At 44.6% G+C, this 72,089-nt stretch overlaps 1 protein-coding gene across 1 annotated transcript; it reads right to left on the reverse strand.

Moving 5' to 3' along the window:
- Positions 1–20,040: 20,040 nt before the first annotated feature.
- Positions 20,041–57,841, reverse strand: prlh2r (prolactin releasing hormone 2 receptor). Its single transcript, XM_072567860.1, has 2 exons — positions 57,712–57,841; positions 20,041–21,204 (listed from the first exon to the last, which is right to left on the reverse strand). The coding sequence occupies exon 2, from the start codon at positions 21,182–21,184 to the stop codon at positions 20,096–20,098; it is 1,089 nt and encodes a 362-aa protein (XP_072423961.1). The 5' UTR covers positions 21,185–21,204; positions 57,712–57,841; the 3' UTR covers positions 20,041–20,095.
- Positions 57,842–72,089: the final 14,248 nt, after the last annotated feature.

Here is a 72,089-nt window from a genome sequence, read left to right on the forward strand (position 1 = left end):
TCATAACAATTCTGTGAAAGCTCCTCAATTGTGAGGTCCATTGGCAAAGTGTTGTGTCAGCTCTGAATCACTCGAATCAACCCAAGTTCCACATGGTTAATTGCTTCCTGATTGAAGTGGCTCATGTCAGCTCCATTGTCAACCATCAATCAGAGTTAAAGGCTGTTAGATTTTTACCAGTGAGGAAGACTAAGCTTGCACTTAACAATGCAACTTGGTCATCTCAAACTCCCTGCCAGTCACTGAATGACTGTTGAAAGGTCGTTATTGCTGGGACTTAATATTCTGTGTTTTGGACAGGTTTTTGACAGTCAAAATAATACACGTGCTTACCTGTGTGCAGAACAACATCGCAATTCAAAACTTAGTGAACAAAATGCGCGCTCACAACATGGCAGAGATACAGCATTGGCTCAGGAACAGAAGACTAGAGGGAAATATGCTGTGATGTTCCAAGTAGTAAACATCGCTATCTATCATGTTCATTAATGGCCTGAATTTGGGTATGCAGGGCTTGGAATCATCAAGACATACTGTATGGAAACAGATCCTTTGATCCAACCAGTCCACTGGAGAGGGAAAAGATCTGCCAGGATGGTGCTGAGAATGGAGGGTTTACACTATAAAAAATAGACTGGAAAGACAGGGACCTTTTTCACTGGAACGTGGTGATTTTCTTGAGGTTTATAAAATCGTGAAGGCCATAGTTAAAGTGAACGACAAGGGTCTTCTCCTAGACTTGGGGAGTTCAAATCACATCCCTCCGAGCCCTTTCCTGCTCATGAACTTATCCAAATGTCTTTTAAAATTTGTAACTGTTGTACCTGCATCCACCACTTTCTCTGGCAATTCATTCCACACACGACCCACTCTTCGTGTAAAGAAAATTGCCTATCCTTTTCAAAGCCTTCTTCTCTCACCTTAAAAAAATCTCTCTCCCAGTGATGTTCAAGTGTTCAGACAACAAGAAGCTCAGAAATGTAATAAACAGTAAGGAGGATAGTAAAAGACTACAGGAGAACAAGTGAAATAACAGAGGAGAACTGGGAAGTGATACATTTTGTTCAGAAGAACGCAAACGGGAGACATAAAGAGGGTGCAGGAACAGAGAGACCTGGAGTGCACCAATATATATCTCAGGAAGTTGCAGCCAAGTTCAAAAGGCTGGTATAAAATGAAAACAGATGGGATCCCTGACTTGAGTCATCCATGCAGTTTAATTCAGCAAGAAAGAAGATAGCAACAATGGTGCAGGAAGAGATACCAAAGACTGTGGCTGCTTCATAGGAGGTCATAGCATATGGAGTCTCACATATGTAGATCACACCACATGGACAGCCAGAAAGAAGGAAGAGGGAGAGACTATGGCAGGTCTACTCAAAAGACGCAGTGACAATGTTGGACTGAACATCAACCAGGCAAAGACCAATGTTAATGTCTCTACATGACAATGGAAAAGTCACGACTGGACGCTCTGAAGGACTCAATGATAAACATCTAAGCTGCACGCAAGAATGAAAATCAGGTTAGTTTAGGTACAGCAAGAGATATTACTAGCAACTTAAGTGGTGTCTGGAAGTGCAAAACAAAGCTGGGACAATGTCTTGCACCATCAGTAGTGTGGAGTGCTGCAGTCTGTCAGTCCCAGAATTGGATTCTGAAGGAAGAGCATGAGAGGGAGATGACAATGTTTGCCATGAGGGTTGTGGTAGAAGATGCTCAGAATCAGCTTTGTATCGGAGGTTAGATCAGGGAGGTTAGGTCAAGAGTAGAAGTTCAGGAATTGAAGGGCTTATCAACTGAGGAGATAAGAAGAAGATAGGTGAGTGTGGGCATTGACAACAAAGACTCGACACTTTTATCCTGACAATAACTGAAGGAGAAACTGAAGGTCAAAATGGAAAAGGAAGAAAAGTGCTACAGCCACTTTTATAGGGTTAAGACTGTATCTGGTTTGATATTAGAAACAAGCCAGATTTCTTTAGTCAACTAAGAAAGGTGGCTTATAATAAATAAAACTTAATTAAGCATGCTCAGGTTATTGACAAAATGGATTGTGTGCAAAGATGGAGAACATTTACGTTCAAACATCCCAAACGTAACATCAAGATAAAAGACAAAATATGGTTGACACCCCACCTGATGCTAACAAATAAGTAATTTGTAAGTAGTGGAATTTTCATAATGAGGGGTCCTCCACACTGGGGTGAGTATTACACTTAGGCTGCTAATTGCAAGACTGCTGTGCAACAGTGATAAAGATCCCCAGGAGTTGGTGGCCTAAGAGTGGGATGACAAAGACCTCAGTTCATCACTTCCATTGGTAACCAGGCAACGGGAGAGAACAGGTGAAAGCTTCTTAAGGAGCCACAAGCTCAGGAGAAAGGGAGTTCAATTCCAAATCACAGATTCTGTCTCTGTCACATTGGCTCCAATCCACCAATTCCCTCTCTGCTGTTTTCACCACTCCTCTACATATAGAAACTATGATCTAATGAGGATTTCCATGACTCAGAATCCCAGTTTCCTCACTCTCTCCACATTCACTGAAACCCCTCACCTTAACTTCACTTTCCTTTCTGTATCCCACAATCCTTAGCTCCCTTGGCAATCACAAATCTTTAAATCTATTCAATGACCCAGTCTTAAATGGTGTATAGGGAAGAGAATTCCAAACAATGACCCTGGGAGAAGATACTCCTCCTTATCACTTATTTTAGGAAACATACTGTAGTATCCCATACAAGGGGTCATCTATGCTGTCAATCCCCTGCTGAATCTTATGTTTTCTGAAGATCAAATCATATTCTTCTAAGCTCCAATGAATGTAGGCCCAATCAGCATAACCTTTCTTCATAAGGTTAATCTCTTTCTCCCATCAATCAATCAACTGAGCATACCACTCTGCAAGCATATCCTTCTTTTAAATGAAACCAAAACTGTCCAGGTGATTTTCGATAACTTGATGGTGGCGTTCATGTCTAACCCTGCATTATCAAAAAAATTGTGATTTAGGTACAGCTCTTAAAGTGTTGGCGATGTAATCACGTTACAGCCCACACACATTTTAAAAGTTCGCATTTTAGAAACAGTGCCCCATTCGTCAATCGCATTATAGTGAATTCACATTAATGAAATGCACATTATAGCAAAACAACCTTTATGTCGCGCTCTTAGTGTGGTCTCAACAATGTTCAGCCCAGTTGTAGCATTTCATACCTATCATTTTATACCCCACTCCCTTGTAACATAGGTCATTATTCCAGTTTCCTTCTCGGTTACTTGCTGTCCCTACAATGTAACATTTTGTGACTCAGTTATTAGGGTATCAAGGTCCCTTTGCACAACAGTATTCTGTAGCTCTCTCCGTGTGAAGGGAGTTAAAAATCATCAACATTTTGACAGAGTGAATACTGAAAAACTGTTCCAGCCTTAGAACGGTCTGAAACCAGCCATTGCAAATTTAAGCTGGAAATCACAGCGGGTAGGGCAGCATCTGTGGAGAGACAGCCAGCTACTGTTTTGAGTCTAAATGACTCTTCAACAAATCTTCACTGAAGAGCTCTAATGAAGAGTCATCTAGACTTGAAATGTTAATTTGCTGCTTCTCCACGGATGCTGCCTGACCTGCTGGGATTTCCAGCATTTTGCATTTTCACTACAGATTCCAGCACCTACAGTAATTTGTTCCTATCACAAATTTAAGGGTCACCAAAACTGACAGCAGCCAGCAATCAAGATTTTCTACAAATATAAAGGGATCTTGATCAAATGGGTCAATGGGCTAAAAAAATGGCAGATGGAGTTCAATCTGGATAAATGTGAGGCATTGCATTTTGGTACAACAACACAAAGCCCTGATGACGTCGAGTCTCCTGCTCCTCGGATGCTGCCCGACCTGCTGCGCTTTTCCAGCACCACACTCTCAACTTTAATGTCCAGCTTCCGCAGTCCTCACTTTCGCCCAATTAATAGTAGAATCTTGCGTAGTGTTGTAGGAATTCAGGTACATAATTCATTGAAGTTCACATCACATATAGAAAGGGTGGTTAAAAAGGCATTTGACACGCTTGCCTTCAGTGCTCAGCCCTTTGAGTATAAGAGTCGAGATGTCATATAGAGGTTGTACAGGACATTGGTGAAGCCTTTTTGGGAATACTGTGTTCAGTTCTAGTTGCCCAGTTATAGAAAGGATATTATTAAGCTGGAGAGGGCTCAGAAGAGATTTACCAGGACGTTGCTGGGTATGGAAGGTTTGAGTTATAAAGAAAGGCTGGGTAAGCTGAGACTTTTTTCACTGGTGTTTAGGAGGCTGAGAGGCGACCTTATCGAAGTTTAAAAGATCGTGAGGGGTGTGGATAGAGTTAATGGCAATTGCCTTTTAGCTCAGCTGGGGGATTTCAAACCTAAGTGACACATTTTCCAGGTAAGCGGAGAGAGATTTTAAAAAGGCATGAGGGGAATTTTGTTTACACTGAGTGTGGTTCACGTGTGGAATGAACTTCCTGAGGAAGTGGTGGATGTGGGTACAATTACAACGTTTAAAAGATACTTGAATAAGTACATGACTAGGAATGGTTTGAAGGGATATGGGCCAAGCAGGTGGGACTAGTTCAGTTTGCGATTATGTTTGGCATGGACTGGGTGAATCAAAGGGTCTGTTTCTGCGCTACATGACTCTTCACCTCTATGACTGACTAAAGAAGCAAGAGCCACACGGAAAAACTTCCTTTTTCGCAGACACCTATTGTGATCTGGACTACACAATGGAAAGAGACCTATGACTTCCAAGACAGAATCGGCTCAACACTTGAAGTGGGTAAACATTCCCGAACTGTTAGGAACGAGTAGGGGAATGGGCCTCACTGCAGAATTGTACCAAAAAACCACAGGAGCATGATGGGTCAAACAGATCCCCCTCCCCCCCCCCCCCCCCCCCCCCCCGCCACCCCCCACCCTATATGCAACACTTTTCTATGATTCCAAGGATTACTCACTGTGTACCAGTATGCAGTTCCTGTTCAACACTCTTATCATTGTCACATTTAGTTGTGTGATGTTGCTATTTACTCATTTGGCTTGGTGATGCAATAAGACTGTGCTGAGTTTCCTGTCAAAGGAAGGATTAATCACTGTGTAACAACACAATGTTCTCACTTATTCAGCAGGTTTAACCAGTATTCTTGTTTATTCATGAGAGTGAGGATTATTCTCTGTGGCACCGCAATCTAATAAAATAAGGAGATGCTGACTTGAAAGAGCTGTGACGTGGCAATTATTTATTTTTAATAGAAAATTTGCACAGACTTACAGCAGCTTGCATCTACCGTGTTCTGGATTAGATTAAATCAATTTGTAGGAGATGGCAACATATAAACAAGTATGTCATGGCAATCAGAGTAAATAAAATGTTACACAATGGAAAAGGCAGCTACAGAGTATGAGTGACATGACAAATTGCTACGAACAGCCAAATTAAGACAGCCTTACAAAGTTAACTGAAAATCAGCTTTGCACATAGTTTATCTGTAAATGGCTCTATTTGTTAAAGAAAACTTTCAAAGTAATCACACTGTTTTCCTGTGAGCTAACATTTTTGGCAGCAAAGTAAGATACTCCTGCTGGAGCTCCACTGTTCTACCTCATCTTTTTCTTTCTCTTGTAGTCCTGGAGCAGCGTGTGGGGATTCAGTGTGAGGGGAAACGATCCCAGCGCAGTGAACTTACCTTGGTGCAGCTGAGTGCTGGTGCGGACAGGCTGGAGACTTGGAATGGAGCAGGTTCATCGAGGGCCGAAGGGCCTGTACTGCGCTGTATTCTTCTATGTTTGTTATTGGACAGGGATCTGCTACAGGCGGTCAGACCATGTGCTATTTGAAATTCTTTAGCTATGTTATAACTATCTCACTTCTAACTCATTTTTTTAGATGCTGTAAGTAATGCTACCACTTTTCCTTTTATTCCTCCTTTGTATCCAAGATTTGTACCAAGTTACTTGTACCTAAGATGGCGCCATTAAAGGCAGCCATTGTAAAAACTTTTCATCGAACTCCTGTACTTCAGTACTGGAATATACGTGACAATAAAGGATATTCAAAATCAAGTGAAACTGTGCTGGGGCATGAGAACAAGCTGTGCTTTAGACTGGCAACAATCTGACCTGTGAGTCATGCTCTGAATGGTGAAACAAACAGGTTCAACAGTAGCTTTCAAAAGGGAGTGGGATTCATTCTTGGAGGAGGAATCATTTGCAAGACCATGGGGTGAAGAGCAGCAAAAGTAGTGTAAAAGCATAGACTTTCAGTTATGCTGCATGACTTGACTGGTCTGTCGTCTAATTAATAGGGAATTCTGTTTTCTTCCTTGGCAAAGTGCAGAATGAGAGAAGTGCATAAGAAGTCCATCTGGCCCTGCAAGTTCTTCCCTCCAACAGACCATTTTGCACAAACATGGACCCATCTTATGGTTAGTTTTATAGAGTCATAGAGCTGTACAGCATGGAAATCGACCCTACGATCCAACTTGTCCATGCCAAACAGATATCCTACATTAATCTAGTCCCATTTGCTAGCATTTAGCCCATATCCCTCTAACCCTTCCTATTCATATACCCATCCAGATGCCTTTTAAATGTTGTAATTGTACCAGCCTCTACCATCTCCCCTGGCAACTCATTCCATACACGTACCACCCTCTGTGTGAGAAAGTTGCCCCTTAGGTCCCTTTTAAATCTTTCCCCTCTCACCTTAAACATATGCCCTCCAGTTTTGGACTCCTCTATCCTATACTGGGGAATGGACCTTGGATATTCACCCTCTCCATGCCCCTCATGATTTTATAAACTTCTATCAGGACGCCCCTCAGTCTCCGAAGCTACAGGGAAAATAATCCCAGCCGAGTCAGTTTCTCCCTTTAATCCAAATCCTCCAACACTGGCAACATCCTTGTAAATCTTTTATGAAACTTTTCAAGTGAAAAACAACTTATATTTAATTATAACCTTTATATCTGCCAAGAAGCATCACAATAGTATGCATCTGATCCCAGGCGAGAGTGAGGACTGCAGGTGCTGGAGATCAGAGTCGAGAGTGTGTTGCTGGAAAAGCACAGCAGGTCAGGCAGCAACCAAGGAGCAGGAGAGTCAACGTTTTGGGCAAAAGCCCTTTTGCCTGAAATGTCAACTCTCCTGCTCCTTGGATGCTGCCTGACCTGATGTGCTTTTCCAGCAACACACTCCCGCCTCTGCATCCGATCCCAATCCACCTAACACAATATTTGGAAAGGGTGACCAAAGCTTGGTCAAAGAGCATCAACGTTAAGGAGAGCTGAGAGGTGGACAGAGTTAGAGAAGATAAACTTTAATACTTAGGGAACAGAAGGCATGATTGCCAAGGATGAAGTGATAGAAACTACATGATGTGCAACTGGCCAGCATTGGGGGAGTACTGAGATCTCAAAGGGTTATGATAAAGGAGGTTTGGAGATGGACAGGTGAAGCCACTAAGGGTCTTGCAAGTGAGAACTTTAATTCAAAGCATTGATGGGCCAGGAGTTAATATAGTTCAGCAAGGTGAAGCATAATGGGTGAACAGGACTTAGTACGAGCTCTGACATGAGCAGCATAGTTAAGAGAAGCTACACCCTTTGTGAAAATTCACCTTGGTCCCCACAGAATGTGGCACAGAAACTCCGTAACCCTCACCAACCCAACAGTACAATCCGCAGCATCTGACAATGCTTAATCACGTTGTACTGATGCACTCCAGCATCAGGTAAATTGTCTGTGCTCTGCACAGTGTTTCATAAACTCTGACTCTTATCTTAGCTGGCCTTTACAATGATTCAGTTCATTGTGACAGCATTTAATCACCACAGTTCTTGATAGACATTTCTTCTAGGTAGCTCCTATTGCTAAAGTGGCAGAAACATATTTCTCATTTCCATATTCAGCATTTAGATTTAAAATAGCTCTCAGGTTCAATCTATTGTAATGCTCAGTGCCTGCTATCAATGCTACTCTGATGGTTTCTACAGTGAAATTCCCTCTCTTATTCCTTTCATATTATAAGCACTCCAATGTCCGACCTGGGTGTTGTGCTGAGACATGATACTTAGAGTTCCCAACCTTTGATTGAAGGTGGGCTAAGAGGGGAGGTCAAGGTAAAGTCACCATTGCCCCAGAGGGCTGCTCTCTCATTAAACAGAGATAACTGGTTTAATCTGAGGGTCACCACGCCTCAGGCAAAGGGAACATGTTGAGAAGGAGCGTCCTTCATGCTAAACTCAGCCGCTGATGGGAATCGAACCCATGCTGTTGGCGTCACACTGCTTCACAAACCAACCAGCTGAGGGTAAGCTCAAAATGAAGCCTGGAAACAGTGACCAGGCTTCTCCACAGTTGGACTGAGCTGGAATAATAGGACTATTTGTGAGACAGGAAAGTGCCTTCCTCAGGGCAGACCTTGCTGAGGCTCTTTTACACAGCAAAGTGCAGAATGAGGGAAGCGAATTTGACCCATCCCTCCAACTCACCACGTGCACTTTGCACCAACATGGGACCTATCCTATGGGTGGTTTTGGAGGATTCGGAGTGAAGAACATTATTTCAGGACCACCTTTACAAATGCCCAGAAGTATCACAAGAGGGTTCAGCCTGAGGAGGCCATCTTCATCCAGTATTGTTGAAGAGGAGAGTGTGAAACGGACTGGTAAGCTAGAAGAGGTACTTGTTAGGAAGGAAGATGTGTTGGACATTTTGAACAACTTGAGGATAGACAAGTACCCCGGGCCTGACGGGATATATGCTAGGATTAGGTGGGAAGCAAGAGAGGAAATTGCAGAACCGTTGGCAATGACCTTTTCGTCTTCACTGTCAACGGGGCTGGTACCAGGGGACTGGAGAGTGGCGAATGTTGTGCCCCTGTTCAAAAAAGGGAATAGGGATAACCCCGGGAATTACAGGCCAGTTAGTCTTACTTCAGTGGTAGGCAAAGTAATGGAAAGGGTACTGAGGGATAGGATTTATGAGTATCTGGAAAGACACCGCTTGATTAGGGACAGCCAGCACGGATTTGTGAGGGGTAGGTCTTGCCTTACAAGTCTTACTGAATTCTTTGAGGAGGTGACCAAGCATGTGGATGAGGGTAGAGCAGTGGATGTAGTGTACATGGATTTTAGTAAGGCATTTGATAAGGTTCCCCATGGTAGGCTTATGCGGAAAGTCAGGAGGCATGGGATAGAGGGAAATTTGGCCAGTTGGATAGAAAACTGGCTAACCGGTCGAAGGCAGAGAGTGTTGGTAGATGGTAAATATTCAACCTGGAGCCCAGTTACAAGTGGAGTTCCGCAGGGATCAGTTCTGGGTCCTCTGCTGTTTGTAATTTTTATTAATGACTTGGAAGAGGGAGTCGAAGGGTGGGTCAGTAAATTTGCAGATGATACGAAGATTGGTGGAGTTGTGGATAGTGAGGAGGGCTGTTGTCGGCTGCAATGGGACTTAGATATGATGCAGAGCTGGGCTGAGGAGTGGCAGATGGAGTTCAACCCTGTCAAGTGTGAGGTTGTCCATTTTGGAAGGACAAATAAGAATGCGGAATGCAGGGTTAACAGTAGGGTTCTTAGTAAGATGGAGGCGCAGAGTAATCTTGGGGTCTATGTTCATAGATCTTTGAAAGTTGCCACTCAGGTGGATAGAGCTTGTAAGAAGGCCTATGGTGTATTAGCGTTCATTAGCAGAGGGATTGAATTCAAGAGTCGTGAGGTGATGTTGCAGCTGTACAGGACCTTGGTAAGGCCACATTTGGAGTACTGTGTGCAGTTCTGGTCGCCTCACTTTAGGAAAGATGTGGAAGCTGTGGAGAGGGTGCAGAGGAGATTTACCAGGACGTTGCCTGGAATGGAGAATAAGTCGTACGAGGATAGGTTGAGAGTGCTAGGCCTTTTCTCATTGGAACGGCAAAGGATGAGAGGTGACTTGATAGAGGTTTATAAGATGATCAGAGGAATAGATAGAGTAGATAGTCAGAAACTTTTTCCCCGGGTACAACAGAGTGTTACAAGGGGGCATAAATTTAAGGTGAAAGGTGGAAGGTATAGGGGAGATATCAGGGGTAGGTTCTTTACCCAGAGAGTGGTGGGGGCATGGAATGCGCTGCCTGTGGGAGTGGCAGAGTCAGAATCATTGGCGACCTTTAAGCAGCAATTGGATAGGTACATGGATAGGTGCTTAAGCTAGGACAAATGTTCAGCACAACAACATGGGCTGAAGGACCTGCTCTGTGCTGTGTTGTTCTATGTTCTATGTTCCATGTTCTATCCCCCTTCACCAATCACTCGGGCATATCCATTCTGCATCAAAGGAAGGATTTCTAATTAAAGGGACTGGTACATGGACTGACCTTTCGGGCTGCAGGTCCTTTAGGAATGGGGGTGGGGGGCACTTTTAATAACTCCTTGGGTCTCTTGCTTTTTCATGGAGGTCCTGCTGTGTGATCTGAGGGACTGTGGTGAGATGAGCTTCCCCATGGAAAGGAGTTGCCTAGAGCATCAGAGAAGAAGTGTGGGCCCTCCAACTCAGAAAGTGCACCAAGAAATTTCAGGAGGGCAGGAAAGGGTATAACACTGCCAGATGTTGTCCTGCACAGGGCTCCTCAGAACAACACTGCTCACTGCTCCCCCAGTGTTTCTTCCTCCAGGTCACCTCCTTGCATCCTCCTGGCCAACACACTCACCCAGCGTCATCTATCACCTCCTTCTAACACCCACTTCAACTGGAGTCCTTCACTCCTCACCAGATTTTGAATCTCACAGAGAAGAGGGCACGTGGGAAAGAAGCCCAGTCGGCAGGGGGGAGGGGGGAATGGGTATTGCTGAGACTGGCACCTTGTTGGCCACTGGAAATGCATGCTCCCTTTCCTGCTCCATCGAGCAATGCAGCCTAATTCCAGGAGGCTGCAGATTTCAACTATGACCTTGTGCTTAAAAACCCAGGGAGGCACACGTACTCCCACATTTTTTTTTAACATTAGATTCCCTACAGCTTAGGAACAGGCCCTTCAGCCCAACCAGTCCACACACCAACCTTCTGCAGAGTAACCCACCCAGACCCATTTCCCTCTGACTAATGCACCTAACACTATGGGCCATTTAGCATGGCCAATTCACCTGAGCTGGACATCTTTGGATTGTGGGAGGAAACTGGAGCACCCGGAGGAAACCTACACAGACACAGGGAGAATGTGCAAACTCCACATAGACAGTCACCAGAGGCTGGAATCGAACCTGGACGCTGCTGCTGTGAGGCAGCAGTACTAACCACTGATCCACCGAGACAGATGATCCTCTGTTTGTACAGCTGTGTTTGGGGGCAAATGGGAAATCTGAGTATCCACCTCTGTGGAGCATCTTGTATCTGAGGAACTGTCAATGGCAGATGTGGAAGTAGAAAGCAAAGACCACCCTTACATCTGTAATCTCATTCCAAGGAGTCACAGGATAGTGAAATTAAAATATTATTATACCTGGGGAAGACAGTAATGTTGGTCAGGAGTCTGAGTAACCAGAAGGACCGAATGATGCATAATGGTCTGACTCATCTGTTAAAGTTCAACATGGAGCTCCAGTATGACCAGCCCTCACTGAGGATTGCTGCACTCTTTCTGATGGTTCCCTCTATGAAATGACTTGAAAGTGCTTGAAACAGCTCCCAGATCCATTATCCCTCACCTCCAATGACAGAACATTTATTTCAAAAAATATTGAAGAAATGCATGGTATCCATTTAGAATTACCAAGACACTGCAGCACAGAAACCAAACATGAGGCCTATGCTGGTGTCTCAGTTCCATACAAGCCTTCCCCCACTCTACTTCAATTCCCCTCACCAAGATATCTTTCTATCTATTTCTCCTTCACCTACTTTAATCAGTGAATTTCACAACTAATCTTGGAGGAACCGGTTTGGGCGAAGTTCACAACACAGAATCAGATAAGTTAATTGTTGTTTTAAGTCTGTCCAAGAGAGAGGCTGTATTAGTGAGTACAGTGGGTTCTTTCTTGATTATATGTTTTTGGAGATAAGTCTCTTGATTAAACTTAAAATATAAGCCATAGCTATTAATTTAATCTGGGGCAGTGTTTGTAGAGGAATAAGACGGTGTTATTTTCTGGATCTGTAGATTGTGAAGGAGCAAAAATGGCCTTTGCAGTGATATGTACTTCTTGTCAGATGTGGGAGTTTAAAGCGAGTTTAAGGATTACTGCGGATTATATCTGCCATAAATGCTGGTGGATGCAAATCTTATCAGATTGAGTGGATCGGTTGGAGAGACAGATAGAAGCGATGAGGAATTTGCAACAGCTACAGTATGTGATGGATGGCAGTTATGGGAAAGGGGGAAAGTCACATAGATAGGCTAACTCCAGGAAAGGTAAAAGAGGTAGGCTGGTGGTGCTAGCCCCATTTCAAACAGGTATGCTGTTTTGGAAAATGTAGGGGGTTGGTGGATTCTCAGGGGAACGTAGCATGAACAGTCAAGTTTCTGGTATAGAGACTGGCTCTAATGCATTGAGGGGTACTTCAGCTTCCAAGAGATCAATTGTGTTAGGGGATTCTGTAGTCTGAGGTACAGACAGACGTTTCTGTGGCCAGCAGAGAAAAAGCAGAATGGTGTGTTGTTTCCCTGGTGCCAGGATCAAGGATGTCTCAGAGAGGGCGCAGAATGTTCTCATGGGTGAGAGGGGCCAGCAAGAGGTCGTTGTCCACATTGGAACCAACAACATAGGAAGGGAAAAGGTTGAGACTCTTAAGGGAGATTACAGAGAGTTAGGCAGAAATTTAAAAAGGAGGTCCTCAAGGGTAGTAATATCTGGATTACTCCCAGTGCTACGAGCTAGTGAGGGCAGGAATAGGAGGATAGAGCAGATGAATGCATGGCTGAGGAGCTGGTATATGGGAGAAGGATTCACATTTTTGGATCATTGGAATCTCTTTTGGGATAGAAGTGACCTGTACAAGAAGGACGGATTTCACCTAAATTGGAAGGGGATGAATATACTGGCAGGGAAAATTGCTAGAACTTCTTGGGAGGATTTAAACTAGTAAGGTGGGGGGGTGGGGGGGGGAACCCAGGGAGATAGTGAGGAAAGAGATCGGTGTGAGACGGGTACAGCTGAGAACAGAAGTGAATCAAACAGTCAGGGCAGGCAGGGACAAGGTAGGACTAATAAATTAAACTGAATTTATTTCAATGCAAGGGGCCGAACAGGGAAGGTAGATGAACTCAGGGCATGGTTAGGAACATGGGACTGGGATATCATAGCAATTACAGAAACATGGCTCAGGGATGGGCAGGACTGGCAGCTTAATGTTCCAGGATACAAATGCTACAGGAAGGATAGAAAGGGAGACAAGAGAGGAGGGGGAGTGGCATTTTTGATAAGGGATAGCATTACAGCTGTGCTGAGGAAGGATATTCCCGGAAATACATCCAGGGAAGTTATTTGGGTGGAACTGAGAAATAAGAAAGGGATGATCACCTTATTGGGATTGTATTATAGACCCCCTAATAGTCAAAGGGAAATTGAGAAACAAACTTGTAAGGAGATCTCAGCAATCTGTAAGAATAATAGGGTGGTTATGGTAGGGGATTTTAACTTTCCAAACATCGACTGGGACTGCCATAGTGTTAAAGGTTTAGCTGGAGAGGAATTTGTTATGAGTGTACAAGAATTTTTTTCTGATTCAGTATGTGTATATACCACTAGAGAAGGTGCAAAACTTGACCTACTCTTGGGAAATAAGGCAGGGCAGGTGACTGAGATGTCAGTGGGGGAGCACTTTGGGGCCAGCGACCATAATTCTATTTGTTTTAAAATAGTGATGGAAAAGGATAGACCAGATCTAAAAGTCAAAGTTCTAAATTGGAGAAAGACCAATTTTGATGGTATTAGGCAAGAACTTTTGAAAGCTGATTGGAGGCAGATGTTTGTAGGTAAAGGGGCAGCTGGAAAATGGGAAGCCTTCAGAAATGAGCTAACAAGAATCCAGAGAAAGTATATTTCTGTCAGGGTGAAAGGGAAGGCTGGTAACTATAGGGAATGCTGGATGACTAAAGAAATTGAGGGTTTGATTAAGAAAAAGAAGGAAGCATATGTCAGGTATAGACAGGATAGATCGAGTGAATCCTTAGAAGAGTATAAAAGAAGTAGGAGTATACTTAAGAGGGAAATCAGGAGGGCAAAAAGGGGACATGAGATAGCTTTGGCAAATAGAGTTAAGGAGAATCCAAGGGGTTTTTACAAATATATTAAGGACAAAGGGTAAATAGGGAGAGAATAGGGCCCCTCAAAGATCAGCAAGGCAGCCTTTGTGTGGCGCCACAGAAAATGGGGGAGATACTAAATGAATATTTTGCATCAGTATTTACTGTGGAAAAGGATATGGAAGATATAGACTGCGGGGAAATAGATGGTGACATCTTGCAAAATGTCCAGATTACAGAGGAGGAAGTGCTGGATGTCTTGAAACGGTTAAAGGTGGATAAATCCCCAGGTTCTGATCAGGTGTACCCTAGAACTCTGTGGGAAACTAGAGAAGCGATTGCTGGGCCTCTTGCTGAGATATTTGTATCATTGATAGTCACAGGTGAGGTGCCGGAAGACTGGAGGTTGGCAAACGTGGTGCCACTATTTAAGAAGGGTGGTAAAGACAAGCCAGGGAACTATAGACCAGTGAGCCTGACCTCAATGGTGGGCAAGTTATTGGAGGGAATCCTGAGGGACAGGATGTACATGTATTTGGAAAGGCAAGGACTGATTTGAGATAGTCAACATGGCTTTGTGCGAGGGAACTCATGTCTCACAAACTTGATTGAGTTTTTTGAAGAAGTAACAAAGACGATTGATGAGGACAGAGCAGTAGATGTGATCTATATGGACTTCAGTAAGGCATTCGACAAGGTTCCCCATGGGAAACTGATTAGCAAGGTTAGATCTCATGGAATACAGGAAGAACCAGCCATTTGGATACAGAACTGGCTCAAAGGTAGAAGACAGAGGGTGGTGGTGGAGGGTTGTTTTCAGACTGGAGGCCTGTGACCAGTGGAGTGCCACAAGGATCGGTGCTGGGCCCTCTACTTTTTGTCATTTATATAAATGATTTGGATGCGAGCATTAGAGGTACAGTTAGTAAGTTTGCAGATGACACCAAAATTGGAGGTGTAGTGGACGGCGAAGAAGGTTACCTCAGATTACAACAAGATCTGGACCAGATGGGCCAATGGGCTGAGAGGTGGCAGATGGAGTTTAATTCAGATAAATGCGAGGTGCTGCATTTTGGGAAAGCAAATCTTAGCCGAACTTATACACTTAATGGTAAGGTCCTAGGGAGTGTTGCTGAAAAAAGAGACCTTGGAGTGCAGGTTCATAGCTCCTTGAAAGTGGAGTTGTAGGTAGATAGGATAGTGAAGAAGGCGTTTGGTATGCTTTCCTTTATTGGACAGAGTATTGAGTACAGGCGTTGGGAGGTCATGTTGCGGCTGTACAGGACATTGGTTAGGCCACTGTTGGAACATTGCGTGCAATTCTGGTCTCCGTCCTATTGGAAAAATGTGAAACTTGAAAGGGTTCAGAAAAGACTTACAAGGATGTTTACAGGGTTGGAGGATTTGAGCTATTGGGAGAGGCTGAACAGGCTGGGGCTGTTTTCCCTGGAGCATCGGAGGCTGAGTGGTGACCTTATAGAGGTTTACAAAGTCATGAGGAGCATGGATAGGATAATAGGCAAAGTCTTTTCCCTGCAGTGGGGGAGTCCAGAACTAGAGGGAATAGGTTTAGGATGAGAGGGGAAAGATATAAAAGAGACCTAAAGGACAACTTTTTCACGCAGAGGGTGGTACTTGTATGGAATGAGCTGCCAGAGGAAGTGGTGGAGGCTGGTATAATTGCAACATTTAAGAGGCATTTGGGTGGGTATATGAGTAGGAAGGGTTTGGAGGGATATGGGCCAGGTGCTGGCAGGTGGGACTAGATTGTGTTGGGATATCTGGTCGGCATGGATGGGTTGGACCGAAGGGTCTATTTCCATGCTGTACATCTCTATGACTCTAAATATATCTATGCTTTTTACTAAAGATCACAATACAGCAATGAATCCCACATTCTAACCACTACCTGGGGTACAAATGTTCGCCTGAATTCCTTATTCCTTATTGTGATTATCTTATATCTGCAGATCTTAGTTTTGAACTCTTCTCCCTCTATCTACCCTGTTAAATGCCTTCAGAAATTTAAAGACCTCTATCAGTTGCAGATAAAAGAAAGCATCATTTTGACCCAACAATTGAATTTGCTACTTTAGTTTCTCCTCCAATTGTGAAAAGATGCACAGAACAATTCCTGGTTTGACAGAACATTAGATTTTTTTTTATTGTACATGTAATGCAAAGTAAATGCGACAGCAATTATCAATAATCATCCTGAGCTACAGGAGTGAGCCCATCGATGAACTTGTACAGACAGGTCCTAGCTAGAGCATCGCTTCTGTAGGTCACAGCACTCAAGTTGTTTACTAAAGTGTAGCTTTGTCCTCAGGTCTTATCACTTGGATGCAAGACGTGTGATCTCATCACAGGTTACATTGAAAAAAGGATCGATCCCTCAGGGTGAACATTAGCTTTCATTCTCAAGGCAGAGATTTCATTTTGCCTTCAGAGTTAGCAGCCTGGGTGAGGTTGGACATATAACTGTGGACATAACTTTTACCACATGCCCTCCTGCCTCCAATTACTGAGCAGCTCACTCGTCTGTCACTATGTCTGTTCGTCCTGTCCCTGATAAGGAAGATTCACTATCAATCTTCAGCCCCCATGTTGGATACTTTGATCTCTGATAAACAGGAAGATCTTCTCAAAACATTTTGTTTCAAATACAGCTCCATTTTTCTATTGGGGTTGAACAGTATTCTTTCAGCTCTGGAGGTGGAGGTCTGGTACATGATCCAACAACAAGCCTGGGACTTTTGGAGTCCCTGTTACAAATATACAAACAAATACATTAAGAATGGAGTAAGCTGCTTGGCCACTCAGTCTTTTAGTGGGATTGTGGCTGATTTGTCTAAGGCCCCAAAGGAGCCCTTCCACGATACTCAAAGTTTCACCTGCACACTCACAAATGTCATTTAGAGTCATAGAGATGTACAGCACGGGAATAGATCTTTAGGTCCAACCCATCCATGCCGACCAGATATCCCAACCCAGGCAAAAGTGAGGACTGCAGATGCTGGAAACCAGAGTCTAGATCAGAGTGGTGCTGGAAAAGCACAGCAGGTCAGACAGCATCTGAGAAACAGGAAAATCGACATTTTGGGCAAAAGCCCTTCATCAGGAATGGAGGCAGGGAGCCTCCAGAGTGGAGAGATAAACAGGGGTGGGGGGGGTGGTGGGCTGGGGAGAAGGTAGCCAAGAGTATAATAGGTGAATGGGGGTGGGGATGGAGGTGATAGGTCAGAGGGGACGGTGGAGTGGATGGGTGGGAAGGGAGTTTGGCAGGTAGGACGGGTCATGAGGCCAGTACTGAGCTGGAAGGTTGAAACTGGGGTAAGGTGGGGGGGAGGGGAAATGAGGAAACTGGTGAAGTCCACATTGATGCCCTGGGGTTGAAGTGTTCCAAGGTGCTCTACCCTCCCCTCTGACCTATCACCTCCATCCCCATCCCCATCCACCTATTGCACTCATAGCTACCTTCTCCCCAGCCCCACCCCCTCCCATTTATCTCTCCACCCTGGAGGCTCCCGGCCTCATTCCTGATGAAGGGCTTTTGCCCGAAATGTCGATTTTCCTGCTCCTGGGATGCTGCCTGACCTGCTGTGCTTTTCCAGGATGACTCTAATCTTGATTCTGATCTCCAGCATCTGCAGTACCCACTTTCGCTTACTTCACAATCCCCGATTGTCATTCGTTTCCACCTCCTCCTTAAAAATCTGCAAAGTTCCATTTCCCCAGCCTTTCAAGCAAGAGAGCTCCAAAGATTCAAAACTTGCCTTGTCTCTACCTAAAATGGGCAACACCTTCTTTTAAAACATTGACTCCTGGGTGTAGTTGGTTAGCTCACTGAGCTGCTGGATTATCGTGCGGATGTTTTGTCAGCATGCTGGGTAACATCATCAGCGTGACTTCCATAAAGCACCGTTGGTTTTTGTATCGGGTCCAGTCTGTTGGGGTGAGTGTCACTTCCAGGTCTTCTCTGCAGCAGCTTGTACACCGGGTCTACCTCGTTGTGTTTGATGACGGCCTTTTTGGTTCAAAAGGCTTCCAAGAACTCTCTTGCGTGTCTCCTGTTGGCCTGTCCAAGGATAGCAACTTCGTCATAATTGAATTGATGGCCCTCTTAGTCTGTGTGTACGGAGATGAGGGAGAGTGAACCATCACTTCACAAACACCAACTGGCTACTAAACTACATGATCCAGTATGGTAATGAAACGGCTGCACGATAACACAGCAGCTCGGCCAGTTAACCAACTACCTCATCCACAACCTGAGCTACAAATCGTCATGAAAACCTTATTGACTCCGAGCTCTTTATACCGGAGAAAATATCCTTTCTTTATAGTCATCCTTTCAAGACCCTCAGGATCTTATGTTTTGAATAAGCCACCTCTTAGTCTTGTAAATTCCAGCCTAGCCTGATCAAACTTGCTTCATATAACAAATGGTTCCAGGTATTAGTTCAGTACACCCTCTCTGAACTGCTTCCAAAGCATTTACATCCCTCCATAAGTAAGGAAACAAGCGCTGTACACAGCACTCCGGATGTGCCCTCACCAACTGTATGTGCGCTGTACAACTGAAGCATGACGTCACTACTTTTGTATTTAATTCCTCTCGCTATAAACCATAACATTTTAGTAGCTTTCCTGATTACTTCCTGCATACTAACCTGCTGCGATTCATGCACTAAGACACCCAGATCTCTCTGCGTCTCACAGCTCTGCAACCTCTCACCATCTAGATTAAGTGCTTCTTTACTTTATTCCAACCAAAAAGGACGCTGTCACATTATACTCAATTTGTCAAATTTCTGACCACTCAAATAACCTATATTTGCAAACCCTAGATATCCTCCTCACAACATACTTCGTTACCTATCCTTGCGACAATTATTCTGTTTTAGATTCATATTGTTATATCACAAAACACTCACAGTTGACCACGTGTTCCTGTGTTATTCTATAGCAAAAACCGAAATGTCAGGGAGTTTTTATTCAGAAGGTTAGACTCTCCTGTCCATGCATGTCAATCAACTGCCCTACAGCTTGGCCTGATTTGCTTAGCTTCCAGACTTAATCTAACAAACTCAAAGTGCATCTATTCACACAAGCGTCATGGGAATCTGGATCTCTCTTGTCCCGAGAGGTTGCTGAGCTTTTGGGGGTGGGGGGGGATCAATTGAAAATTTCCAAAGTAAGATTATGGCTTTTGATAGGCAAGGCTAATGAGAGACAAGAGACTAACAGGCAGACAGAGTTAAGATATCACTCGGTCACAGTTCAGTAGGATGGGCTCAAGGAGGCGAATGTTCTCCTTGAGGGAACACAACCAGCACTTTGCAAAGTCAGATGGTTTCTCCTGTCTCTTATACAATTTCCTTCTCGTTACATTCGCTCAATCGCCATCGCCGTGTGCCTCTTGGGCTGCCCAACGGAGAGCCAACATTTTACTTTGGAGGGAACACACTCTGGGAAGCGTCAACTGGTTCCCGACATGGAAGGGTGCAGCCTCTTTGTCTCACAACGAGCAGCAGTTATTTAAGTTGATTCTTTGTGTTGCTAATTTCTGAGTTCAGTCCAGTGGTTCCAACCTGGTGACTTTGGCTCCGTTTGGGTGCCTTGGGGTGAGGCATTGCGTTGGGTTGGATCTAATCGGAGATCTATGCAAAATGCCATACCTTCTCCAAAGGAGTACAGTTGGGCTTATCGAGTGATGGAGCAATGGGGTAGGGGGGTGGGCAGGCCCATCTTTTGGGCCTTTAGCTATTATGCCTTGATAGATTCAATGGAGCAGAGGGGCATTTCATCCAAGAGAGGTAAGGTGCTTTATCTCTAACAGGGCTTGTCCTTTAAATTGATGGCAGTGGGCGCATCTAGAGAGGTGATAGTATATCTCGAGCGGGAGGTTTGGCTTACTGTGCTACTGGTTGTCTGCCTCTTGTTGGAGAACAGGAGGTTTCTCAGCTGAACTCGGAACTTGTTGTGGAGGGAGGCGTAGATGAAGGGGTTGTAACAGGCGGAGCTCATGGCAACCAAATGGCAGGAGACCTGGATCACATTAACGTAGCTCTTGTCTATGATGTTGATGTCAATGTCCCGTATCAGATTGACCGTCTGCAGAGGCAACCAGCACACGGCAAAGGACAGGGCAGAAATGGCTAGCATCCAGAAAGTCCGCCTCCTCCTCCTCCTCCTTGACGACTTCTCCTGGTTGTAGGAGGCCGCACCGGGCACCTTGCTTTTCTTTAAGTGGTGAGATATGGCACAGTAGGAAATGGAGACGGCGCAGAGTGGGAGCATGTAGGAGAGTAGCAGCATGACACAGGAATAGACCAGCCTTTGCCCTTCCAAGTTAGTCCAGTTCTCCTCACAGATAAACATGTTGTACCCAGCATGTTTGAGGGCAAAGTAGTTGGTGTGCAAGTATGATGGCATTGAAACACCAATGGAGACCAACCAGATAAAGGCAACGATATAGACACAGTACCGTGGTCTGATTCTTTGGTGGATTGGGTATGCCACCACCACATACCTGTCCACAGCTATGGCAGTGAGGGACAAGACAGACACATAGACGGTGGTGGATTGCATGAGGGTGATGAAGTAGCACATGAAGATCCCGAAAAGCCACCCTTTGGTTTCGAATGCGTAGGACGCAGTAATTGGAACACAGAAGATGCACATTACCAGATCGGAGGCTGCCAGGTTGCCAATGAGAAAGTTTGTGGTCGTGTGAAGCTTCTTGGTGACGGAGATGTTAGCCACAAGGAGGAGGTTACCAGAACAAGCCACAATCACCAGCACCACATACAGCGGGATGAAGAGAGGCTTCAACTCAAAGAGGAGGTTAAGGCCTGGGAACACAGGATCCATATTGTCCATTGAATAATTCAGGGCCATGGTGTGATGTTCCAGAGTCATTCAGGTCAATGCAAACTCACCTGTATAAAAAAACAAAAACAAGAATTAAAATCCTGCAATAGCAAACAACTTCTTGACCGTCATCTGTTTTGATTGCACAACTTTGTTTTGCCCTGCTCTTATTTTCTTTTCTCATTACTGTTACTTAAATTAAGATATAATCCAGCCGGAAGCGAAAACTCTCTCCCAGATCTTTTGTTTTAATCCTTCAGACAAGATGAGAGATTCAGGGTGGGGGCAGCTGTGAAGGAAGTTGCTGGTAATGTGAAGGAGGCTCCAGGGACAGAATGGCCTCCTCCTGCTCCCACTTTCTAAGTTTCTATGTTTTGAATGGCATGTTTATTTCTTGTTCCCAGTTGTCCTTGAGGAGGTAATGACAGACAACCTTTGTGGACCCTTGCAATGTAAGATAGAAACATAAGAAATAGGAGCTGCAGTAGATCATTTGGCACTTGATCATTCAAATCAATTATGGTTGATCCCTTGTACTCTTGAGTTTGTTTCCTAAATTCTTATATGGGACCTTATTGAATGCCTTCTGAAAATCTAACTGCATCACAGTCATTGGTTCCTTCAAACTGTTCTCATAGTTATCTCATCTAACAAAACTGCACAATACTTGTTAAACACTATTTCCCTTTCATTAATCCATGTTGACCCTGCTCATCCCTACTATTATTTTCTGAAAGTTCCATGATCACATCCTTTAGAATAGATTTTAGCATTTTCCCCACTGTTGATGTCAAGCTAACAGGTGTCTCACTCTCCTTTTATTAATACGGGGGTTACATTTGCTATCCTCCAGTTCTCAGGAAGTATTCCAGAATCTATTAAAGATGACTATGAGTGCATCGATCATCTCTACCTCCACTTCATATTCTGGGATGTAGATCATCAGATCCAGGAGATCTATAAACTTTCAATGCTATTTTTTACACATTTTTTTTAGTTCCTCATTCTCACTAATCCATTGGTTCGCTGGTATTTCTTGATGGGTTTTTTGTTCCACAATGAAGAAAAAATATGAGTTATTTCTTTAATTTCTCTGCCATTTTCTCCATTATAAATTCTCCTGTCTCTGTCTATAATGAGCCTGCATTTGTCTTTGATCATTTTTTCTTAGATTTTTTTACAGCCCTTTATATGCTTTTTTTACTAGTTTACTTGTTCTATTTTCTATTCTATTCTAATATTCTATTTCCCCTTTCTTTAGCTATTTCTTGGTCCTCATTTGCTAATTTCTAAATTGATCCCAATCCTCATGTTTACTAAGTTTTGGACAACTTTATATGTTTCCTCTTTTGATCTAATACAATCTTTAATTTCTCTTGTTATCAATGGTTGGATCACATTTTCTGTTGGGTTTTTGTAATGTAAATTTGTTGTAGACCATGTACATTATTCCCTGTTTTCTACCACACTTTTTAATGTAGTTCTATAATCAGCCATAGACAACTTCTCATTCATATTGTTGCACTTTTCTTTGTTTTGATGTAAGACTGTAGCTTCAGATTGAATTTCATCACTTTCAAACTTAAAGTAAAATTTCATCAAACGAGGATTACTCCTCTCTAAAGGCTCCCTCACAATGAGATTATTCATGAGTTCTTCCTCATTGCACAATATTAAATAAAAACAGAATGTTTCCTATACACCCTGTTCGAGAAAACCAGTCAAGAATTTGTCCTCCATAACATTAGAATTTTTTTGCCTAATATGTATGTGGAATGGATTCTTCCTGTTTTATTGTTTCACCATTGTCCACATACCTCTAATTTCCTGATTTATATCTTGTCTTACATTAGTACTACTGCTTGGTGGCCTACTTAACAACTCCTACCAACGTTTACTGCACCTTCCAATTTCTTAGCTCCAATCAAACTGATTCCACACCTTGATTTTCCAAACTAAGATTCACTCTCACTAATGAGCTAATTAGTACGTCTTGATTTTCCAATCTAAGATTCACTCTAACTAATGTAATAATTAAAGTCCACCTCCTTGTTCTCTTATGAATATCCTCCCTTAATATTAAACAGTCTTGAATAATCTGTCAGCTTTGGTCAACCTGCAGTTATGTTTATAAAATAGCAATTCAGTCATTCCCATATCTTTCCACTTGCACCATCATTCACCTCTCTTGTTCTAAATATTGTGGGCATTCAGATAGAGTACGTTTAATGTTGCCTTTTAAAATCTTTCCATGTAATTGAGCCTATTTGATCCTTGCTTCTGTTTGCATTACCTCATCTCACTTCCTATTTTTCTTACAGCCATTCCCAGCTTTGTTTCTCTCCTACCTGAATTTCCTCTTGTTAGTTAGTTACTTTAAAACCCTGTCCACAGCACTAGTGAATTCTCCCTGTGAGATCTTCATTCTCGTTCTATTGCGTATCCTTTTTGGACTGGTCTAATATCTCAGAAATTTAAAGCTCTCTTTCCTATACCATCTCTCGTTTACTTGTTCTTTCCTCCTATTTCTGTTCTCAGTAGTGTTGTAATGGCCTGAAAGGGTTAATTGTTAGAGACTGCATTAGGCTCCACCAGATCTGATGATGTCACATAGTCATGGGTAGGGAAGTTGGGAGACTAGCTTTGGACCTTGAAAGGGACAGACATGTCATCAATATCTCCTAATAATCTTGGTAACAATGTCTAGCTATCATGCAAAGAACCTCTTCTTGTTCCTCTATCACTGAAAACCAAATAGACCCTTAGACCAAGAAAGGAAAGGGGATCATTTTACCCAAAACATACCACAATGCACATGGCATTGGGGGTACCCTGAGATTACTGCCTTTGAAGTCTGCTTTGTAAACTCTTTCCTAGCTCTCTGAAATCTGGTTTCAGGCACTCATCCCTCTTTCTACTTGCAACATTGGCACTGATGTGGACCATGCCCATTGGTGCATTGTCCTCACCCAGTGTTCCCACAGGGCGGGGAGCTTTGGGATTTTTGACTGAGCAATAACAAAGGAACAGTGAATAATATCCAAGTCAGAAGTGACAGTGATCCAGTGATGTCCTTGCCTTCTAAGTAGTGGAAGTTATGGAATGGTAAGTGACCATTCTTCCTTGACCAGGACAGCTGACCACAAATAGTCATCCATCCCCACGCAACCAGGAGCAGGATTCCTTGATGATTTCACCAGAATCCTCCACATCTACCCGTGCGAAACCGAATCTAACTACTGTTACACTGACACAGGGTTCAATCTGGCATTCAGTCATTTTGAGTTTTTAACAGGGCTTTCCAGCGCACGGTCTTGTGAGAATTCTTCCTGTATCTTACCAAACATGCTTCATTATCCATTCCGGCTCTATGGCATCCTGCTTGTCAAATTCTAGCCCCATCTCACCATGCACCGTTCCCACAGTGACTCACCGCTCGGTGGATATTCAGGACTTCGCCCCCCATGTACCTGCCATCTTTGAAAGGATGGTGTGCCCCTGCATAATCTGTTACTGCCCCTCATTGGCAACTTATTGGCACAATAGCCACAAAGTAGCGCTGCCCAAGGCACGACTGGCACTGTCTAACCCATACCACCCCATTCCCTCACCCTCGTCACTGTTTAATCACCAGGCCACATGTTCTACCTGGCCTTAGATATAACCCATCTAACCACTCTCTCTAAGTCACCATGACTCTGGTCTCAATGGAGATCTGCAGCTTGAGATTGTCCTGGTGGGGCAAATTATCAGATCTTCTTTTCACTATGACAATGCTGGCAAGGCAGGTAATGTTCGGGCTTCTGAGTTTATCTGCTCCAGGCGGGCAGCACCCTTTCGTCTCTCTCTCCTTTTCATCACTTCTCTTTTTATTTTTATTTTCCTCCTTCATCTCTGAGGTTGGAGTGGTGTCAGCAGGGTGGTGGCTGCAGTGTGGTTGGAGTGGATTGGGGTGAGGTTGGAGCGATGTCAGCGGGTGGTGGCTGCAGTGTGATTGGTGTGGATTGGCGTGAGGTTGGAGCGGTGTCAGCGGGTGGTGGCTGCAGTGTGATTGGTGTGGATTGGCGTGAGGTTGGAGCGATGTCAGCGGGTGGTGGCTGCAGTGTGATTGGTGTGGATTGGCGTGAGGTTGGAGCGATGTCAGCGGGTGGTGGCTGCTGCAGTGTGGTTGGCGTGGGTTGGCGTGAGGTTGGAGTGGTGTCAGCGGGGTGGCAGCTGCAGTGTGGTTGGTGTGGATTGGAGTGAGGTTTAAGTGGTGTTAGTGGGGCGGCGGCTGCAGTGTGGTTGGTGTGGATTGGGACTCATGGCAGCAATGCCTGGAGCAGGGGTTCCTGGCAGGGGTAGGCCTGGAGCCTGGACTCTTGGGTGGTGGTGGTGCCTGAAGCGGGGACCCTTTGCTATGGTAGGCCAGGAGCCTGGACTCTCAGCATTGGTAGTGCCCGAGCAGGGGCCTTTCACTGTGATAGGGCCTAAGCCTGGAATCTTGAGTGGTTGTGGTGCCCGGGGCGTTGTGGTAGGCCCAGAGCCTGGATTGTTGGCAGTTTTAGTGAGGTGGTGGCAACAGCAGAGCTGGAGGTGTCGTCATTGCTGTAACTGGAGAAGGGACTCCTTGAGGCCCAGAACCCTTAACAGAAGTCCTGCAGCCATGTTGAGACCCAGTTTTAACAGAAGATTTAAGTAATTCCTTTTTATTCTTTTTGTAACTCAAAATGGATTGTGGTGACAAAACACTTTTCACTGCATCTTCCGAGATATTTGTGACAATATAATCATGCAAAATCATTCATTCATTCAAAATCATTAATTCATTCAATTCCAAATGTAAGTTCTGTAAAAGTGAGCAACAATAAATCCAATTGAGGCTGCAGTTCACCCCCACAATGCAAACCACATGCTGGCATTAGAACCAGTGACATTGACAGCAACAGTCCATGATGGTCTTCTGCATCTAGCTGTATCTACGGTGTCAATTATGCCTTTTAATGTCCAATGTAAGGGAGTTCTGTTACCCACAAGGAGAGCTTCCTCCAGCTCAATGTCCTCATCCATCTCCTTGGAAAAATTTTCCTATTCCCTCGCCTTCCCATTGCCTGCTGCAATTGTGCAGGGCACGGTACATCGGAATGGTGTGGCACACTTTGTCCAAACGCCCTCAGATTGCTCCATGCCGCATCTTCAGCAGCCCTACTTGTCTGTTCCACCCCAGCCCTGGTCGCAGAAATGTGCACCAACTCAGTGAAGCCACTGCGCAAGTTGAGTGACAATGATATTACATTTCAATAAAAGAAGTGCCTGCTGCACTCTGACCCCTTTCCCAACCTCAACTGCTTCACCTTGCTCTGAATTCATGAGAATCGTATTGATATAACATATGCTGCAACAGTGTGCAGAAGGCCTGGAAGTTCCAAAAGTGACGGGTCACCTTTGCCCAGCAGTTGCCCCTTGTTTTAAGTCATCGCCACCAACTTGAGCATCATTGAGATGCCAATGTTCAATTTTCACAGACTGATGGCATGCTGCAAAATCACCTTTGACTAGAGTCTACACCCAAGCATTGAAAATGCATGAAGAAATGAAAGGTAGCTGAGGTTTTGTAACACTTGCTTCACTATTTGCCCATTCAATACCCAAACATCCAGCAGACCTATGCTTTTGCCCTTCAAAAACCTGGCACTGCCTCTCTTTATCTTGGGCACTATTCCAGCCATTTTGCATCCAGACAACAGCACATGACGGTAGTGAACGCAGTGGACACCATCACAACTGGGCCTCACCTGGTCACCAGCTATACTCACTTCCATCCACACACACCCCCCCGCAGCCTCCATGGCCCCTTTAACCTCGCTCTGCCCCAACAGCCATTCCCCCATTCCTCCCATTCCCCCAATGTTAAGTCCCACCACATTGAACATTGCTTCTAATTGCTCCCTGCACTCTCACATTACTCATCCACTAATATCATTTATTGTATCCGTTGCTCCCGATGCGGTCTCCTCTACATTGGGGAGACTGGGCGCCTCCTAGCAGAGTGCTTTAGGGAACATCTCCGGGACACCCGCACCAATCAACCAAACCGCCCCGTGGCCCAACATTTCAACTCCCCCTCCCACTCTGCTGAGGACATGGAGGTCCTGGGCCTCCTTCACCGCCGCTCCCTCACCACCAGATGCCTGGAGGAAGAACGCCTCATCTTCCGCCTCGGAACACTTCAACCCCAGGGCATCAATGTGGACTTCAACAGTTTCCTCATTTCCCCTTCCCCCACCTCACCCTAGTTCTAAACTTCCAGCTCAGTAACTGTCCCCATGACTTGTCCGGACTTGTCCTACCTGCCTATCTCCTTTTCCACCTATCCACTCCACCTTGACCTATCACCTTCATCCCCTCCCCCACTCCCCCATTGTACTCTATGCTACTTTCTCCCCACCCCCACCCTCCTCTAGCTTATCTCTCCACGCTTCAGGCTCACTGCCTTTATTCCTGATGAAGGGCTTTTGCCCGAAACGTCGATTTCGAAGCTACTTGGATGCTGCCTGAACTGCTGTGCTCTTCCAGCACCACTAATCCAGAATCTTAATAATGTCTACTTTACTCTTCTACCCTCCCTATGTGAAGGCTATGCGGGTGTTCAATGCCATTAGCTTCCCATGACTTACCATACCTTCTGATCCACCTAGGCTTCGATGCACCTTGAGACTGCCTCTGTCATCATCATTCTTGCCATCTTTACAGATGCCCCTGCCTTCCCCCTCACCCCAGCCATGATTTATCAACCCTTTTCAGCAATGATCTCCTACTGTCCCCTTTGTACCCTCCTCAACAATCGATGCACGGTCACATCCTCAGGACCCCACTCCCCCAAATCTGTGACTGACTTGAATGAGCAGCTCCTGGACACATCTGAATGCTGACCCCTGAATGCTGACCCCTGAGTGCTGACCCCTGAGTGCTGACCCCTGAGTGCTGTGCTTGCAGCTGATGATACACAGTTCTCTGGAACTGGTGCTGCTCGCCCTCCATTGCCTGGGCCCCTAGACTGTGGTCAGATTATATTCCATCATTGTCACCAGGCAGGGTGGATGACTGACTATGGCCAAGCTGCTAGACTGTATGTCTGTGACTGACAGTAGTGGGAACCCCTGACTGACAGCAATCTGCCAACCCTGCTTGACTGGACTGAGGACTGGCAACGCCCCCCCCCCCCCCCCCCCCCCTCCCAAGTCCACCTTCCAACAAGGCCATTTTTTTTTGGATGTACATGGACTATATTGTTGGCACTGGCAGCTGACACATGCTGTGGGTGTTGGATTGAGAAGCTCACGACGCGGATACATAAATGTTCCTGATGGGCCAAGCAGGTCTTCTGATCCAATTCTGCCACAAATCCACATGAATGGAAGTACAATTAATTCATTAATGTCTGGATTTAACATTCCATGGGAACGACACATTTCAGGCATAACTTCATTGCGTCCTGCGGGGTAATCAACAGTTAGCTCTTTCAGCTTCAGCCTGTGGTGGAGGAGGGGAAAGTGGAACAAATTGTGAGGCTGCTCAGAGGAAAAGACAAAGGGGTTACTAATGGCATTGAAAACAAGATAGAGATGTAAAAAGAACATCAATGAAGGGAGAGAATAGGCCTGCTTTTTGTGTGTGTGTGTATGTGTGTGTGCATGTGTGTGTGTGTATATGTATGTATGTGTATATGTATGTGTGTGCGTGTGCGTTTGCTTATGGTGTGGGTGGGGGTCTAGGTTTAGGAGGTAACAAGGGAAAGGGTTTGGAAGATGCAAGAACAATGAAGGGTCAGAGGTCATGCTGTGAAGTTGTGGAATTCAATATTGAGTCTCAATAAGTGGAAAGTGAGATGTTATTCCTCAAGCTTGTGTTGCTTTCTGTTGGAACATTGCAGCAGGACTAAGATGGAAGTGTTTGGATGGAAACAAAATGGCTTACTGTCCTTTGGTCCTCTTATCCATCAGAAGAGAGAACCTGCACAGTTACTGCCTTTGCTGTTTGTATTCATGTATCGCTGGACATTGGAGTGCATCTGGGAAAATTAAAAAACAATGAAATTCACAACTAATCTTGGAGGAAAGGTCGGGCAAAGTTCACAGCACAGAATCAGATAAGTTTATTGTTGTCTTAAGTCTGTCCAAGAGAAAGGCTGCAGTAGTGAGTACAGTGGGTTCTTTCTGGATTATATGTTTTTGGAGATAAGTCTCTTGATTAAACTTAAAATATAAGCCATAGCTATTAATTTAACTGGGGGCAGTGTTTGTAGAGGAATAAGACGGTGTTATTTCTGGGTCTGTAGATTGTGAAGAAGCAAAAATGGCCTTTGCAGTGATGTGTACTTCTTGTCAGATGTGGGAGTTTAAGGATTACTGCGGATTATATCTGCCATAAATGCTGGTGGATGCAAATCTTATCAGATCAAGTGGATCGGTTGGAGAGACAGATAGAAGTGATGAGGAATTTGCAACAGCAACAGTATGTGATGGATGGCAGTTATAGGAAGGGGGGAAAGTCTCAGATACAGTCACATAGATGCGTTAACTCCAGGAAGGGTAAGAGAGGTAGGCAGCTAGTGCAGGCGTCTTTTGTGGATATACCCATTTCAAACAGGTATGCTGTTTTGGAAAATGTAGGGGGTGGTGAATTCTCAGGGGAACGTAGCATGAACAGCCAAGTTTCTGGTGTAGAGACTGGCTCTAATGCAATGAGGGGTACGTCAGCTTCCAAGAGATCAATTGTGTTAGGGGATTCTGTAGTCTGAGGTACAGACAGACGTTTCTGTGGCCAGCAGAGAAAAAGCAGAATGGTGTGTTGTTTCCCTGGGCAGGCAGGGACAAGGTAGGGCTAATAAATTAATCTGCATTTATTTCAATGCAAGGGGCTGAACAGGGAAGGCAGATGAACTCAGAGCATGGTTAGGAACCTGGGACTAGGATTTCATAGCAATTACGGAAACATTGCTCAGGGATGGGCAGGACTGGCAGCTTAATGTTCCAGGATACAAATGCTACAGGAAGGATAGAAAGGGAGGCAGGAGAGGAGGGGGAGTGGCATATTTTGATAAGGGATAGCATTACAGCTGTGCTGAGGGAGGATATTCCTGGAAATACATCCAGGGAAGTTATTTGGGTGGAACTGAGAAATAAGAAAGGGATGATCACCTTATTGGGATTGTATTATAGACCCCCCCCAATAGTCAGAGGGAAATTGAGAAACAAACTTGGAAGGAGATGTCAGCTATCTGTAAGAATAATAGGGTGGTTATGGTAGGGGATTTTAACTTTCCAAACATAGACTGGGACTGCCATAGTGTTAAAGGTTTAGATGGAGAGGAATTTGTTAAGTGTGTACAAGACAATTTTTTGATTCAGTATGTGGATATACCTACTAGAGAATGTGCAAAACTTGATCTACTCTTGGGAAATAAGGCTGGGCAGGTGACAGAGGTGTCAGTGGGGGAGCACTTTGGGGCCAGCGACCATAATTCTATTAGATTTAACATAGTGATGGAAGAGGATAGACCAGATCTAAAAGTTGAAGTTCTAAATTGGAGAAAGGCCAATTTTGATGGTATTAGGCAAGAACTTTCAAAAGCTGATTTGAGGCAGATGTTTACAGGTAAAGGGGCAGCTGGAAAATGGGAAGCCTTCAGAAATGAGATGACAAGAATCCAGAGAAAGTATATTCCTGTCAGGGTGAAAGGGAAGGCTGGTAGGTATAGGAAATGCTGGATGACTAAAGAAATTGAGGGTTTGGTTAAGAAAAAGAAGGAAGCATATGTCAAGTATAGACAGGATAGATCGAGTGAATCCTTAGAAGAGTATAAAGAAAGTAATAGTATACTTAAGAGGGAAATCAGGAGGGCAAAACGGTCACTTGAGATAGCTTTGGCAAACAGAATTAAGGAGAATCCAAAGGGTTTTACAAATATATTAACAACAAAAGACAATAGGGCCCTTCAAAGATCAGCAAGGCCACAGAAAATGGGGGAGATACTAAATGAGTATTTTGCATCAGTATTTACTGTGGAAAAGGATATGGAAGATATAGACTGTAGGGAAATAGATGGTGACATCTTGCAAAATGTCCAGATTACAGAGGAGGAAGTGCTGGATGTCTTGAAACGGTTAAAGGTGGATAAATCCCCAGGACCTGATCAGGTGTACCCTAGAACTCTGTGAGAAGCTAGAGAAGTGATTGCTGGGCTTCTTGCTCAGATATTTGTATCATTGATAGTCACAGGTGAGGTGCCAGAAGACTGTAGGTTGGCAAATGTGGTGCCATTGTTTAAGAAGGGCGCTAAAGGCAAGCCAGGAAACTATAGGCCAGTGAGCCTGTTGCAAGTTGATGGAAGGAATCCTGAGGGACAGGATGTACACGTATTTGGAAAGGCAAGGACTGATTCGGGATAGTCAACATGGCTTTGGGGAAATCATGTCTCACAAACTTGATTGAGTTTTTTGAAGAAGTAACAAAGAAGATTGATGAGGGCAGATCAGTAGATGTGATCTATATGGACTTCAGTAAGGCGTTTGACAAGGTTCCCCATGGGAGGCTGATTAGCAAGGTTAGATCTCATGGAGTACAGGGAGAACTAGCCATTTGGATACAGAATTGGCTCAAAAGTAGAAGACAGAGGGTGGTGATGGAGGACTGTTTTTCAGACTGGAGGCCTGTGACAAGTGGAGTGCCACAAGGATCGGTGCTGGATCCTCTACTTTTTGTCATTTATATAAATGATTTGGATGCGAACATTAGAGGTACAGTTAGTAAGTTTGCAGATGACACCAAAATTGGAGGTGTAGAGGACAGCGAAGAAGGTTACCTCAGATTACAACAGGATCTGGACCAGATGGGCCAATGGGCTGAGAAGTGGCAGATGGAGTTTAATTCAGATAAATGCGAGGTACTCCATTTTGAGAAAGCAAATCTTAGCAGGACTTATACACTTAATGGTAAGGTCCTAGGGAGTGTTGCTGAGCAAAGAGACCTTGGAGTGCAGGTTCATAGCTCCTTGAAAGTGGAGTCGCAGGTAGTTAGGATAGTGAAGAAGGCGTTTGGTATGCTTTCCTTTATTGGTCAGAGTATTGAGTACAGGAGTTGGGAGGACATCTTTTTGGCTGTACAGGACATTGGTTAGGCTGCTGTTGGAATATTGTGTGCAATTCTGGTCTCCTTCCTATCAGAAAGATGTTGTGAAAGTTAAAAGGGTTCAGAAAAGATTTACAAGGATGTTGCCAGGGTTGGAGGATCTGAGCTACAGGGAGAGGCTGAACAGGCTGGAGCTGTTTTCCCTAGAGTGTCGGAGGCTGAGGGGTGACCTTATAGAGGTTTACAAAATGATGAGGGGCATGGATAGGATAAATAGACAAAATCTTTTCCCTGGGGTCGGGGAGTCCAGAACTAGAGGGCATAGGTTTAGGGTGAGAGGGGAAAGATATAAAAGAGACCTAAGGGGCAACTTTTTCACGCAGAGGGTGGTGCGTGTATGGAATGAGCTGCCAGAGGACGTGATGGAGGCTGGTACAATTGCAACATTTAAGAGGCATTTGGATGGGTATATGAATAGGAAGGATTTGGAGGAATATGGGCTTGGTGCTGGCAGGTGGGACTAGATTGGGTTGGGATATCTGGTCAGCATGGACAAGTTGGACTGAAGGGTCTGTTTCCATGCGGTACATCTCTATGACTCTAAGTTTATTAATTATCATCCGGAAAACTTCAACCATCCTGCAGCATTCACTGCCTTCTGTTGCAGGGACATCCAGTTTTCTACTACCTTATGTGTGAAAGAATGTCTCCTGGTTTCTTCCTGGGAGACCTAGCTCTAATGTTAATATTTTGCCCTTGGCCTGAACCAGAGGAAGTTGTTTCTCTGAATCTACCAATGATCAGATCTCCCTGAGACAGCTACTTTCTTAAACATCTCGATTCATACGAGATTTTTGTTATATTTCAGATTGTACCAATAATCAGTTGTACAAACATGTCTTTGAAGTTATTGACAACTGGTAAATTTAATTTGCCCAAATGTTCACTTTCTTGCTTTCAAGTTGGATCGTGTGATAATAAATCACCCCGTGTTTAATTAACATTGTTTGCTACGTGTATCATCAATATAGCTTTCACCATAGCAGCAATTAAAACTGAATGGATCTGAAAGACTTAACTCTTGATTACCCCATAGGATTCAAGACGTCTAAAATTTTTCATTCTAATATACTGACTAGGAAAATTAAATCCAAGCATTAATTAATTAGTTGTACTTACACTCGTGGTCTCAGTAAGTGCTTTTCACACTGCACTTTCATAAGTTAGTTACTGCTTTAATGTTAGCAAGTTAACAGTCAATTTGTACACAGCACGATCCCGGACAGTGGTAATAAAATGCCTGGTTCATTTGTGTTTTTGTTGAAAAATGTGGTGCAGGAGAATCTCCTGCTCCTCGGATGCTGCCTGGCCTGCTGTGTTTTTCCAGCACCACATTTTTCAACTCTGGTCTCCAGCACCTGCAGTTCTCACTTTCTTCTCATTTGTGTTTTAGTTATAGATTAGATTACTTACAGTGTGGAAACAGGCCCTTCGGCCCAACAAGTCCACACCGCCCCGCCGAAGCGTAACCCATCCATTTACATTTACCCCTTACCTAACACTATGGGCAATTTAGCATGGCCAATTCACCTGGCCTGCACATCTTTGGACTGTGGGAGGAAACCGGAGCACCCGGAGGAAACCCACGCAGACACGGGGAGAACGTGCAAACTCCACACAGTCAGTCGCCTGAGGCGGGAATTGAACCCGGGTCTCAGGCGCTGTGAGGCAGCAGTGCTAACCACTGTGCCACTGTGCCGCCCACAAATGTTGAATGAGTGTCAGAAGCCTCTGTTCCTCCTTGAGGGGGAGGGGGAGGGGGAGATTCTGAGAAGATAGACTGTTTGAGATTTCTTGTCAGCACCACTTTCAGAGCCACCACTCCCTTCAGAAGGTGGATCTCCCCCATCAAATACTTCCTCTTGCTGAACATTCAAAATTCCTGAATGATTCCTGAACACACTAAATTAATGGGAAGTGCTCTCTGTTTACAACACAGCGAACACCATTTTCCAGCCCCTTTCAATTCTGAAGAAGAGGCATATCAGCCTCGAAACATTTATCCTGTATCTGTCTCTCCAGGTTCAGCCAAACCTGCTGAGTTTCTCCAGCACTGCCTGTTTTTACATCAGAAGATCAAAGGATAAGGAGTGAGGTAAACTGGAGTCTGAGTCTAAATCAGTCATGATTTTGGCTCAGTGGTTAGCACTGCTGCCTCACAGCACCAGGGTCCCAGGTTCGATTCCAGCCTTGGGTGACTGTCTGTGTGGAGTTTGCAGATTCTCCCCACGTCAGCGTGGGTTTCCTCTGGGTGCTCCGGTTTCCTCCCACAGTCCAAAGATGTGCAGGTCAGGTGAATTGGCCATGCTAAATTGCCCATAATGTTAGGTGCATTAGTCAGAGGAAGTGGGTCAGGGTGGGTTACTCTTCGGAGGGTCGGTGTGGACTTGTTGGGCCGAAGGGCCTGTTTCCACACTGTCGGGGATCTAGTCTAATCATGATTTGATGATTGCATATAAACTAACATTTTCTTAGCTACCATCAGTTCTGAGGAAGGGTCACTAGACCTGAAACATTAACTCTGATTTCTCTTCACAGATGCTACCAGACCTGCTGAGCTTTTCTGGGATCTTCTGTCTTTGTTTCTTATTTAAAGCATCCGTAGTTCTTTTAGGTTTTTATGATTGAGTGATTACTGCGGCTGAACGGGAAAAGGAACAGGAAATCAGGACCTCTCCGCTCCCCCCAACTGCGGCTAGAGGTATATGTTTGTCATGCCAGGATACTCAGAGTTAAGCAAGCTAAGGCAGCTAAGACCATAAGGCCATAAGATATAGGAGTGGAAGTAAGGCCATTCGGCCCCTCAAGTCCACTCCACCCTTTAATCATGGCTGATGGGCATTTCAACTCCACTTACCCACACTCTCCCCCATAATCCCTTTATTCCTTGCAAGATCAAGAATTTATCAATTTCTGCCTTGAAGACATTTAACGTCCCATGCATTATCTTGTAAGTTTCTATTAGATCTCCCTCAACCTTCTAAACTCTAATGAATACAATTCCAGAATCCTCAACTATTCATTGTGAGTTAGGCCCAGGAAGGCAGAGTTAAGAGCGAGATCAGGCATGATGCAGTTGAACTACAGAGATGTCTTGAGCAGCTGAGTGTTCTCCTCTGTTCCTACCTGGGAGCCCAGAGGCTAGGAGGAAATTAAAAGATGTTGAGGTAACGAACAAAGCTGTTCATAAAACATAGGCAGCCGAGGAACAGGTGGGAAAATGGTATCGTTTATGACACCAGCATGGCTCATAAAAGTTCTGAGACACTGCGGACATGGGTTTACAAGCGTCGTGCAGTTATACTTGACATATTCATCAATTCTGAAATTTGTACAGTAGCTGAGAAGAAAGAAATTTAAATCCCATATAACCCCATTGTAAATTTACTTTGAAGCATTCAAAAATCAACGCAAAATTAATTTTCTGCACAGTTTAAATACAAATAGAAACAGGATCACGTACAAGGGCATATGACACAGAAACAGGCCTGTTGGTCTATCCAGTGACTGATTTATCCTCCATTCAAACCGACTCCCATCTCTCCTCCTCCAAATCTATCACCATAATTCTGAGTTCCCTTCTCCCTCACACGCTTTGCTAGTTTGACACCATCAATGCTATTTACTATAACCACTTTTCTGTCATAGTGAGTCCCACGTTTTCAATATCCTTTGGGTTTCTGAATTCTTGGTGACTATCTTATACAGAAACATAGAAAACAGGAACTGGAGTAGGGCATTCAGCCCATCAAGCCTGCTCTACCATTCAACATGATCATGGCTGATCATCCAACTGAGTCCCCACTTTCTCCCTATATCCTGTGATCCCTTTAACGCTAATATATGTATCTAATTCATAGAGTCATAGAATCAGAGAGGTACAGCACGGAAACAGACCCTTTGGTCCAACCCGTCCATGCCGACCGGATGTCCCAACCCAATCTAGTCACTCCTGCCAGCACCCGCCACATATCCCTCCAAACCCTACTTATTCATATACCCATTCAAATGTCTTTTAAATGTTGCAATTGTACCAGCCTCCACCACTTCATCTAGCAGCTCATTCCATACACGTACCATCCTCTGCGTGAAAAATTTGTCCCTTACGTCTCTTTTATATCTTTCCTCTCTCACCCTAAACCTATGCCCTCTAGATCTGGACTCCCCCACCCCAGGGAAAAGACTTTGCCTATTTACCCTATCCATGCCCCTCATGATTTTATAACCTTCTACAAGGTCACCCCTCAGTCTCCGACACTCCAAGGAAAACAGCCCCAGCCTGTTCAGCCTCTCCCTATAGCTCAAATCCTCCAACCCTGGCAACATCCTTGTAAACCTTTTCTGAACCATTTCAGGTTTCACAACACCCTTCCGATAGGAAGGAAACCAGAATTGCACGCAATATTCCAAAAGTGGCCTAACCAATGTCCTGTACAGCCGCAACATGACCTCCCAACTCCTGTGCTCAATACTCTGACCAATGAAGGAAAGCATACCAAACGCCTTCTTCACTATCCTATCTACCTGCAACTCCACTTTCAAGGAGCTATGAACCTGCACTCCAAGGTCTCTTTGTTCAGCAACACTCCCTAGGACCTTACCATTAAGTGTATAAGTCCTGCTAAGATTTGCTTTCCCAAAATGCAGCATCTCGCATTTATCTGAATAAAGCTCTATCTGCCACTTCTCAGCCCATTGGCCCATCTGATCCAGATCCTGTTGTAATCTGAGGTAATCTACTGTCCACTACACCTCCAATTTTGGTGTTATCTGCAAACTTACTAACTGTACCTCTTATGCTCACATCCAAATCATTTATGTAAATGACAATAAGTAGAGGACCCAGCACCGATCCTTGTGGCACTCTACTGATCACAGGCCTCCAGTCTGAAAACAACCCTCCACCACCACCCTCTTTCTTCTACCTTTGAGCCAGTTCTGTATCCAAATGGCTAGTTCTCCCTGTATTCCATGAGATCCAATCTTGCTAACCAATCATCGATGGGGAAACTTGTCAAACGCCTTACTGAAGTCCATATAGATCACATCTACTGCTCTGCCCTCATCAATCTTCTTTGTTACTTCTTCAAAAAACTCAATCAAGTTTGTGAGACATGATTTCCCAAGCACAAAGCCATGTTGACGATCCCTAATCAGTCCGTGCCTTTCCAAATACGTGTACATCCTGTCCCTCAGGATTCCCTCCAACAACTTGCAACAGGCTCACTGGTCTATAGTTCCCTGGCTTGTCCTTACCATCTTTCTTAAACAGTGGCACCACGTTAGCCAACCTCCAGTCTTCTGGCACCTCACCTGTGGCTATCAATGATACAAATATCTCAGCAAGAGGCCCAGCAATCACTTCCCTAGTCTCCCACAGAGTTCTAGGGTAAACCTGATCTGGTTCTGGGGATTTATCCACCTTTATGCATTTCAAGACATCCAGCACTTCCTCTTCTGTAATCTGGACATTTTGCAAGATGTCACCATCTATTTCCCTCCATTCTATATTTTCCATATCCTTTTCCACAGTAAACACTGATGCAAAATACTTGTTTATTTCTTGAAAACATTGAAGATCAGTAGATATGCTCTTCCCCATAGGAGGAAACATTAATCCAAATGCTCTGACTCTGGACTGTACTGATCGGACATTTGATTGAAGATCCCGTGGAACTCCTGATCCTTGGACCTACGAAGGAATTGGTCAGGAAGTTTAAACTTCCAATGGGTATTTCCTCTGCTCTCCAGGACCTTTTGTGAATGCTTCTTTCTCTGAAATAGAATTGGAGAACTTGCACAGCTCCAAATTGCACATCGGGATAGTCAGCCAGGAGATGTTAGATAGATTAAAACTTATCCCAACATCTAAGGAAACTATTGAGGAAATATTACCCCCCACCACCAACCCCCTCCCCCCACTCCCACCCCCATCCCGCCCAATCATTCCTCTGATCTCCTGACTACGTTCATAATCCAATCTAACAACACCCCATGATCCCCGGACTTCGACATTTTACCCTACATAATCAGCATCCTTACTAATACATTACGCTGTATCGATCAAACTGCTCTGCCTGACCCACACCCCCAACTACACAACTCTCCCATCAGCAAACCACCACTCTCAACTACCTGACTGCCCCAACCTGACTATTAAGATGGCATGGTAGCTCAGTGGTTAGCACTGCTGCCTCATGGGTTCAATTCCAGCCTCGGGCAACTATCTGTGGGGAGTCTGCACATTCTCCCCGTGTCTGTGTGGGTTTCCTTTGGGTACTCCGGTTTCCTCCCATAATCCAAAGATGTGCAGGTCAGGTGAATTGGCCATGCTAAGTTCTCCAGAGTGTTCAGGGATGTGTAGGTTTGGTGCATTAGTTGGGGGTTAAATGAAGGAGATTGGGTCAGGGTTGGTTACTCTTTGGAGGGTCATTGTTAGAGCAAAGGGCCGGGTTCCACACTATACGGATTTTATGATTTCCTGCTATGACTGGCCCCAGCTGCTTAACTAAATCTCCTCCACCCCAAACTGATTGCATTACCACTGCCCCCAACTCAAACTGCCTACCCTCCTGATTCAATCCAACCAATCTACGCCACCCCAAATACCTGATGGAACCCTGGCAAATACTTTAATCAAATTTATTAACAAGCTATACATGATGGAATGGCACGAAGGAACTCTGCTCTGAGCTGGTCTCACCTCACCCAGGTGAGGTAGGAGCTGGTGAGGTGGTGAGTTTGGTGATGTGGGAGGTGGGTGATTGAGGGGGGGGGGGGAGGGTGAAGTGGAAGGTGAAGAGGTCGGTGAGGTGGGAGTTGTTGATATGAGTGAGGTGAGAGGTGATGTGGGTGAGGTGGGAGTTGGTTGAGGTAGGTGATGTTGGAGGTGGCAGGTTGGTGAGGTGGGTGAGATGGGTGGGAGGTTGGTTGAGATGGGTGATGTGGGCGGTAGGTGAAATGGACAGTGAGGAGTTGGTGAAGTGGGTGAGGTGGGAGCTGGGTGACATATTCATTCCTGTTCTGGCTTAAGCCATGTTTCTATCAATGTTACTGTCATATCCCTCTTTCTGCTTTCAGTTCCCCAGTTTTGTTCACAATACTGTGTGCATTTACATACACACAATTTAACCCTGCCATTTTCTCTTTCTTGACCATTGGAAGGTGACCACTTTGTTCACTGTCAACACTCAAGCCTTCCCTCACTTCTTTATTTCCATTCCCCGTCTTCTCTCTTTGGCCCTCTGCGGTACTTCCAAAACTAAGCCCATTAGACGCCAACTGTTACCCCCTCCCCCCCAAACCAGGCCTTACAATCTATTAGGAGAAAGTGAGGACTGCAGATGCTGGAGATCAGTGTTGACAGTGTGGTGCTGGAAAAGCACAGCAGGTCAGGCAACATCCGGGGAGTAGGAGAATTGACATTTCGGGCATAAGCCCTGATGAAACATCGATTCTCCTGCTCCTCAGATGCTGCCTGACCTGCTGCACTTTTCTAGTACCACGCTCTCCTAGATTAAATCTATCCCCACTACACGATTCACTTTCTCAGCCCAGAGATTGGTTCTATTTCTGCTGAACAACTTCCGCCTTTCCCAAAATTGATTCCACCAGCCCACAGGCCATGTATTCACCTCCCCTATCTGTCTTTGCCTAAATGGTGAAGCTGTGAGTATATCTGAGCTTACTGCCCTGGAGATCCTATTCCTTAACTTCTGACATTGATTCTGCAATGACCTCCGCACTGTCCCTTCCTACATTGTTAGTTCCCCTGGCTCTGGTCTCCCTCACTACTTGGAATTTCCTTCCTGTATCTAACCTGCCTCGTCCTGTTAGAATCTTATAGATTTGTATCAGACTCTCCCTCATTCTTCTCAAGTGAATGCAATCCTAACTCAATTTCTCTTCCCACCATCCAGGAATTTATTTGATAAATCTTTGCTACACATTTTCTCCAGTCAGGACACCCTTCCTCAGGTGAGGAGCCCAAAACTGCGCACAACATTCTTTGACAGAAAGTGTCTTTTTTCAGAAATACTCAGTTCAACATATTAGATGACTAAACGTCGAATTAGCACGTGCAACTTTTACCCATTTGTTATCGTGCAATAAGGTACGTTTTGCTCAGTTAACAGCCTCGTCCTGTTAAGGTGCACTGGTGATTGTTCCTCTACTCTGTAAACCAATAAGCCCTTAGGTCCAGTCAAAGAAAGAGGACTGGTGATAACATCCTTATAGCCTTGAATAACAACCTGACCCCTTTCCAAATCCCCCATGATAGTTCAAGCCTAATGGTGGAAGAATAGCAGAGATCTGGAAATCACTCCTTTAAAAAGTGCAATAGATTTCACAGAACTCAAGGTAGGGAAGGTTAACTTCAATTAGGGTTAGTCACGGTCTCGGCAGCACTTGAATAGGCTGGGGGCTCATTACATTCAGGGAGGGAGAAAGAGAAAAGCTGAGAGGTGATCTAATCCAGGCCTTTAAAATTACGAAAGGATTTGATAGAGTAGAAGTAGAAGAAATGTTTCCATTTGTGAGGATGCAGAAGTCATAAACTTAAGACACTAATAATAAGAAACCTCTTTACCCAGGCTACGGTTAGAATATGGAACTCCCATTCAGGGAGAATCGGGGAAGATTGGATAAGGACATGAGAAAAGATAAAGAGAGAAGAAATAGAAGGGAATACTGACAGAGTGAAATGAAGAATGCTGGGAGGAGGCTCGCATGGAGCATCATTGCTAGTAAACACTAGGTAGTTTGCATGGCCTGTTTCTATGCTGTATTTAGCAAGTAACTGTAAGTGAGTTAAGTGAATGGTGGAATAGGTTCAAGGGCTAAATGTTCCAATTTTTCAGTATTTAGTATTTAATATATAATCTTTGTTCTATATTCTGGAAGGGATAGTTGAATTTTGCTCATATTCAGAAATGTCTGAATTACTTTCGATGGTAGTTCATGATCTTGATGGATAATACAAGGCCACACAACACTGTTGTCGCCATTGCAAGAAGTTTACTGAGCAATATCCAGTGGTTCATTGTTTTATTGAGAGCTCTTACACACCACAAGCTTGCACTTATATAGCATTTTTGATGGAATAAAATGTCTTAAGATGCTTCATAGGATTGTAGATCAGGCAGATAATGACACTTGGCTAATGCAAAAGCAAATAGTCAAATCTAGCTCAAGGATGTGAATTTTAAAGTCGAATAGTTGTTGGATTCAATGCCGATTAATGAGTACAGGGGATCTGGGTAAATTAAACTCAGTGTCTGTGATGATCTAGACAGCAAAGTATGAAAGCAACCAGAGAGCAACCAGAAAAGAGTTTAATCTAATAACTTTTCCACTTTTAAATTCAAACATGATTTGCCAAAAGATTACAACATGCAAAAACAATGTTTTTTCAGTTGTACTTAAACAAATACTTTCAGGGCCAAGAGAACTGCACCATGACGCTTTTTCGAGTCTCCTGGTTGTTTTGCACACACACTGTCCACCTCGGTATAGTCCATCTCACCAGGGATTCTCCCTATTCCTGAGGGATACAGCTCAGCAAAATTCCAATATATAGCAAAAGAATTTTATTTTCCAATTTGTTTATTTTCCAAAAGAAATAATGCAATTAAGGGAAAGAAGGTCAATACAGACAGATAAATTCTTTAAGTTGCCTTTATTGTGACAATCAGGGGCTTTTACATCATAGGAAGAAATGGAATAATGGTGGGTTAGGTTCTATGGCATCATTGTACATGTATGTTACAGTACACCTGACAACTTTTACATGACAGAAGTTAAGAGCAACCTCGTGACACACTTTCACTGTGAGAACTGAGAATACAAAGAGTGCTGAAAGGGAATGCTGCATAGAGGATGGATTTTAATTTGAATAAATGTGAAGTATTGCATTTTGCTAATACAAACAAGGACAGGGCTTATACTATTAATGGCAGGACCCTGGATAGTGTTGTAGAGCAGGGAGACCTAGTGGTTCAGGTATATAGTTCTTTGAAATTTGTGTCGCATGTAGATAGGGTGGTTAAGAAGGCGTTTAGCCTGCTGGCTTTCATTGCTCAGAACTTTGAGTATAGGAGTTGGGACGTCATATTGAGGTTTTACAGGACATTGGTGAAGCCTCTTCTGGAGTACTGTGTGCAGTTCTAGTTGCCCTATTACAGAAAGGATATTATAAAACTGGAGAGGGTTCAGAAACGATTTACCAGGATGTTGCCGGGAATAGAGGGTTTGAGTTACAAATATAGGCTGGATAGACTGGGACCTTTTCTCACTGGACCCTAAGAGTTTGAGAGGTGACCTCAAGGTGAATTACAAGGGTCTTTACCCTACGGTGGGCAAGTTCGAAACTAGAGGGCATAGTTTTAAGATGACAGGAGAAAGATTTCAAAAGGGCATGAGGGGCAACTTTTTTACACAGAGAGTGGTTCATGTGTGTGATGAACTGCCAAAGGAAATAATGGATGTGGGTACAGTTACAGCATTTAAAAGATGTTTGGATTAGTCCATGACTAGGAAAGATTTGGAGGGATATGGACAAAGCGCAGACAGGTGGAACTAGGTTAGTTTGGGATTATGGCTGGCATGGACTGGTTGGACCGAAGGGTCTGTTTCTGTGCTGTATGACCCTATGGTGGACAGGAGATGCCATGATGGTACATTACCATGCTTAGCAACATGCCGAAGTAACAACGCAAGACATGAAACTGTTGAACTAATATTGAAAGTTGTTCCCTTATGAAATAGGGATGTAAATGTGAAACAATGACCGTCAGAGCATGCCATAGTATAGACCTTCAGTATAGGTTCTTCATAATTTCTCACCTTCATTCCAGCCGCACCTGACATGCATCCCAGACTTTTAAAAAAAACCCAAAGAACTGTGCATGTTGGAAATCAGAAACAAGATCAGAAATCACTGGAAGATCTTATCAGGTCTGACAGCATCTGGAGAGAGAAAGCAGAGTTAACATTTCAGATTCTGAAGAAAGGTCACTGGATCTGAAATGTTAGCCCTGCCTTCTCTCCACAGATGCTGCCAGACCCGACGAGATTTTCCAGCAATTTCTGATTTTGTTCCCGACCAAAGCTCAGTCTCAACTCTCTTCCCCCTTATATCATCTCTCTGTCTTTTATAGTTTCTCACAGATACTTGGAAAACAGGATTCTTCCACCAACAAGGTTGCTAGGCATAAAGATTATGGTCCCTTTACCATCAGAGATTTGGATCAGAGGATGTTGTACACAGAAGATCTATAGGAAGGAAGGGCAAATTGGTTCATGGACTCTGAGGCTGTCTGTATTGTTTGATAGCCTCAGGGAGTCCACATTCTGTGTGCACTTTTGCAGTAGATTGCAACGTCATTGTATTGTTTAAAGGGACTGTTTCTTAATTTTTCGCTATTGTGCCCCACTGCTGATGTTCAGATGGAACAGGGTGTGGGCAGATCAGAGAGCCTCCTTGTGTGTCTGCTCCTGGCTTGGTCAAGTCAGCCATTAAAGGTAGCTATGGTGAGGGTCATTAGACTTGACCACCTGCCTCTCTCCCATGGCCATGTCACAGCCCAGGAATCACTGCAGAGGGAGCAGCTGGAGTACACTGTTACATATGAAGCTTTCCTCAGATAGAGACCAACACAGAGGTCTGCAGTTGATCACTCTCCCCTAGAAGCAATTCTTTTAATTCAATTTGATAAGTTTTCTTTGAAATTTGCTTTTGTCTTTGAAGCAGTGCCCCTTTAGGGGCTGGTTCTTTGGTTAACCTGGTTAATTTGTTTATTAGTTTATTATTTGTTTTACAAAGTAGTATAAGGATTGGGGCACTTTACCTCAGTAATGCCATAAGTGATAGTAAAAGAGGCGGACAGAATGGTTACCCTGTTCAAGTACATCAGCGCCAAGTACATCACTGACACATGAACTGACCTGGAGGCTTCACATCACCTTAGGGACATTGATCTGCAATCACTTATCAGTATAATGTGAAAAGCTCACCAACAGGGACAAGCACATTATTTTTAGGTCTCACTGTTACACGAGATCAGAACTGTAAACCAGACTCATCCTGGCAGTAACTGTAGAACATTAATCTTCTATTCCTCTTGGTGAAGCAAAGCTGGAGGGGAGCTCTGAAGGAAATATTTGAAATCATGAGAAGTCTGGACGGGGTGAATAGGTATAACGTTTTCTCACTCGTGTTACGGCTAAGAACAAGAGGTTGCAGTAATTTGTTAAAGAAGCAAAAGTGAGACAAGGAAAATCTTTTTCATGAACAAAGAGACCTTGGAGTGCAGGTTCATAGCTCCTTGAAAGTGGAGTCGCAGGTAGATAGGATAGTGAAGAAGGCGTTTGGTATGCTTTCCTTTATTGGTCAGAGCTTTGAGTATAGAATTGGGAGGGCATGTTGCGGCTGTACAGGACATTGGTTAGGCCACTGTTGGAATATTGCGTGCAATTCTGGTCTCCTTCCTATCGGGAGGATGTTGTGAAACTTGAAAGGGTTCAGAAAAGATTCACAAAGACGTCACCAGGGTTGGAGGATTTGAGCTACAGGGAGAGGCTGAACAGGCTGGGGCTGTTTTCCCTGGAGCATCGAAGATTGAGGGATGACCTTATAGAGGTTTATAAAGTCATAAGGGGCATGGATAGGGTAAATAGATAAAGAATTTTCACTGGGGTGGGGGAGTCCAGAACTAGAGGGCATATGTTTAGGGTGAGAGGGTAAAAATTTAAAAGGGACCTAAGGGGCAACTTTTTCACACAGAGGGAGGTGTGTGTATGGAATGATCTGGCAGAGGACGTGGTGGAGGCTGCTACAATTACAACATTTAAAAGGCATCTGGATGGGGACATAAATAGGAAGAGTTTAGAAGGCCAAGTGCTGGCAAATGGGACTAGATTATTTTAGGATATCTGGTCCGCATGGAAGGGTCTGTTTCCGTGCTGTACATTTCTGTGACTCTATGTGTCTAAGTGGTTGAGGTCTAGAATTCACTGTCTCAGAGTGCAGTGTGGCAGGTTCAGTCGAGACTTTCAAAAGGGAATTACATTGGTTACTGGAAGGGGAATAATGTGATGGGTTGTGGAGAGAAAATTCAAAATTGATGTCTCAGGATTGTAAGGTTTTATCCCCAGACATACCTTTCTTCGTGCGTGTTGCTTAATCTGCTCAGTATTATGGATTTTCTGTTTTCAATTTCAGATTTCCAGCATTTGCAGTCTTTCACCTTTGCACTGAACACTGGAAGCCTAGAGAACTCTGACAATGCAGTGAGTCCTGTCAATGTAATGGACACCATCAATATGTTGAACACTCGTAATGCAATGAACACTGTAAATGTATTAAATACTGGATATGCATTGAACACTGAAAGTTTCAACCATTGAACTGTATTCACTTTCAAAGTATGCATAGTTCCAATAGTGGTTGTCCTATTATTGAGGTGATTATAGTCTGACATATTCACAGATGAACTCTGTGAAGTTACATGGGAAACCGCGCATCAGTCTTAATTCTTAAGAATAACTATTCAACTGTGACATCAGATTGCCATATGGAAGGACAGCCGAGGATATCAGACTCAAGTTAACAATGGTGAAAACCTGATGCTCCTGGCAGGTTGTGGGATGACCTAATTCACAAAATGGCAGCTTGCCTAAGCCAGATTGACTGGAGATCTGAATAATCTAGGAAGAATGTAGCTCACTGGGAACAATTCTGTACTTTTAAAACAATTCTTTCGACTTGACAGGCACAGGTAATGCAGTCCTTGCCCTACCTGCAGCTGTAAACGTGACTGACTTTTGGGACAATCTTTGTGGTGATGCTTATCGACTGGTGCTCTCTTAAATTAAAATAAAAGAATTGGTCTCTAAAGACCCTGGACGAGCGGTTTTGATGAGCCCTTATCCTCCTCCACCTCCCAACAGTTTTTCCAGCTCTGGGCTTGCCTCACTTCATTCTTCCTGCCATGCTTTCTGCCCACAGGTCATCCTTGGGTCGAAGCAATTTCTTTCAACACAAGACTTTCATTGTCAGAAACACTGGAGCATAGGAGGTTGAGAGGCAACATTATAGAAGTTTATAAAATAATGAGGGGTATAGATAGAGTTAACGGGAGGTATCTTTTCCCTAGGGAGGGGGATTTCAAAACCAAGGGACACATTTTTAAGGTGAGAGGAGAGAGATTTTAAAAAAGACATGAGGGGCAAATTCTTTTTACACAGAAGGTGGTTCATGTGTGGAATGAACTTTCTGAGGAAGTGGTGGATGTGGGTACAATTACAATGTTTAAAAGGCATTTGGATAAGTACATGAATAGGAAAGGTTTAGAGGGATATGGGCCAGCAGCAGACCGATGAGACAAGTTTAATTTGGGATTATGGTCAGCATGGACTGGTTGGACCAAACGGTCTGTTTCCGTGCTGTATGACTCTATGACTCTGTGACAGGACAGCAGGATAAGCCAGAACACAACCCATAACTGGAATGTACAATGTTAAAAATCACACAACACCAGGTATTAGTCCAGCAGGCTTAATTGGAAGCACTGGCTTTCAAAGTGCTGCTCCTTCACCCTCTGATGAAGGAGAGTGCTCCAAAAGCTAGTACTGCCAATTAAACCTGTTGGACTATAACCTGGTGTTGCGTGATTTTTAGTTTTGTACACCCCAGTCCAACACCGGCGTCTCCAAATTGTAACTGGAATGGTAATCAACCATGGGAAGGCTCTAAAATGACAACAAACCAACTAGCAACCAGAAGGGAATAAAATGACCCAACTAAAGAATAAGTAGTTTATGATTACTTTAAATCATAGAGAGGGTGGAATGAGGTAAGGCACACATTAAATGTAGTACAGCATTATCATCAGTTGTGTAAAATTAAGGCAGGATATTGGCTAGAGGGTAGGGTGTGGGGGTCAAATTATGCCGCAAAATCAGCACCGCATTATCATCCTGAACACTATTCACTCACAGGCCTGAGGTGGTGCTTTTACTGTCAAAGATATGAGAGCCCTGAGCCATTAATAAGTGGCGTAGGGCTGGAGCACTATGTAAGGCAGCACCTTGGGGAGGTTTCAATGTGATTCATGTTTAAACCTTTATCCACTTTGTCATTTCCAGGTTAGGAGGCCGACAAGCTCACAGAGAGAGAGAGAGTGAGACAAGCCAGCCACTGCTGTACATTTGTGGTAGTTTGTTCAAGGTTTTGTAAATGAAGAAGGCAGAGCAAAAAAACTATAATGTGGCCTTAAACCACATAAATGTCCCCGCCTCACTATTACTGAAGTGCAGGGACATTCTCTCCAGTATTTTCACCAACATTCATTTCTCTCTCAGCTCCATTCCTGATCATTCAGTTCCCTGCTGATTTGCGGGAGCTTGCTGTGTGAAAATTGGCTGCTGTATTTTTCACGGAGTAACAGTACCCTTCAAAAAGTACATCATTATCTGCGAGGCCCTTTGAGATGTTCTGAGGTCATGCAAGCTGCTGTTAAGATGCAAGTTACCTCTTTGCTTTCCTTGTTGTTAATCCAGCTCCTTTCACACCTCCACGGCATTCCACAATCTTGTAGATGAACAGGGTTAAGGCAGGACGAAACATTCCTACAACTGATGTCACTCGAGGTTTGATTATTGGCAAGGACCCCTGATTTTTCTTGAACAGTTTCCTGGGTTCATTTGCACACATCTTAACTGATGGACATAGCCCAGGTTTTACATTTCTGACAGAGTAGCTTTCCCTCAGCACTGCTGTGTCATTGATGCACAGAATGTTTACAGTGCAGAAAGAGTCCATTCAGGCCATCGAGTCTCCTCTGACACTCCACAGAGCATCCCACCCAGAACCAGCCCCCGACACTGTCCCTGTAACCCTGCATTTACCAACTAGCCTTTGCATCTTTGGACTGTGGGAGGAAACCAGAGCACCCAGAGGAAACCCACACAGACAGACAGGTACCTGAGGGTGGAATCAAACCCAGGTCTCTGGTGCTGTGAGGCAGCAGTGCTAACCATTGAGCCACCAGGCAGGATTAGGTGCTCAAGTCTCTGAAGGTGCACTTGAACCTGTTGGATAAGAAAGGTTGTGGCTGCTGGAAAATAATTAGAGCATTTAAGGCTCAGAGCCGTTGTGAAGGTAAACTCACCATAATACTACAGTCTCATTAGAGAGAGAGAGAGAGAACTGGAGGTGTCACTCTGCATCGCAAACCAGCCATCCAGCCAACTGAGCGAACTCATCCCAGCCTGAGGAACAGCTCATCTGAAAAACTGGGCTGCTATTAAACCAGATAGACTTAGAGAGAAAAGATGGACGGACACTCTTTCCTCTGCCAAGCATGTCCTTGAACAAGGGGAATATAACCTTAAAGTTAGGACTAGGGATGGCCAGGGGTGATCTCAGCCAGGCCTACCTCACACCAAGGGGAGGGGAAACCTGTGGAACCCTCTCCCTCCAAAAACATGATCGAGCCTGGGGGGCGGGGTCAAGTGAAAATGTCAAAACTGAGATTGATGCATTTTTGTTAGGCCTGGGTATTAAAGCCTGCAAAATGAAGGCAGAGGATGGAACTGAGATCCAAACCAATCACGATCTTAATTGAATTTTGGAATAGGGTCAAGGGACTGAATGGTCAAAAGGCTCTACCATACATCAGCAGGGTATGTGAAGGTACTCTTGGTATTTTCAAGAATAGAACCAAAGCAGGTCATTCAGCCTCAACAATACTCCACATGAACCGCTTCCCACTTTAATCTATACAGAACTCGCTATTGTTCTCCTTACATATGGATTCTGTACCATTTCAATACGCCTCAGATACCCCATATGGCAGTGAATTTCTCATTCTGACCACCCTCCAGATCACAGTGTTTCCCCTGAATTCCTGATTGGATTTATTTGTGTCTTTCTTTGGCTGGTCTTGTCCTGGTTGACCATCGCAAAGTTCAGCTCCACCTGCCACATCTTTGACGGGAGCCACAGTGTCATCTATCTACTGTTCACAAGTCCTGCCATTCAGAAGTGAAATCAGAAACATTTTACAGTCAGTTGGGATACAGTGTATGAAGCCTCTTACCCTGACCCACTGTAACAGCGATTCACAATGGGCATATACACACACGTATATATACACACACATACACACACTTTCGACGCACACGCGTACACACACACACACATGCACACGCGTGCGTGCACACACACACTCACTCACTCTCTCTCTCACAATCAGTCACACACACACACTCACTCTCTCACAATCAGTCACACACACACAAACACACTCACTCTATCTCTCACAATCAGTCACACACACATGCACACACGCGCGCGCGCACACACACACTCACTCACTCTCTCTCTCTCACAATCAGTCTCTCACACACACATCGGCTTTCAGTAAACTCCAGGAAACAATATACTCAATTCAATCTTTTCTCTGAGGCCAACTCCTTTTGCTGTTTAGAGGATTGATAAGCGGAGGGGAGACACACACAACCAGCTAATGTTCCAAATCATGTGTCCCTCTTACCAGAGAGCTGCACTCAATACACACACTTGGCTCTGGATTAGTGGTGCTGGAAGAGCACAGCAGTTCAGGCAGCATCCAAGTAGCTTCAAAATCAACGTTTCGGGCAAAAGCCCTTTATCAGGAATAGTGAAACAGGGAAGAAGGAAGCACCCCACATTGATGTAGTAAGCATGGGCCATGCAGGAGAAGAAAAGACCTGATTGTAGCAGAAACCAGAAAGCACACAGGACAAATCCTGAGAAGGGGATAGCAGCATGTGGTCCAGGAGGTCACCTCTTGGAGTCGGGCTCCAGGAACCTTGCCCAGAGTTTCATACTCTCATAAGTGATCAAGGTCACTCAATACAGCTCCCAATTACATTTCCTGCTCCCTTCGCCACTTGCCCCTCCCTCTTCTCAACCAGCCCCTCACATGACACCACCGTCTCTGCCTGATCCGCCGCCCCATCACACAACACCCCAGCCTCTCTTCCTGCTCCCTCAGCCTCTCTCCCTCCTCCCCTAACCTCTCCCCCACTCCACCAGCCTCTCCCCCGCTCCACCAGCCTCTCTCCCTGCTCGACCAGCCTCTCTCCCTGCTCCCCCAGCCTCTCTCCCTGCTCCCCCAGCCTCTCTCCCTGCTCCCCCAGCCTCTCTCCTTGCTCCCCCAGCCTCTCTCCCTCCTCCCCTAACCTCTCACCCTCTCCACCAGCCTCTCCCCCGCTCCCCCAGCCTCTCTCCCTGTTCCCCTAACCTCTCTCCCTGCTCCACCAGCCCCTCTCCCTGCTCCCCTAACCTCTCTTCCAGCTCCCACAGCCTCTCTCCCTGCACCCCCAGCCTCTCTCCCTGCACCCCCAGCCTCTCTCCCTGCTCCCCTAACCTCTCTCCCTGTTCCCCCAGCCTCTCTCCTTGTGCCCCCAGCCTCTCTCCCTGTTCCCCCAGCCTCTCTCCCTGTTCCCCCAGCCTCTCTCCCTGTTCCCCCAGCCTCTCTCCCTGCTCCACCAGCCCCTCTCCCTGCTCCCTTAACCTCTTGCCCTCTCCACCAGCCTCTCTCCCCGCTACCCTAACCTCTCTCCTTGTTCCCCCAGCCTCTCCCCCGCTCCTCCAGCCTCTCTCCCTGCTCCCCTAACCTCTCTCCCTGCTCCACCAGCCCCTCTCCCTGCTCCCCTAACCTCTCTTCCTGCTCCCCCATCCTCTCTCCCTGCACCCCCAGCCTCTCTCCCTGCTCCCCTAACTTCTCTCGCTGCACCCCCAGCCTCTCTCCCTGCACCCCCAGCCTCTCTCCCTGCACCCCCAGCCTCGCTCCCTGTTCCCCCAACCTCTCTCCCTGCTCCCCTAACCTCTCTCCCTGTTCCCCTAGCCTCTCTCCCTGCTCCCCTAACCTCTCCCCTTGTTCCCCCAGCCTCTCTCCCTGCTCCCCCAGCCTCTCTCCCTGCTCCCCTTACCTCTCTCCCTGCTCCAACAGCCTCTCTCCCTGTTCCCCCAGCCTCTCTCCCTGCTCCCCCAGCCTCTCTCCCTGCACCCCCAGCCTCGCTCCCTGTTCCCCCAACCTCTCTCCCTGCTCCCCTAACCTCTCTCCCTGTTCCCCTAGCCTCTCTCCCTGCTCCCCTAACCTCTCCCCTTGTTCCCCCAGCCTCTCTCCCTGCTCCCCCAGCCTCTCTCCCTGCTCCCCTTACCTCTCTCCCTGCTCCCCCAACCTCTCTCCTTGTTCCCCCAGCCTCTCTCCCTGCTCCCCTTACCTCTCTCCCTGCTCCCCCAACCTCTCTCCTTGTTCCCCCAGCCTCTCTCCCTGCTCCCCTAACCTCTATCCCTGCTCCCCTAACCTCTCTCCCTGCACCCCCAGCCTCTCTCCCTGCTCCAACAGCCTCTCTCATTGCTACTGTTCCACATCACCGCCACTTACTCTTCTGTAATCTCTAACAAGACTTGAGCCTAATATTCAGCTGTCACCTGTAATTATTCAGTCCTGCTTCAAAACTAAGTACCTCAACTAGTCCACACATCAGCGAGTGTCACATTGTAACCACTCTCCTGATCAGGATGATCCTCCCGAATGCCTTAGGGGATTTATTAATCCTTTCTTCTACTTGTTTCATCTGAGTGACAGTTTCTGAAGATCATTGGGAAGTTCAGGTCCACTGACACTCCTGCCGTCTAGGCTTAACTCTCACATACTTTCCAATTAGCTCTTGCCCACCAGTGTTCCACAGACCATCCCCATGCCAAGCCCGTCGCTCCAGCTATTCAGCTACGGTAGGCATTTCACCAAAACTCATTGCAACACGGTCACTGACATGTTTGTCTCTTCCTTGCAAGTGATGGCATCCCCTAATGTGAATGACCTCAGTCACTGTACCTCTGGAGTTGAAGATGCTTCCCAAAACAGGGAAGGCCGTGACAAGTGTCCCTGCCAGATCTGACACCCTTCCCGGAGGAGTGGTGGACGCAAGCTGCGGCTATATTCAGGACAGTATTCAGAAGGTACAGCCCATATTGCTGTTTGATGCTCCCATTGCTCTGGGAAATTATCAACACCAACAATATGAGATAGTCAGTGACCTTTCCAGAGTGGTAGTGATCATGGATGATCCATTAGTGGAGATATAATGGAAGAAACCATTACAGCCCATGATCAGACCCGAGAGAGAGCTTGCCATATTCACCTGAAGCTAAACAAGGTTAAAGAAAATGTGACTGACATCAAGTCCACGGTTATGTCGTGACAGTGAAAGCATTTTAACCTGATGCTGATGACATCTGAGCTGTAGCTGAGATGCAGCAACCATCAGGTGTGATGGCAGTGGAACAGTCCGTTGGATTTGCAAGGGATTAGTTCATTTCCTGCCCAGTTTAACACCAGAGTGTGTACCTCTCCACAAGCTGCAGTTAAGGATGTGGCATGGAACTTGAACAGAAGGCAGCTTTCACTCACATCAAAAAACTCATGATGACAACTCCAGTCCTGAGGTCCTGTCATGTCAGTGAGGAAGTCGCCCTGCAGTGAGATAGCATTAACCAAACTGAATGCACAGCTTGAGAACGAATGCCTGCCAAATGTCTTTGCTAGTGAACATTTTAATCAGTACTTCTCTGAAGATGCAGTTGGTAGTATCCCTACCCTTGGATCAGAAAGGTCCAGGTTTAAGTCCCACTGGCTTCAGAGGTGAGTAATAACATCTCTGAAGCAGGTTGATTAGGAAAAACAGGCTTATAATTTAAAAGAATTAAAGTGACAGTGGGGTCTGACCACAAGCTACTTAAAAGCATCTCTCTGAACCTGCTTCAAACCAAAGCTTCTGTGAGGAAAGGCACTTTGTTTACGGAGGCAATAACTGGAAGGGAATTACAAACACGGGAAGGGGAGGTGGATGCTGCCAAGAGCAGCACTCCTTTTCAAGGAAGTTGATGACACTAGAACAGAATCATAGCATTCCTACAGTGCAGGAAGAGGCCATTCAGTCTATCAAGTCTGCCAACCCTCTGAAGAGCATCCCACCCAAAACCAACACCCCACCCTATAACGCTGCTTTTTACCATGGCTAATCCATCTAGCCTACACACTGTGGGACAATTTAGCATGGCCAATCCGCCTAACCTGCAGATTTTTAAATGGTGGGAGGAAACCGGAGAACCCGGAGGGAACCCACACAGACACAAGGATAATGTGCAAACTCCATACAGTGACCCGAGGGTGGAGTCGAACCCGGGTCCCTGGTGCTGCGGGGTAGCGGTGCTAACCACTGAGCCATTGTGCCGTAGAGTGTGAAATTTTCCAGCAACAGCAATGATACAGTCTTGAAGTTATCGAGTCTCTGAATCCGACAAACTAATGTCCTGCTCGAGTCGAGTAAATTAACAACAAGTGGAAACTCCCAAGCGCTACAGGAAGTAAAGTGGTCAGGATCGAACCGTCAAAGACTCAGCTGGTGGGGTAAGAGTGTATTTGGCATTCTGACATTAAGCAATAGCCCAATCTTGTACAAAGAAAATAGAGTCAGTATTGAAATGGAGACAAGAAACAAAATGCTGGAGCACATCTGTGTGAATCATCAAGGAATTAAGTCTCATCTGAGGAAGAGATTACAATGTTCTATCTTCAGCAATAAGACCAAAGACCTCATCAGCCAGTGGCAGTGAACATCAAGTTAAGAAAACCTAAGCTAAGGGACTCATGACTCATGATGCTCCAGACAAACTATGGAAGAAGCGTGAAGTTAACCTTTACACTCTCACAGGAATTGTCACCATCAACTTACCATGCTGATTGCTGGGATTGAAAAACATCAATGACTGAAAGCAGACTTCAGTCATTACAGCAATCCAGACATTGTGATGAGTGACAACGGCCCTCAATTCACAAATGGAGAATTCAGGTATTTTATAAATGCTTGGGAACTTCAGCATCACACATCATCTCTACACTACCCCAGTCAAAGTGAAAAGCTGAGGCAGCAGTAAAGCCTGCCAAAGGGGAATCATTAAGAGCAGAAAAAATCCAGCACAGAGCTGGACATGGCAATATGCACCATGTGCATAAACACATATCTTGAAGTAATCCAACCCAGGTATTATTGTCACACCACACCAACGTACTCCGCCAATAGCTAAAACTCCAAATCCAGAACTGTAACAGGAGTGGGTAATAAAATCAAAGTGAAATGACAGAAAGCCAAATTTCACTTTGATAAAGGTGCCAAATCAGCACTGTAAGTTGGAGAGCTAGTCAGAATGCAAACATTTAATGGTCTTAATAAAATCTCCCCCCTCAGCAACTCGGGACCTGTGTAAGGAAGCTGTCATTTCCATTGTACACTGTGGAAAAGAACGACCAGGTATGTCATTGTAACAACAGACTTTTGTGCAACTGGAGAGACCGCTGATGGGGAGGATGTGATTTCAACAAACACACCTCGAACTGAATGAACATTAGTCCTGGCGGGCCAGCACTTAATACACCAATGACATTCCATGATCACTGTAGGAATGGACAGACACCAGATGAAAAAGCAATAACAATTCAAGTTGTATCACAAGATGACCCAAATACTTTAAACATTGTTAAAAATCACACAACACCAGGTTATAGTCCAACAGGTTTAATTGGAAGCACCAGCTTTCTGAACGCTGCTCCTTCATCAGGTGGTTGTGACTTTAAACATTATATGTGCAATGTATGTGTAGGGACAGACTACAATGCAAAAACAGTTTTCTGTACAGAGGTAATATTCATTGTGGATCACACCCGAGCTTAGTTTGCAACTGCAAATTACAGTTCTTTTTATTCATGGGATGAAGATGTTGTTGGACAGACCAACATTTATTACTTCATCCCAGAGACCAGTTAAAAGTCAACTGCATTTTTGTAGGTCATGTAGTCCAGACCAGGTAAGGACAGCAGTTTCCTTCCCTAAAGGACATTAGGGAAACAGATGGGCTTTTCTGACAATTGGCAATGATTTTATGAATACTATTGATTACAGATTTTTATTGAACTCAGATTCTACCATCTACCATGGTGGGACATGACCTAAGTTTCTGGATTAACAGCCCCGCAATGATACCACTAGGCCATGGCCTCCCCATGGACGTTGGTCAATGTTTGGCCATTGTTTTACCTTTGATGCTCCGTGCTTTGCTATAGTGATTTGAATTTTGTCATCCATTGTATATGGAAGGGAGTTGCAGGCACTCAGTATCAGGTCACTGGGATAGCTGTGAAACCAGTCTGGGGAAGGGTGGGGGTGCTAGCAGGAACAAGAACCTGCTGCCTTCTTTCAGAATGCGTGCTCCCACCTAAGACACTGCCAAATATTAATGGTCTGCCGATGCAGGGACAAGTGCAGTCTGAAGCCAGCTGACCTGGGCAGAGAGAGTTAGAATGATGCACATTAAACTGTAAGAAATAGGAACAGAAACAGGCCATTTTTGGGCCCTGGAGGCTTCTCCACAATTCAATAAGATCATGTTTCATAAAATCCCTACAAGCGTGGGAGCAGGCCATTTAGTCTATCAAATCCACATTGACACTCTGAAGAGCATCGCACCCACACCCACTCCCTGTCACTCTGCATTTTGTGGGTGGCACAGTGGTTAGCACTGCTGCCTCACAGCGCCAGAGATCCGGGTTCAATTCCCGCCTCAGGCGACTCTCTGTGTGGAGTTTGCACGTTCTCCCCGTGTCTGCGTGGGTTTCCTCCGGGTGCTCCAGTTTCCTCCCACACTCCAAAGATGTGCAGGTCAGGTGAATTGGCCATGCTAAATTGCCCCTAGTCTTAGGTAAGGGGTAAATGTAGGGGTATGGGTGGGTTGCGCTTCGGCGGGTGCGGTGTGGACTTGTTGGGCTGAAGGGCCTGTTTCCACACTGTAAGTAATCTAATCTAATCTAAATTTCCCATGGCCAATCCACCTAGCCTGTACTGTAGGAGGAAACTCACGTACACACGGGAGGATGTGCAAACTTCACAGACACAATTACCTGAGGGTGGAATCACCCAGGTCCCCAGCACTGTGAGGCAGCAGTGCCAACCACTGAGCCACTGTGATCTAGCTGTGGGCACAACTCATTTTATCTATCTATTCCCTTGTTGATCAAAAATCTGTCGAACTCAGTCTCGAGTATATTCAAAGTTCTGGCCTGCAGTGTTAATCTGGAGGTTTGGAGTTCATCCTCACCTCCATCTCAAAAGAAATTCTGAAACTGGGGCTCCTAGTAATAGATTCCCCAACAAGTAAGAGACAGTCACAGCATCTATGCCCTTAGAATCATTTCTGTTTCCACAAGATCTTTTTTCTAAACCTCAACCCGCAGTAGCTTTCCTCATAAGACAATCCCTTTACCCCAGGAATCAACCTCAGTGAACTTTCACTGAACTGTCTTGCAATGTGAGGACAGTGCTCCTTAAATATTGCTCCATAGACAGTGCTCTGGGTGGGATCTAATTATGCTGCCTACTTTTGGAGCAAGAATTCCCTACTTTTACACTCCAACCTCCACTGCGGTAAAGCCCAGCATTACATCTACTCTGATAATTATTTGCTGCACTTAGAACTCTCTTATGATTCAGACGCTGATCCATCTGTATTGCATTCTGCCGTCTCTCTCTCTCTCTCTCTCAAGTTAAATAAGTCTTTTTCTTATTCTTCCTTCGGAGTGGACAACCTCACATTTTCCCAGATCATAATCCATCCCACTCCCTCAACCCATGTAGATCCCTGTGCAGACGCTTCCACCTGTATCTTTATATCATCAGTAAGTTTGGCTACAATACAGACAGCCCCGTTATTATTATGGGTTGTAAAGGATTTAAGGCACCACCACTGATCCGACTGATCCCGTGGGTTTGCCAATCCAAAATGTATCCATTTACTCCGACTCTCTTTTCCCTGTCAGCGCATTAGTTCCCTGCCCATGTTAAAGCATCATCTCCAAAACCATGAGCTCCTAACATAAGCCGAAAGGGTCAGAATAAGACTGTTATAGCGTGTAATGCCTCAATCTAAAACACTTCAAAACTGGCCTGCCTCTGCCTCAGGTTATTCCCTTACAGACATCTAATGATACTAATAAGGTACAATAAACCTTCATTTGATTGTAACCTTCCACATTTCACATCAAACCAGTCAATACTTAGCGAAGATTATACCTGATCTATCACTGTCAGAAATAGAATCCCATGAAATACAGCAAGAAGCGATTTCTGTATGATGCCTCCTAGGTTTTTAACTGAATTCATAAGATAAATAATAGTCCTACTCAAGCAAGCCACCTTTTCAATGTTTAAATTCAAAAAAACAAAGCAGTGTTCTGTACATGATTAATAACTATTCATTTTACTTGTTACTGTGATAAATTAGAAAGCTGTCCACAGACCTGTGGGGTGTTGCCAACAATTTCAGAAAAAGGTGTTCCTGATGTGATTCACTGAATTCGGTCCCCGGGGTGAGGAGATATAGCTACAAGGTCCAGGAGAGCATCCAAGGGCTGCTCAAGAGTACTGGATCAGGGTTAGACTGAGGCTGCAGAAAGTGTCAGAACCACATCTTCCACCGAGCTCACACAACTGACAGGTCCCTCAACTCCCCCTGCATGTGCAACTGGAGTCTGTTTTGTGCAGAATGTGGAACTGGAATCTGTCTGACACATTATTTGGAACTGGAGCGGAGTTTAATACAGAATATGGAGCTGGAATCTGTCGAACACATTATTTGGAACCGGAGTGGGTTTGCTACAGAATGTGAAACTGGAGTGGGAATTTTGCAAAAAATATGGGTCAGGTTGGTGCAGAATGTGGAATTGAAGATGGCGAGGTACAGAATGTGGAAATGGAATTAGCTTGATTTAGAATGTGGAGCTAATGTTAACCAGATTGATACAGCTCTTGCGAAGGTGGTGACAAGCTGCTTTCTTAAACCGCTGCAGTCCACATGCTGTGGGTTGATCCACAATGCCATTAGGGAGAGAGTTCCAGGGTTTTGATACCGTGACAATGAAGGTGCAGCGATATATTTCCAAGTCAGGATGGTCAGTGGCTTTGAGGGGAACTTGCAGGTGGAGGTGTTCCCAAAGATCTGCTGCCCTTCTCCTTCTCGATGGAAGTGATCGTGGGTGTGGAAGGTGCTGCCTGAGGATCTTTGGTGAATTTCAGCAATGCATCTTGTAGGTAGCACATGCTGCTACTTCAAAACCTGGATGGTGGAAGGGAGTAGATATTCGTGGCATGGTGCCAATCAAGTGGGCTGTTTTGACTTGGATTGTGTTACGTTTCTTAAGTGTTGTTTGAGCTGCACCCATCCAGGAAAGTGGGGAGTACTCCATCACACTCCTGACTTGTACCTTGTAGATGGTGGATAGGCTTTGGAGACTCAGCAGGTGAGTTACTTGCAACAGTATTCCTAGCCTCTGACCTGCTCTTGTAGCCATTCTGTTTGTGTGGTGAATCCAGTTGAGTTTCTGGTTAATGATAACCCCTAGGATGTTGTCAGTGGGGGATACAGCGATGATAACATCCTTGAATGTCAAGGGGTGGTGGTTAGATGGTCTCTTATTGGAGATGGTCATTGCCTGGCATTTGTGTGGCACACATGTTAATTACCACTTGTCAGTCTAAGCCTGGAACTTGTCCAGACCCTATCGCCTTTGAGCATGTACTGCTTTGGTATCTGAAGAGTTGTGAATGGTGCTGAATATTGTGCAAGCATCCACACGTTGTCAATTGTCAGTTGTTATATACCTGGATAAATGAAGCTTGTTAACAATCTTAGTGACAATGGGAATCTACTGACAGAGGTCTATACTTCAGACTCCCTCAGGGAAACCTCAGCCCTCTTCAAGTTCGACTACACTTGGCAGCAGTGTTAAAAAGTGGGCAGTCACTACGACTGGCAACGTTGTGAATTCCATCTGTCTCAAGCTGCAGGAACGAACGAAATTCTCAACCCTGAAAAGGTAAAGGCTTCTCAACAAGGTAAAGGGCGTCACAGTGGCACAGTGGTTAGCACTGCTGCCTCACAGCGCCAGAGACCCGGGTTCAATTCCCGCTTCAGGCGACTGACTGTGTGGAGTTTGCACATTCTCCCCGTGTCTGCGTGGGTTTCCTCCGGGTGCTCCGGTTTCCTCCCACAGTCCAAAGATGTGCAGGGTCAGGTGAATTGGCCATGCTAAATTGCCCGTAGTGTTAGGTAAGGGGTAAATGTAGGGGTATGGGTGGGTTGCGCTTCGGCGGGTGCGGTGTGGACTTGTTGGGCCGAAGGGCCTGTTTCCACACTGTAAGTAATCTAATCTAAACACGTTCCAATATTCAGAAGTGCAATGCTTACAATCCGTGGCATATCATACATGAGCATATCTCACTGTCCAGGAAGTTTTGTTTTATTCTGCTGTGGGATATGGGCTTCAGTGGTCAGACCAGCATTTTACACCCATCCCTAACTGCCCCCGAGAGGATGGTGATGAATCGTCTTAATGAACTGATGCAACACATTTGTTAAATGCAGCCCGAGTGTTGGTTCAGAGTAGAGCTCCAGGACTTTGACCCAGCATCACTGGAGGAACGGTGATAAAGTAGCAAGTTGGGAAGATGTTTGGTTTCAAGGGCAATCTGCAGGCGGCGGTGTTCTCACGTATCTTCTGTCCTTGACTTTCTAAATGGAATAGGCTTGGAAGATGTTGTGGGAGGGGTTTTGGCGAGTGCATCGGGTATATAGTACACACTACACAACAGTAGTGGAGGAAGTGAACGTTTACGATGGCGGTTGATGCATTCAAACCTATTCCACATTCTGCATCAATCTGACTCCAGTCCCACATTCTCTGTCAGTCAGAGTCCAGTTCCATATTCAGCATCAAACCCACTCCAGTTTTACGTTCTTAGAGTCGCAGAATTATTACAGTACAGAAGAGGCTATTCGGCCCATCGCTTCTGCCCCACTATCCAACAAGCATTATGACTTAAGAGTCTCCCTTGAGAGTCTCCTCCCTTAACCCAACAAATTGTTTCTAATCAAATAATATTCCAATGCCTTGATTGAGCCTGCCCCCATCACATTTCCAGGCAGTGTCTTCCCGATCTGACCGACTTATTGTGTGAAAAAGATTTTTCTTACATCGCCCTGCTATAGGAAGGATGTTGTGAAACTTGAAAGGGTTCAGAAAAGATTTACAAGGATAGTGCCAAGGTTGGAGGGTTTGGCCAAAAGGAGAGATTGTATAGTCTGGGGCTATTTTCCCTGGAGCGTTATAGGCTGAGGGGTGGCCTTATAGAAGTTTACAAAATCATGAGTGGCATAGATAGGGTTACAGAGACATAACGACACACAGCACGGAAACAGACCCTTCAGTCCAACTTATCCATGCCAACCAGGTATCCTAAATAAATCTAGTCCCATTTGTTAGAATTTGGCCCATATCCCTCTAAACACTTCCAATTTATATATCCATCCAGACATTGCTGTTAGACTCGATCTATAGTAGGTGCTGAGGGAACCAACAAGAGGGAAAAAAACATATTTAACTTCATTCTTACCAATCTGTTGGTTCCAGATTCAAGTGTCCATGACAGTATCAATAAGTGTGACCATTACACAGTCCTTGTGGAGATAAAGTCCTGCCTTTACGTTGAGAATATCCTCCATTGTGTTGTATGGCGCTATCACCGTGCAAAATGGGATAGACTCTGAATACATCTAGCAACTCAAGACTGGACATCCTTGAGGTGCTGAGGGCCATCAACAGCAGCAGAATTGTACTCCAGCACAATCTGCAACTTCATGGCTTGGCATATCTCCCACTCAACCATTACCATCAAGACAGGGGATCAACCCTGGTTCAATGGAGAATGCAGGAGAACCTGCTGGGAGCAGCATCAGGCATACCTGAAGATGAGATGTCAACCTGGTGAAGCCACCAAACAGGACGACTTACAAGCCAAACAGCATAACCAGCAAGTGATAAATAGAGCTAAGTGATCCCATAAGCAATGGATCAGATCTAAGCTCTGCAGTCCTGCCACATCTGGACATTTATGGTGGGGGACAATTAAACAACTCGCTGGAGGAGGAAGCTCCACAAATATCCCTATCCTCAATGATGGAAGAGCCCACCACATCAGTGTAAAAGATAAGGCTGAAGCACTTATAGCACCCTTCAACCAGAAGTGCTGGGATGGTCTATCTTGCCTTCTCCAGTGGTCCCAGCATCACAGATACCAGTCGTCAGCAACTTTGATTCACTCCAGGTATGTCCCGTACATTAAAAGCAGGACAAGTTCAACACAGCCAATTACCACACCATCAGTTTACACGTGAACATCAATAAAGTGATGGAGATGTCATCAGTAGGGCTATTAGGCAGCACCTGCTGAGCAATAACCTGCTCAGTGACTCCCAGTTTGAGTTCTGCCAGGGCCATTCAGCTCCTGACCTCATTGCAGCCTTGGTTCAAACATGGACAAATGAGCTGAATTCCAGTGGGGAGGTGGGGTGAGAGTGACAGCCTTTGACATCAAGGCTGCATTCAAGCACGTGTAGCATCAAGGAGCCCTAGCAGAATTGGAATCAATGGGCATCAGGAGCAAACTCTCCAGTGGTTGAAGTCATACCTGGCTCATGGGAAGATGGTCGTGCCTGTTGGAGGTCAGTCACCTCAACTCCAGGACATCCTTCAGGGTAGGCCCCTTTTCATTAACCTGTTCAGGGAAGGTGTGACGCACGTCTGTGGCAGGTATGGACTTGAGCTCGGGCCACCTAGATAAGAGGTAGGGACACTACCAACACAAGAGCCCATGAAGGACTCTCCTTCTCAACCTTGCCCCTTGCCTGAGTTATGGTGACCCTCAGGTTAAACCGCTACCAGTTGTCTCTCTCTCTCTCCATTTCTAGTGAGAGAATAGCCCCGTGGTCCTCTGAGACTATGGCAATGACCCTTTGGGATTAGATTAGATTAGATTCCCTACATTGTGGAAACAGGCCCTCCGGCCCAACAAGTCCACACCGACCCTCCGAAGAGTAAACCACCCAGACCCATTTCCCTCTGACTACTGCACCTAACACTGTGGGCAATTGACCATGGCCAATTCACCTGACCTGTATATCTTTGGACTGTGGGAGGAAACCGGAGCACCCGGAGGAAACCCACGCAGACATGGGGAGAACGTGCAAACTCCACACAGTTAGTCGCCTGAGGCGGGAATTGAACCCGGATCTCTGGCGCTGTGAGGCAACAGTGCTAACCACTGTGCCACCGTGCCGCTAACAGTATGAAAGGTTTTGGTAGCGTTAACATTTAACAAGAAGAAAGAGCAAAGCCAGAAGCCAATGATGCAAGATAGTCATGAAGAACTCAATAGGAAAGTAGAAGGAAATTTTGTACTGGGAGAGCAGTGAGAATGTGGAATGTACTACCACAGGGAGTGATTAAAGAGAGGAGCCAGGGAGTTATCGAGCCAGAGGTGGTTACGTGGAGAGCTGAGGACAAGGAAGGATTGAAAAACAAGGACACAAATTTAAATCAAGCCATCAACAGGTCAAGAGCGGTGGATGGGTTAAAGAATGGATAGCATTTATTGAAGTTGTGGGTGGGAAGTCAACTGGCAAAGTATTGGAATAGCCAAGTATACAGGTAACAAAGAACTGGGTGAGAGCCTAATAGCGCTTTCCACTCAGTGGTAAGAATATGCAAGTGTGTAGATATTTATGTGGATACACCACATTTTACCACGTTATGTTATCTTGTGGTAGGATCCATGTCTGTTAGGAATGTGAGCAGCTGTGGCTGCCAGACCATCAACAAGCTCAGATATTGACATCCTTTCGTGGTTTTGACTCACTGGTTCCCTGCATTTGTACCTGACTCGGGGAAATGAGTCCAGAGCCATCTATTGAACTTTGCTGATGGTATCAACTTAGTTGGCACAGGCAGGATCAGGAAGCTGGGAATGGTCATGGATAAACCAAATGGCAAAATCTGTGACAGAAGGTTTCCGGTGACGGAAAGCGATGGGTTTCTTCCATTTTGTTCCTTTGAAAGAGCAATTTGAACATTTTCTAGGAAAATTTAAGAGTTCAAGTACAACAATTAGGGTACAAAAGAAAAATAAAGGCTAATGGACTTTTTGGCATTTATCACAAGAGGATTTTATTACAAAGGGATGGAAGTTATAGTACAACTGACAGCGCTCTGGATGGGTCCCATTGGGTGTACAACAACTCAGGAAGGATACATTGGTCTTCGAGAGGGTGCTGTACAGTTTCAATATATAATAGCAGGGGTGACAAGTGTTAGATTATGAGAACAAATCTCACTCATTCTACTTGCATTTCCCTGAATACAGGAAAGTGCTGCTTTTCAGGTCCTTGGTATTTGCAAATTTGCTTCTCTGAGCAATGCATTCCTTATCCATTTCACCCATTACAGGTTCAAAATTCACTCACCTGCTATTCCCAGCAGCAATAAAAAACATGCTGGAGATGTAGAAAAAAATTAAAGGTCACCTAAATGAAACTAAGCTATAATATTGACAGGGAACCATTTCGAGGCCTGGACAGTGTACACTGTGCATGCATCAACTGTCCTGTTGTGCATGGCCCACATTAGTGAAATGGTTTATAATGCAGTGAGCCCTCTTTGACAAATTTTATACACTTCTTATTTTGTTACATCTGTTTCTCCAGAAAAACATCTTCATATTTGTTAAAAACATTACTTTATCTTCTGCTGTGTACTGTACATATTACGCTTTTGGATGGTTTGAACTGACATATTTGATTCCCACTCTAAAACATGAATGCTGTTTGTAAAGTTTTTGCAGGAACTTAACTGTTATTAACGGCAGGGCTTTACTGTGAGAAGATTAAGTCTTACTGAGTCATTTCTGATTAATAGGATTTGATTTTATAACGAGGGAGGAACTATCTTCTCTAGTGGGAGACTTCAGAGTAGGAGGACATAACCCCAAATTTAGACTGAAAGCTGCTCAGACTTAATGCCAGTGAGCACTTATTCACGTTAAGAGCCATAGTGTTGGAGAGTGATACAGCGCAGAAACAGACCCTTCAGTCCAACCAGTCCATGCTGAACATAATCACAAACTAAACACATCACACCTGTCTGCTCCTGGCAAACACCCCTTCAAACTTTTCCTATTCTTGTACTGATCCAAAAGTCTTTTAAATGTTGTAATTGTACTCATATCTACCACTTCCTCTGGACGTTCATTTCACACACGATTCACCTTCTGTGTAATGTTTTAATCTCTCTCCTCTCACCTTAGAAATGTACTCTCTGGTCTTGAAATTCTCCATCCTACGGAAAAGGCAACTACCATTACCTCTATGTACATCCTTCATTATTTTATAATCTTCTATAAGGTTGCTTGTGCTTAGTGAAGAAAGTCCCAGCTTTTCTCTATAACTAGAACCTTCCATTCCCAGCAACATCCTGATAAATCTTTTCTGAATCCTCTCCAGCTTAATAATATCCTTCCTATAACAGGGCGACCAGAATTAGACACAGTACTCCAGAAGAGGCTTCACCAATGTCCTGTACAATCTCCACATGATTTCCCAACTCCAATACTCAAATGACTGAGCAATGAAGGCAAGCATGCTTAATGCCTTTTTAACCATCTTGTCTATATGTGATTCAAACTTCAAAGAATTATGTATCTGAACCCCTGAGTCCCTCGGTTGTACCATGCTACCCAAGGCCCTACCATCAATTGTATAGACCCTACCCTTGTTTGTTGTGCCAAAATAGAATACCTCGCATTTATACAAATTGAACTCCATCTGCTATTTTTCAGCCCATTTGATAAAAGTCCCTTTGTAATCTTAGAAAAGCTTCTTCACTGACTACTATGCTACCAATTTTAGTGTTTTCTGCAAACCTACTAACCATGTCTTTTGTATGCTCATCCAAATCATTAATGTAAAGACGAACAAGAGAGGACAAAGAACTTATCCCTGTGGAACACCGCTGGTGACAGGCCTCCAATCTGAAAAGCAACCCTTCACCAGAGCAGCACAGTAGCTCAATGGTTAGCACTGCTGCCTTACACGGCCAGGGACCTGCCTCAGGCGACTGCCTGTATGGAGTTTGCACATTCTCCCTGTGTCTGCCTGGGTTTCCTCTGGGTGGTGCTTTCCTCTCACAGCCCAAAGATGTGCAGGCTAGGAGGATTGGCCATGCTAAGTGTCTAGGGATATGCAGGTTAGATGGGTCAGCCATGGGAGCTGCAGAGTTGCAGGGATAGGGTTTGGGGGAATGCTCTTTAGAGAGTTGGTGTGGCCTTGTTGGGCTGAATGGCCTATTTCCACACTGTAGAGATTCTATGAAACCATCATTCTCTGTTTCCTGCCATTAAACAAATCAGGTAGCCAATTGGCAATCTTTGGACTTTGTGAGGAAACCGAAGCTCTCAGCAGAAACCCACACAGAGTCATCCAAGGTTGGAATCAAATCTGGGTCCCTGACACTGTGAGGCAGCAATGCTAACCACTGAACCATCATGTCGCATGTACACATTGAATCAATGTTTGCATTTCTGTGTATCTGCAAGACAGGTATGTTGTTCATTTGTTCAAAAGGGCACCCATGCATTACAGTTCTTTTGTATACTGCATTTATGTTCATGTGCACAACTGTGTGTGTGAGAATTCCCTGCCCCTGAAAGCTGGGTTGATTGAAAGTGTCAATGGTGAGATGGATAGCTTTTGTTCAGAATGAACATCAAGGGTTAAGGAACTATAGTGGAGCATTAGAGTCAAAATACAGACCAATTAGGAACAGGCTCAAGGGTTTGATTGTTCTCCTGATTTGGCTAATCAAGCTGGAAGATGTTTATTTGGTTAGCCTGACTGCTACTGCCACAGACACTGCACTCCTGAATGTTTATATCACACTGAAGATTTGGAGCAGATTATGTTGCAAAAGTATATAACAGAAGACACAACTACTTGAGATGACTATAACCATTCCTCTCACGTGGTGGTGACATAATGTCCTTGGCAGAGGCCCAGAGAGAGCCTTGCTTAGAGGATCTCTGCCGTTCAGATCAACTTAAGTATATTTACTTTACACCAGCCTGGAATTAGAAATAGTTAGGTAAGATCTATGAGATAATGACACATAGGGTTGGAAAGAGTCCCTTCTAGGAGATTAGTTCCGATTAACAAAGAGAGGGAAAATACATCTGCAGTTTGGTGATGGGGGGGGGGGTGCAAGTTAGGAGGTGAGGAGGAATGTGGGGTATGGGATAGATGGGGATAATTAAACTATAGATAAGTGGACAGAAATGCAGGAAGTACTGGAGAAACTCAGCAGGTCTGACAACTTCTCTGGAACGAGAAACAGAGTTAATATTTCAAGGCTGATATGGCTCATACTGGATTCAAAATATTGACTCCATTTTTCTCTCTGCATAGATGACACCAGATCTGCTGAGTTTCTCTAGCACTTACTGTTTTGTTTCAGATTTCCAGTATCCGCAGCATTTTGCTTTTGTATGAAGAGTAGACATGGACTGGACTTCTGTACAGTTCCTCTTCTCCCAGAGATTATGGACCTCTGGAGAGTAGGCATTAGCTGTATTCCACTCGACACTTGAAATCTCCTGGACTCATTTTAATCACCTGAAAGGATCAGAGAGGAATGTACAAGAGAATTGCTTCCTTTATTTTTCCTCAACAGTTTCCCTTTTTTTTTAACCTCTTCCAAAATATAAACATTGTTAAAACATTGTGCTATGAAGTTGCATCGATTCATTCTGTGCTCATCAGGGCTGACATGCAAGGAAATATAGGGACCTAGCCATCTAGTCAATGTGTAGGTATGATGCTATATAATGATCTTCAAAACTATCCTGCAGGATAATGGCTACCCTGATCAAATGAACACTCACTGTACATCACTGTACATCATGGCAGGGCCTATGACTGTCACTGTAGTGATTGTATCAAGGTCAGCTGGGTGAATATGAATTCCCTGATTCAGGCTGTTAACCTGGTCCAATCAGGGAGCCCCAGCTGACAGATATAAACAGGAGTGTCAGAGGTTCTGCTCACTCTGAGAGCTGGCTCTGAGGCAGCTGGATCAGTGTTAAGGACTCTCCATGTCTAAACACAGGGTGACTTGATAATGGGATACCAGTTTTTGTGGAGTTATTTCAGTCACCTTGGGCCCGGAGTAGTGTCCGGTCTACCTCAGATTGCCCTAACTATGGGAAGATGTCTCAAACACTTGAGCAACAGGTGAATCTAGCCATCTCACACTGTTACTTAGTGGTAAACACAAGTATAACTTTTAGTCCACTGATTGGATACTGCCGAATCAAGATTAGAGTGGTGCTGGAAAAGCACAGCAGGTCAGGCAGCATCCAAGGAGCAGTAAAATCGACTTTTCAGCCAGGAGCCCGTGACTGGATACTGCCATCAAGCCAAGAAGACATTCTGACTACCACTGTGTTTGTGTGTTTCAGTACTGGTAGGATGCCAACCTTATCAAACAACAAATCCTTTTGATCCAATAGGCAGTTTGCTGAAGATGCTTAATCAAATCTCAGAGCACGGTATCTGACATTCGATTCAACTACTGGACAACATTTGTTAATAATCCTGACCGCGTTAAGAATTACACCAGAAGTCTTTTTTTTATTCCTACCTGGCACAATTTAAATTAAATAATATTTTAGATAAAGGAGTTATAACAGGGGTAATATGAGTGCAAGTAAGTCCTGTAAGATAACTTTTTGCAGGCAGGAACTTTGCATACAGTAAGGCCTATGTTAGCCTTGACAACAGACCGGAGAGTATGGACATAATTCTGTGGATAGAAGAAGAGAAATGTCTAGAATGGGAAGATTTCTGAGGGCAGCTCTGGCTAGGCCAGCATTTATTGCCCATCCCTAATTGCCCAGGGGACAGTTAAGAGTCAACTATAGTGCTGTGGATTAGTGGTGCGGAAGAGCACAGCAGTTCAGGCAGCATCCAAGTAGCTTCGAAATCGACGTTTCAGGCAAAAGCCCTTCATCAGGAAGAAGAGGTAAGGGTGGCACTTCCCTTCCCGAAGGAATATTAGTGAACCAGAGGGGGTTTTTCTGATAATGGATTCATGGCTATCATCAGATTCTTAATTCCAGATGTTTATTGAATTCAAATTCCACCGCATACTGTGGTAGGATTTGAACCCAAACCCCCAGAACATTACCTGCGTGTCTGGATTAACAGTCCAGCGATAATACCACTAAATCCTTGCCTCTCTCTAATCTAAGCTAACCTAAAATTATAAATTGAACTTGTAGTGTGATTCATTTGTGCATGTAGAAGCTACATTAATTCATCCTAAGGACCAGTTCTTTACAGACAATAAGAACATGGTCACACTTTGTACCTTTTTCAGTCAGTAAGGAACAATGGAGATAGTTAATCCCTGCTATGTTCTCAAGGTAATGCCTTCACCCTACTGTACCTTAATCAGTTAACTAAGATAGTTAACAGTTTCTGCTGTGTCTCCAACCCAAACAGCAATCAACAAATCAGCAACCTTTTCTCATATCACATGAATTGATCCTTCCTCTTTTTTAAGTTTTTTTTTATCTGCTTGTGGTTGATTCCTGATGAGTACAAGATGAAAAGTCTCCACTTCCTGTCTTCTTTTAGCAATGTGTAGGATTACAGGGCTAAAGGGTTGGAAAGAAGAAATGGTTAGATTGTTAGAGTCACCTTGGCACAAAAGGAAGCCATTTGGCCCATCAGATCCATACCAGCTATCTATAGACAATCACGATTAGAATGGTGCTGGAAAAGCATAGCAGGTCAGGCAGCATCCGAGGAGCAAGAAAATCGATGTTTCGGGCAAAAGTTCTTCATCAGGATTCCTGCTGTGCTGTTCCAGCACCACTCTAATCTAGACTCTGATTTCCAACATCTGAAGTCCTCACTTTTACCTATGGACAATCAGTTCTAACCTCTCTCCACCTGCTGTATTCCAGTAGAGTCACAGCATCAGAGAGATGTACAGCAAGGAAGCAGACCCTTCAGTCAAACTTGTCCATGCTGATCAGATATCCTAAACTAATCTAATCCCATTTGCCAGCACTTGGCCCATATCCCTCTAAACCCTTCATATCCATATACCCATCCCAGTGCTTTTTAAAAATTGTAATTGTACCAGCCTCCACCACTTCCTCTGGCAGCTCATTCCATTCATGCACCACCTTCTGCGTGAAAAAATTGCCCTTAGGTCCGTTTTATATTTTTCCCCTCTCACCCTAAACCTATGTCCTCTAGTTCTGGACTCCCCCACCTAAAGTGCACATCGTTTGACTGTGGAAGGAAACAGAGCAACCAGAGGAAACGTACGCAGACATCAGAAGAACTTGCAAAAACCACTTTAGACTAATCTTAGGTTTTATTAGCTCTTGTTGGAGAAGATGACTTGCATGATGCCAATGTTACTTATATAGTTGTTGGGTAATCAGGAGGTGACATTGACATATCCTTTTCTCCCAGTGGACAATCAACTTGTCCGGGGTCACGGGAAAGAATAGCCACTAGGATGAAGCCATGGAAAACCCCGACCACCCCCAACCCCACCTCCACTGGCAGTGGCATTGGGGGTTAGTGGGGAGGCTGGTCCTGGAAGGTGGTGTATCCAGAGTGAGAGTAGGCAGGAAACAAATAGCTGATTGGTTTATGCAATTGTGACCAGTCAAAGATGCCAAAGGTCATCAGCTCAATGACAACCTGATGCTTTCTGGTGGCTATAATTGATACAGTCTCCAGTCTACTGGTTGGTAAGGTGTTGTGTCTCTCGCTCTCTCTGTCTGTGCAGTAAAAATATTTGAAGCCTGAAGAAAGCCAGGTTTTTTTCTCCCACTAGTTGTTGGAAGCTGTAGCCTTTAACCAGTAAGCAAGAGACTTTGTAATTGGTGTACCAGTAGCCCTGTGTCTCCTCCAAACAATTGAATAGGACCTGGAGACAAGAGATGCTTTTTGCTTTATTCATGCACAGACGTGGGTGTCTCTGGCTAGACATTTATTACCCAGCTCTAAATACCCAGGGTCAGTTAAGAGTCAACCACATTACTGTGGGTCTGGAGTCACATGTAGTCCAGACCAGGTAAGGATGGCAGTTTCCTTCCCTAAAGGGCATTAGTGAACCCGATAGGTTTTTCCAACAATGACTTCGTGTTCATCATTAGACCCTTAATTCCAGATTGTTTTTTTTAAAATTGAATTCAAGTTCCACCATTTGCCATGGGAGATTTGAACCTGGGTCCTCAGAACATTAGCTGAGTTTCTGGATTAATAATCTAGCAATAATACCACCACTGAGCGACTGAAGAACAGAAAATCATAAGGAATAGAAGAATCATCTCAGTGAACCATATGAACTAATACTATTCAACTGTTTCTCAGTTTTGCTTGCCCCAACCCACAAAACCACGTTTTGCTTTTGTCTGTGTCTGTATGTGTGGAGGTTTTTAAAAGGGAGTGGGGTTTGGGAGTTTTAATTAGAGCCATACGTTGAAAAATCATTGCTGCTTACTTGTGATTAGAATTTACCTATTTGCAATATTGGAACTGTTAAGCACAGGAACTTGGTCAGGGCTTTCTGTTAATGTGACTCCAAACAGGTAAATCAGGGAGTTTGGATGCTTTGATTAAATCATGATTAATCAAAACTATTTTAAAAGGTGAAAGACTAAACAGCAATCTAGGTTTGTTCAATACATCGTATCGGTTGCATGACACTATGATCTTGTGCTAGAAATTCTGTGTTTTATGATCCTGCCCCACGAGCTACCTGACAAAGGAGCAGCGCTCTGAAAGCTGGTACTTCCAAATAAAGCCATTGGACTATGACCCGGTGTTGTGTGATTTTTAACTTTGATTAAATCATTAACTTTTGTGGTGATTCCAGGATTGGTGGGGTTTGAGAATCAGTGCACTCTCCCAGGTGTAATAGGGTATATTATAATTTCTTGTAAATGCAGTTTGAATAAAGGCACTGAATGTGGCTCACACATTAGATTTGATCAGAGTACTTCTCCAAATGAAAACAAAAGGTTTATGAAGAAGGCAGTCCACAGGATTTTGAATTTGTGCTCCCCGCAGTGCTGTTAACAAGAAACCTATATAGATCATGGCACCACGAAAGAAGAAAGAGAGACCTGCATTTGCATATCACCTTTCATAACCTCATAGAAACATAGAGTATTGCAGCACAGAAGACCATTCGACCCATCGTGTCTGTACCAGCTCGCTAAAGAGCTACTCAGCTACTCCCACACTCCAGCCTTAACTCAGTAGCCCTCTAACTTCAACACTTCCATTGCAGTAATTTTTCAAATCAATGTGGTTTCTTTTCAGAGATTTTCTCACTGTTGTAACCTGGCAAATGTGGTGGGCAATTTACATACAGCAGGCTCCCACAAACAACACTGTTATAATCACCAGTCACATTTCCTCGTCACATTTTAATCACTCCACTTTCAGTAACCATGGTTCAGCTCCATGGAAACCATAGAACTGTAGAAATGATACAGCACAGAAGGGGGCCATTTGGCCCATCGTGTCCATACCGACCCAAAACCATGCAGACGCACTTTCTCATTTCAACTTCCTGCACACAGCCATGCAGCCTTTAAGGTACAGATCCAGATATTTTTTTAAAAGAGTTTAGGCTCCCTGCCTCTACCATCAACACAGGCAACAAATGCCAGACACCCAGCATCTTCCATGTAAAAAAGCTTT

Source organism: Chiloscyllium punctatum, chromosome 4 (assembly GCF_047496795.1).
Source record: "Chiloscyllium punctatum isolate Juve2018m chromosome 4, sChiPun1.3, whole genome shotgun sequence".
In the NCBI taxonomy this organism is placed as follows: domain Eukaryota; kingdom Metazoa; phylum Chordata; class Chondrichthyes; order Orectolobiformes; family Hemiscylliidae; genus Chiloscyllium; species Chiloscyllium punctatum.

Bases quoted from the DNA above. Each gene is read 5' to 3' on its own strand.
- prlh2r (XM_072567860.1), bottom strand. From the start codon at position 21,184: ATGACTCTGGAACATCACACCATGGCCCTGAATTATTCAATGGACAAT.